Source organism: Glycine soja, chromosome 17 (genome assembly GCF_004193775.1).
Source record: "Glycine soja cultivar W05 chromosome 17, ASM419377v2, whole genome shotgun sequence".
NCBI lineage: Eukaryota > Viridiplantae > Streptophyta > Magnoliopsida > Fabales > Fabaceae > Glycine > Glycine soja.
The window spans coordinates 10,629,409-10,690,356 of NC_041018.1; the positions used below are offsets into that span (position 1 = coordinate 10,629,409).

Genomic DNA, 60,948 nt, shown 5'->3' on the forward strand with positions numbered 1-60,948 from the left:
ATATTTTTTTAACAACCGTAGTTTGATTCGGTATAAAAATAAAATAAAAAACTAAACTGAACCGCATTAAACCGGAAAATAATTATTCCCAAATTGAATTGTTTCTTTGGTTCAGTATTCTATTAAAAAGGATTTGGTTTTTTTAACTCCTAGTTCATTTTAGTTTATAGCTTGAGTTAGATAATCAGTTGAACAACCCTACCTGGAGCTTGCTTAACGAGGGGAAACCCTTATAACATGTTTCCAGTCATCAAATAAACTTTCACATGTATTAATACGTGAAACAGTATTTAATTTGAAGTTATCGTATAGCCAGATACAATTTCACCAAATTACTGCTGTGTCTTTGGCTAACTAGTTAAGGAAGTATAATAATTGCGGCAAGGAGAAACTCAATAAAAGTAAATTCCCTTAACTAACTAGCACATGGCCATTAATTAGCTAAGTAGGACTATAAATCATAGATAATGATAGATGCACCAATGAGCTTAATTTCTCTCACATATATTCAGAAACACTTACAAAAGAAAGATAAAGAAAGTTAAAGTTAGGATAACTAAAATAACACTACTTATTAAAAAAAAGTATTTATTAAATATAAATAAATAATAAATAATTTACTATTAGTTCAAGTAATTAAATATAGTTAATATAGTGTCATGTATTTCTTCTGTTTTAAAATAAGTAATGTATTTGAAAGAAATTTTATTTTAAAATAAATATAATATTAATTTTTTATTAATATTAAAATTAATTTTATAAAATTATTACACTCTTTTATACATTTATTTTAAGAGAGAGTAGTAATTAATCTGCTGATCGAAAACACCAAGCAGTTTCTTGAAAATTTATCGATCGGCATCATCCATTTTCTTGATTTGGACAAACCGTAAACATTTTCTCGTGGCTACAATCCTAGTTAAGAAGGTTTTTATTCATCAATTCCTTTTTCTCCTTTTACGATTCTTTCAACTTTCAAACCAGTATAAAATTTTAGAATCGTTGGAAAATCTAACGAATTGGGTGTTGCTCATTATGTTTACAGTTCCGAACTACACATTTATGCACAATGCAACAACAGCACCAGACGTATCATACTACGACTACATCGTAATTGGCGGCGGCACCGCAGGGTGCCCTTTAGCTGCAACACTGTCCCAAAATTACAGCGTATTGCTCCTTGAACGTGGTGGGTCGCCCTACGGCAACCCTAACATCTCCGACTTAGCTGCTTTCGGTGCTGCCCTCTCCGACACCTCCCCTACCTCCCCCGCTCAGCGTTTCATCTCCGAAGACGGTGTCATCAACTCAAGAGCCCGCGTCCTAGGTGGTGGAAGTTGCTTGAACGCTGGCTTTTACACTCGCGCTAGCCCTCAATATGTAAGGTACACGCAATACAAAATTATGCAGCCTTCCACTTTTCTTATGTATGCATAAGGTGTACGTATAATATCTGCATAATATTCCAAAAGTGTATATGATGATGCATCATATTTTGTTGATTTAGTTTTATTAGATAAAGAACAAAATAATATTTTAGTACAAAATTTGGAGATAATGAATGGTGCATTGTGTGTGTGTACACATAGGTGATTGATGATATGAATTGATTGTTTATGGGTAGGGAAGCGGGGTGGGATGGAAGGGCAGTGAATGAGTCGTACGAATGGGTGGAGAAGATAGTGGCGTTTGAACCACAATTGAAGCAGTGGCAGTCAGCTGTGCGGGATGGACTAATAGAGATAGGTGTGGTGCCTAATAATGGCTTCACTTATGACCATATTGATGGGACTAAGGTAGGGGGCACCATCTTTGACCAGAATGGCTTCAGACACACCGCTGCTGATCTTCTGGAATATGCCAAACCCACTGGAATTACTGTGCTTTTGGATGCCACTGTGCATAGGATCTTGTTTAGAGTCAAAGGTGCTTTCCATACTTTCCAATGGCCCCATTTTCATTTTAGTCTATTTAGTAAGATGAAATTCAGAAAATAGAAATGATAGCACAGTTTTTTCAACAATTTTTGAAACTCATAAATTTCAAATAATAATCGAAAATGTGTTAAGGAAGAATATGTAGAATGTTGAGAGAATTGAAGTGAGCAGATATGCAAATTTATTTTGAAGACTGGTATTTTGTATGAGGAGTGTTAGTGAACACTTTCTCCGTTATATATTTTTTAACACATTTTTTATTATTAACTAAAAAAAATATTAAAAATTACAAAATCATGATAAAAATCATTAAATAAAACGTATGGCTCACACAATCTAGTAATTTTTTTTTATATAAATTTAAAACAATAGAAAAGTGTATTTAAAGAAATGTGTGGAGAAGATGCTTCTATCATTTCTTTTCTCTTGTTATTTGGGTAACCCATTCATTAATTTCCCTAATCGAAATGGAGCAGAGGGATCAAAACCAACGGCCCATGGAGTGGTGTTTAGAGATTCATTGGGTGGAAGACACAAAGTGTACCTGAAGGCCGATCCAAGGAACGAGATAATTGTTTCAGCCGGTGCACTTGGAAGCCCACAACTTCTAATGTTGAGTGGAATTGGACCCAGAGAGCACCTTAAAGCCCACAACATCAGAATAACATTGGATCAGCCATTAGTAGGACAGGGAATGACTGACAACCCCATGAACGCCATCTTTGTCCCTTCTCCTGTCCCCGTAGAGGTCTCTCTGATTGAGGTAGTGGGCATCACCAGTTTTGGCAGCTACATTGAAGCTGCCAGTGGTGAAAACTTTGCCGGTGGTTCTCCAAAAGACTACGGAATGTTCTCCCCCAAGGTATACACGTTGTTGTTGTTGTTGCATAATGAAAGGTTACTTACAAGTTACAAGTTACAAACCATCTCTTTGATTTGAATTTACTCACAAAAGGTTCCGAAATGCAGATTGGGCAACTCTCCACGGTGCCTCCAAAGGCAAGGACCCCAGAGGCCCTGGCCAAGGCAACAGAACTGATGGAAACTCTAGAACAAGCAGCCTTCAGAGGAGGATTCATATTGGAAAAAATCATGGGTCCAATCTCAAGCGGGCATTTGGAGCTCCGAACCCGCGACCCGAACGACAACCCATCAGTGACCTTCAACTACTTCCAGGACCCTCGAGACTTGCAGCGATGCGTGCAGGGCCTGAGCACCGTGGAGAAGATAATCGAGTCCAAAGCTTTCTCTCCCTTCAGATACCCCAACATGCCAGTGCCCGTTCTGCTCAACCTGACCGCAAGTGCCCCCGTTAACTTGTTGCCCAAGCACACCAATTCTTCACTTTCTTTGGAACAGTATTGCAGAGACACTGTCATGACCATTTGGCACTACCACGGTGGCTGCCAAGTAGGGAAGGTTCTTGATAGGGACTACAAGCTTCTTGGTGTGGATGCACTGCGTGTTATTGATGGCTCCACCTTTAACTACTCTCCTGGAACTAATCCTCAGGCCACTGTTATGATGCTTGGCAGGTATGTATGTAATATTTTCATATAATATGTAATATGTGACTTTAATTTAGGAACTTCTATCAAATGAATTACAGTTTCAAGGACATGTTTTTTATTTCATCAAATCTAAAGACTACGTAGTGACAGCAAATTGCAATTTTAAGACTAATTTCACCATTCATTTGTCCCATTTGATTTTAACACGTGTTGATTGTTGGCATTTTCAATTTGATGCAGGTATATGGGAGTGAAAATATTGAGCGAGAGACTAGGTGGTGCGGCTGCTGCTGCTGCTGAAACAGAGCAATAAGTTGTATAGTTTTCCTTTCAACAAAGTGTCTTCGTGTCACTGAGGAAAAACAAATTCTTGTGAGAATGATTTGTGAAGTAACCTTTCAATGAGAAAAATAACAAATTAAACATTGTTCCTGTAATCGATGAAGTGAAACTAGAAGAGGGACGGAGGGATCTTCTCTTGTTTTGATTACGACCGTGGTGTGGATGAGTTATTTTTGTAAGAATAAAATTTAGGTATAACATTATTTAAGTATTTTCTGAGGTTTTAAAATTAAAATTAGAAATTTATTTCGATAATTAGAACTAATTATTTAAAATCCTAATTAGTAACCACCTTACATTACATATCTTATTGAGGTCAAATTTTAATTTTAATTGGAGAATAATATATATATATAAAAAAAACAGTTGATAACAATTGTAAACAATACCAGATTACCAGTTGTAAAGGGGGAGGTTTGCATAAATTGGACGGATATTGACGGGGTATTTGTAAGGATGGTTAAATAATAACTATGGCAGCCATTCTAGTGGAAGGTAAGTTTTTCGCAATATATCACCAATTATTTATTTAGTATAACGAATTTTGTTAGAATAACTGATCATATATATGCTCGTAGAATAAAAATACTAAAGACTGCATATTCTATAGTATATAACCCTATGGAATGAGCTCTTAAAGAAGCAAAGATTTTAATCATTAGACAATTTTTAAGGTAGAAATGAGTGCACAACTTTTTTTTCTATTATTCTTGGGAAAAGCATTTTGCAAGGTATCCATGAAATATGATATACTGCTTCCACGTTTATTATTATTAGTAATAATACTTGTATTATCATCATCTGAATATTTTATTAGTCATGTGACTAATTTAATTGAATCAGAAAAAAAAATATTGATCAGTAAAACCTTTTTGTTCAAATTAATATTTTTATACTTAATTAATTACTTGAAGTCCAGATCAACTAAATTTTTATTTTTCTTATTTCTTTAATTTATACTTACGATAAATATAATAAAATATAAAAAATCATTAATAAAACAAATCTTTAATCAATAAAACTATTTTCAGTGAGTTTTAAAAATTTAGGTAATTTAAAGTATTATTTTATATTTTCATTGTATTTATTATATAGTAATTTTATATTAATTAAGTTCATTTTCTCGTCTTATCAAGTCACCTCTATCAGTTAAGCCATGGTATTCAGATCCTTTCCAGCACAATTCCTCTCTAGTCTCTATCTCTCTCTTCCTTTCACTTTCCTTTTAGTCTCTCGGGATCCAAATACTAAGTTGTAATGTATAGATTGAGTTGAGTCTCTCATAATACACTTTATCTTTATTCCTATAAATATCAACATTATAGCCCTAAAGTAAAAGAGATAGAGGGAAATTAAAAAATAAAAAATGAAATAAACTAAAAAATGTGATAAAATAATATATATATATATATATATATATATGAATTTTACCTTAACTATTTGATAGTGATAGTATTTTTATATATTATTCATTAATTTATATTTTTAAATTTTATCTAAATTTAACATTAAGGCATAAATAACTTATTCATATATGGCAAAATTTATTTAATATTTTATCTCCCCTTTCCTTAATTTCTACAGGTAGGTTCACTCTTCATGACATATGAGTCAAAAAATTATTTATTCTTAAATGTATATTTTTCAATTTCTATTTTTAATATGTTAAATATCTTCGTAAAATCTACAGATGCTTACCAACTAAAAAACCAAAGATATAATTGTGTACGCATCTACACATGTGTATCTACATACCTTTCAAACTGCTGCTATCTTAGGTTTGAAAAAGAAAAATGAGGAAAAGAAAAACACTCCATCAAGAATAATATAACATGGAATATTCCATCGGCCACGATATTTGTTGCCAGTTTTTTATACGTTAAAAAAAGTAAGCAAGCATCTCTACCTTTTCCAGTGTTCCTCAATCCATGATCTCCCAAACATGGTTGGAGTGATAGAGAATTCAAGACAAAGCGATCCAAGAATATGTCAACATTGGAGCAAGAATTGGAGGTCCTTTTTTCAGAGACAACACAAGACATGTTCTTCTAGGATATGCTAGCATATGCTGCCTCTTTAGCTCACTATAAATTCCTCTAGGAGCTGTCTCGCTTACTATCAAGAAAAAACACAACACAAGAGATGTTCTAACTCATTGAGTAGAGTTTGAGAACGATAAGCAAATTAGTTACAGGACCTCTCTTCTTTGGCACATCGCACACACTCGAGTTCCCGAATGATGCGCCAAAGAAGAGTTGTCCTGCAAGTGATTCTTGTTTAATGGATATGTAGTTAAACAAACACAACTTTCTTGATGTGATCAAAGGATATTATTCATTGATTTCAAATCTCACACACACACACACTCATATATATATATATATATATATATATATATATATATATATATATATATATATATATATATATATATATATATATATTTACTTAGTTTTTATTTTATATTCTCAATTAATTATGTGTTGTTGATTTTTATTATGTGTAAATTAATGCACATCAGCGCAACATATATTTTTTTGGTCTTAGGTTAGAGATTATGGGTGTTCTCTAACCCACTTGATTGGAAATTAAACTCGTTCGCGGTGTATATTTATCTTTGATCCAAGAAAATTTTACACACCGAACACAGATTTTTGCTAGATAGATTATTTTCACTCATGTGAACATGACGTGACCTTACACTGTTGCGTCAATTATTTGAATTATTGTAACATCTTATAATATGGATGAAGTTTTTAATTGTGTATTCTATTAAAAAGAAAATGATCTCTCTAGTTTAACCAAGACTAACAGTTAATTGTGTTGCACTCACTTTTTATTATATATATATATATATATATATATATATATATGACTTCCAGAAATATAATAATGAGTAATCATTAGGGTAATGCATATATCACTGCAAGAAAAAAAAGATTTTAGGACAATTTATTGATGAAGGTCTAGACACAATTTTTACTACTCACTTATGTGTCACCTGATACTCCATGCAAGGTTGTGTCTACAAGTTTTGGGACTTAAGACAATTTTTTTCAAATAACTTAGATTTTGTTTGAATAAACTTTTCTACAAATACTATATAAAAAGATAAAATGATTTGAATTTCTCTTATAAGATGAAGTGCATGTTTGATTAAATGTTTGTAGTTCCCAGAATTATGTTTGTCAACGGATCTAAAGATTATCTTTTGTGTTCGTATATTAGATGTTCAAATGAACACATGTCACTACAATTTTAATAAGAACTCAAACATGTCTAAAAATACTTAAATTTTATAAAAGTTATTTTCTTCTCACTTTTCCAAAACTAAAATGTATAAATTCATTTTAGTATAAAAAGTAGTTCAATACATTTTATTTTTATCTTCATATTTTTTATCATATAAATATTTATGGAAAAATTTATCTAAACATAATCTTAACTCTTAATGTATAGTTAATCACCATTTTTTATTGGTTTAATTATATATTTGATCTCTTATTTATATTTTAAGGTTCAATTTGATCCCTCAAATGTTTAAAATAAAACAAATATATCCTTTCTTTCGGATTCATTAATTATTTGATGTAAATCGATATTTTTTGCATAGGTTGTTTGACAATCGACACAAAAGACTAAGTTTGAGTCAAGTTGAGGACTTTTTTTTACATCCATTGTCAAACGATCAATTTAAAAAAAATACAAACGTTTTACATTAATTATGTTGACAACATATGCAAAAAATTCTAATTTTCGTCACATAATTAACAAATCTGACAAAAAATGTATAATTATTTTATTTTAAACAATTGAACCTTAAAATATAATTAAGTGACAAATTGTATGATTAAATCTTTCTTATTTTAGTCTTCTAACTTGACTGCAAATTTATTTAGAAATTTTTATATATAATAAATTATTTTAATATTTAACTTTCAATAAATAAAACGAGTAATGCAATCATTCTATTATTTGACCTTCTTTCTCTTTAATTTTTCAAAACGAAATTCATACTTTCTATTTGATATTTGATATTAATAAAATTCTATAAAGTATAACCATCATATTTGATATTTGGTTATTTGAAATGAAAATATTATATATATATATATATATATATATATATATATATATATATATATAACAATTATTTTTTTCTATTTACAACAATTTTTTAACATAGAAACTTTTATATTTAACTGTTAATTAATTTATTACTCACTATTGTAAATATTGTCGCAATTACTAATGGTCAACAATGTGATAATTGTATAAATTTGCAATTCTATACTTGCACTTTAAAACGTCGACATTTATATCATAGATAGATATAAAAGAAAATGTTGATTTTATTAGTTGAGTTTAATGTTTATTAAGTATAAAAGAAAATATCTTTCATCTTATCACAAATCACCTTTAAATTATTTTAAAATAATTATTTTAAAAATTAATAAATTTATCATACATAATAAATTATAATTAAATGACCATGTAAATTTTTTATATTATTGGTACATAAATTTTTTTCTCATCCGAAATTATCTTCTAATATTGATTATTTAAATATGATATAATAATAATCTATATTTATATTATAGTTCTCATTAATTACAAAAGTAATAATTCTTATAAAGAGAGAAGGGTGAGAGAAAATATCTTAATTACATAATTAGTCAAAACTATTATTTTTTATTTTAATTTTAACTCATCTATTAAAATTATATGATAGAAATTCGTTTTTGTCATATTCTCATCTCTCGATGCTTTGGTGTAATGTGAAGTATGATTAGGAGGACAATAATGACCAAAGGTAGTATTAAAATTGATATTTCTTCATAGTTATTTTTCAAAGGCCAGATTTATTAATGGTTAAATTATTTATTTGATCGTATAGTTTCACGATTTATATTTTTTAGTTCTTATAGTTTAAAATTATTTTTTTGTTCTTATAGTTTATATTTTAATTCCTATAATTTAAAAGTTATTTTTTAGTCTTTATAATTTGTATTTTAATTCTCTTTTAATTTATATAATTTGAAATTTATTTTTTTAGTTCATATAATTTGTATTTTAGTTACCTTTTAGTCCTTACTACAAAAAAATATAAAAATAATTAGTTACAAATTAATTATAAATTATCAATTATTTTTTTATTATAAATTATTTTATGATAAATTAGTTACGAATTACTTATAGATATTTTTTATAGTTGACCGTAATTGATAATAGTACTTGATGTTAAAAATTAAAAGGTAATTAAAATACAAATTATAAGAACTAAAAGGAAATAAAAGATCACTTTCAAACTATAGGGAGTAAAAGAGAATTAAAATGTAAATTATAAAAACTAAAAAAATTAATTTCAAACTACAAAGATGATTGAAATGTAAATTATAAGGACTAAAAAAATTATTTTAAAACTATAAGAATTAAAAAAAAATATTTTAAAATTATAAAAAGTAAAAATATAGAAATTAAATGAGTGATTAAACCTTTATTAATAAAACAAAACCTGGCAAAAGATGTTACCAAGATAGAAAAGGAAACATCCCCACAGCTAAACAAAAGAGATACTGACTTAGAGCTTACTTGCCCACAGCCAGACATGAAAACACAATTACATGATCTTAAAACCCCACAATTACATGTACATGTGCTAAAAAAAAACTCTACTGTTGCCATGCCCAGTAATTTACTTAAAAAATTCAAAGATAATTATTCCAATCACAACGTCGATAGTTAATCTTGTATAGTTGTATTTGAGGATCCATACTAGGACAAAGGATTTGCACTCCACAAAGAATCAATATAATTAAATTACTTCACTGGCACCCACATGGTAACAATTAATCTCGTATTTGAGTATATATCCATAGTAGCTCGGACAAAGGATTTGAACTCCACCAACGTGAAATTAAAGCCAAATGGTGGGGGCAAATCATGAAGCAAGTCAAAGTGGCCGGTCCAACCACCAAAGGATACGTTCATAAAAAGGCCACGTCAATTTTTTATCAGATGCTGCATATTAATTCTAGTTGACTCACTCAAACCGTCACGTGGTGGACCGGTTCCAAGTAAGAGACTCATAAAAAAGGATAACAACAAGTACCATAAGCTCGTAACTCACGTCTAAAACACTGTCAATGTCATTATCCCAAACCACTAGCCTCTATATGATTGATGATTGTGCTAACTCCTGGGTGCTAATTATATAACTGTGAAAACCCACCCTAATATATATATATAATTCCTTTTAACTTTTGCTGTTTATGATATCCTCATATTTACGACTACAAAGTTCCAAAGTTTCCAATACCGTTTTTGTCCCTTTTAAGAAAAGCACCACAACCACTTTTCATCTTGACTAAGATGGGCTCTAATGGTATGGTATGGACCTTCAGATGAGAATTGAGATCACCACATAAATATGGACCAGCCCCTTCCAAACGTAGCTGTAGTGGACAATGATCCTCACCGGTAATTTCTAACCCTATTAAAGTATTAATGAACGAATCTATAGATCAACACCTTCGGTAATAAATACGTCACGAACTTCCCAATTTAGTTGGTTAAGAAAATAAGTATTGCCATAACCAGTAGTCAACTCTACATTACAGTGATCTTATTGCCTCAATCAGAATTGTATGAAGTTGAAGATAATTAACCGCTTTCTACAAAAAAAAAAACGAAAAAAAAAAAGACTTTTTGGTGGTTGAAGTACCATGAATTATTAAGCCATTTACAAACAAAACCTTTAAGTCAATGTTTTGAAATTTGGAGGGGAAGACCAAGTCCAATTTTCCAAAGAACCAAAAATGCACCCATCTCGTGCCGAAGCAGCAGCATCACAACCCTGCTTTAATGGCTGTTTCCCATCTCCACTTCTTGCCTCTGAGAAGTCCCATAGAACTACTTCTTCCAAGCCCAAAGTCGTCAATAATAATAATGTAACTTCATCACACGATGACTTCGTCGCAGCCACATCTTCCACCCTTCACCCACACACAAATTTCACCAACCACGAGTCCCTCCCATCTTTGCAAGACTCATACATCAGCTTCACCAAAGCATTCCCTCAGTTCTCCACAACAACTTCTGAAGTCGATCAAATTCGAGCCCTAGAATACCATCACTTGAGCAACCACTCCAACGCCTGCTTCGACTACACCGGTTATGGCCTTTTCTCCTACTATCAGCAACAAAGAATATCTTATTCTTACCCCACAATTGCTTCTTCTTCTTCATCCTCATTTCCTTACTTCAGATCAGATGCATCCTTCTTTGATATATCATACAAGTCAGTGAACTTGCAGTCGCAGGTTCTATACGGTGGACACGAGTCAGAACTAGAATCCAGAATCAGAAAGAGAATCATGTCTTTCATGAATGTCTCCGAAGCTGAGTACACCCTTGTTTTCATTGCTAATGAGGTATCTGCTTTTAAAATTGTAGCTGATTCTTTCCAATTTCAAAACAATAGACAGCTCCTCACAGTGTATGACCATAGCAGCGAGGCTTTGGATGTGATGATTGAGAGCTGCAAGAAGCAAGGGGTGCATGTCTTGTCAGCAGAATTCTCCTGGCCAAACCTCAGATTGGAGTGGAGGAAACTAAAGAAGATGGTAACGAAGAACAAAAGGGAAAAGAGATCAAAAGGAGGTTTATTTGTTTTCCCAATTCATTCGAGGGTCACAGGAGCACCATATTCCTATGTTTGGATGTCCATGGCACAAGAAAATGGGTGGCGTGTTATGCTTGATGTGTGTGGGTTGAAACCTAAGGAAATGGGCACCTTGGGTATGTCACTTTTTAAGCCTGATTTCATGGTTTGCTCGTTCTACAAAGTTTTTGGTGAAAATCCTTCTGGTTTTGGGTGCTTGTTTGTGAAAAAGTCTAGTGTATCTTCTTTGAAAGATCCTGGTTATGCCACAAGCATAGGAATCATAAGCCTTGTCCCAGCATATAGACATGAGACTGATGAACAAGTAGTTATTGAAACTGATGAAGCAGATCATCAGCAGCAAGATGGGGCATCATCAGCAACAGAAATAGAGGAGTTAAACATAATACCCTTTGACTCATCTAGAGATACAAACAGATTAGGTACTAAAAATGAAGGCTTTGAGATTCATTGTAGAGGATTAGACCATGCAGACTCGGTGGGGTTATTACTAATTAGTAGCAGGACCAAGTACTTGGTCAATTGGCTGGTTAATGCACTAATGAGTCTTAAACATCCACATCATGAAAATAGTATTTCCCTAATTAGGATTTATGGGCCGAAGATAAGTTCTATCCGAGGACCCGCTGTGGCATTTAATGTATTTGACTGGAAAGGGGAGAAATGTGATCCTGCACTTGTGCAGAAGCTTGCTGATAGGAACAACATCTCTTTAGGGAGCTCATATTTGAGAAATATAAGGTTCTCTGACAAGAATGAAGAGGAGAGACATTGGGCCTCAGAAACAACAAGAGGTTGTTCTGAGGTTGAAGGATTGGGCCTGTCCAAGAAAAAGACACGTAGCCATGAGCCTGGGATTTTTGTTGTCACTGCTGCACTGGGCCTCTTGACAAACTTCGAAGATATCTACAGATTATGGGCTTTTCTTTCTAGGTTCCTGGATGCTGACTTTGTGGAGAAAGAGAGGTGGAGATACATGGCTCTTAACCAAAAGACTATTGAAGTATGAATGCGTTGCTTCCTATTGTTCACCAGCTCGTTATTTTTCTCAATAATTAACATTTTTTATGGTTACATGGTTTTAGAATCATGTTGAGCATTTGTACCAAGTTTTGTATGATAAATCTATCTCTACATTCACTTTTGATCAAAGAATTTGTAAGATCAATATTTTTAAAAATATTTCATGTGACTTGAGGGTTTTAATTCGTTTTATGGCTTTATATTCTCTCATTTTTTTTATGATAACAAATAAATATGAGTTTGAAAGTGCAACTTTTACAACAAAGTTATCAATCAAGCTAGTCGTAAACTCGTAATACTGTACTATGTTCAAAGAGATATCAGATCATACAGAAACAAATAAATATCAGAGCAAGTAACAAAGCATAAGAGAATTACTAAACACTTGATCAACGTGATTGCCTAGACATTGTATTGCGTGGATTTAAGGTAGATCTTCGTCCAATCTCTCTAATAAGCATAGTTTTCTCCATTGAAGGTTGGAGGCCTTGACAAGGAATTTTTTTTTTTTTTTTTGGATAAATTGTCCTTCAAGATTTGTCATCATAGACCTTTGTCTTCTAACATTATTAAGTGTTCAATCCTTACAGATTGAGCTCTCATATCAAACTTCAAAACACAAGGAAACACAAGAAGGAGCAATTAATTGTGTTTAAAAAAAAATTGCAAATCTTTTTGAAAGACTATGTATAATTTGTTTAATGAGATGGTATCAAACAACTTTTAAAATAAACCTTTTTAAAAACAAATATAAATCATTATTTGAAACACAACGTTAAATAAGATACAAGAGAAAATCATACAAGAGATTAATGTTGATTCGTCTCACTCCAGTCCAAGATTATGTTCAGATATTGACACACAATTGAGTTTTTAATATAATTTATACACAAATTACAAAGTATTATTTGTATAAATCTCTTCAAGTTCAATACCAAGTAGTATTTTTCTTGCCCCTCCAAGTAATCAGTCAAATATTTTTTACCCAACAGCCTTTTAATTAGAAGTATGTCTTAAATTAAGTACTTCACAATCACAATAAATTAATGTTATAAAAATAAGTTAGTAATTAATACATCTATATTCCTATTAATTAGAAGAAAAATATACCTTTTTTTTACCGTCAAGAAATATATACCTATGTATTTCTTAAAAAAAACGGAAATAACATAAAATTATAATTTAGTTACCGGATCAATAAAAATACATATCTTTTATACATACTATTATTATTATTATTATTTTGCTACTATTGAAAATAAAAGAATAAGTGGCACTCTTACTAGCTAAACTACATGTAACTCGATCTCTTTATGTGTGTACTGTGTCAGAAGTGGTAGTATACAATCATCAATATTCAGATTGTAATGGATTTCAAACTCGACGGTTGACACACATCAATTTATTTCGGTAGTTGTTCATTTATTTCATTTAGCAAGAAAATTTATTATATTTCTTAATTTTTAGAAAATAACATTAAATATGTATGGATGGATGGAGTGGCGGATTTACACTTACCTGAAAGGGTGCATATGCATCCTCTCATTTTATTTTAATACATATATATTTTAATACATATGTATATTTTATTCCCTCTTAATTAAGTATATTTGAATTCTTTATCTTTAATTTTTTTTCTTTTCATGATAATAATTATTAATTAATTTTATTAAATAAATTGTCCTCTAACTTAGGGTCCTAGATCCATAACTCATGATATACTACAAGTTAAGTGAGATCATAAGTTTGCTCGCAATTTAGCTCATTACTATGTATTATCTAATTTTTTTAACTCCTTTATAAAAACAGTAGAATTTGATTTTCCATATGATTAATTTAAGAATTATTATTATTATTATTATTTATGTAGGAAATATTTAGTGAGTTTGAGAGAGAGAGAGAGGTATGAGGAGTTAATTTTAACCATATAAAGATAATTAATATTATTTTAATTAGTTTTAATCTTAATTATCTATTTGAATTACACATGTAAGATTAGCTTATTCTCTTACATGATTATTATTAAAGTCACGTAATTACTTAAATAATTTACATGACTTTTTACTCAAGTGTATTTTTTAATTTACTGTATATTATGTCTTTTTGAATTCACGTAACATATAATAATAGTAAATTATATTAAGTTAATTAATATTAAAACGACATATTAATAAATGAATTTGTATTATTTTATTTATTTTGTTCATTATTCATCAAATAAACAATGTAAATCATAAAAAATTATCAAGTAACTTAAGTATTTATCATGTATGATTTTTTTTTTGTCTTGTACCGTAATACATATCAAACCCATATCCTATATGTTATAATCGTGACATTTATGATAAGATCTAATATGCGGCATACAATTTAACTTGTAAAATGCACAAATTAAAACAATAGCTAGTTTAAATAAATAATAAATTATTATATTATAAATCTGAATTCTTATATTGGTTGAGTGTTTTTTTAAGAGAGATTGAGTGCTTTTATGAACTACTTTTTTATACAGGTTTTATGAACTGTTATTTAAGATCATTTTTAGGAGTTTTTCTTAAGCCACAATGTTTTTAAGAATTGTTATCATTCTCATTGAGTGACATATCTATCCTAATCTCATATATTGAACATTTAATTTAATTTTTTAGTTTAACTAATCTTATATATTACTAAATATTTTTTTTTTCATTCAGCAATATATATATATATATATATATATATATATATATATATATATATATATATTACATAAGCTAACGTACTAATTTTCTTAAAATATTAAATTAGAAAATCTCACCCCTCAACTTGTCGTATTTGGAATGGAATTATGAATATTCCAAAGCTCGAGGACGAACAGTGCAAGATGTTGTCAATCAGGAAAATGTTAAATTGATTTATGGGCCTCTATAATTTTACCAAATTTTTAATTTGGTTTAAAATGATTTTATTAATTGAATTTCTGGATTTTTTTTTCTTTTTTTAGTTGAATTCTCCCATCTAATTATTTCTACGAAAAATTAAGTACACATACCTAATTTTGTTGTGCTCAGAACATACTCCAAAAACATCAATTCACTATGTGTATTTCTAATTAAATGTTTATAGTTAATTTTTAATAATAAAAAAATAAACCAGAAAAGTTCAAATGAAAAATAAAAATTCAGATACGTAATTAAAAAAATTAATAATTTGATTTTTTTTTATAAAAGTATAGAACTTGCAGAATTATTACACCTTTAAAAAACTGCATGAAATCAATTCAATAGGGGTAAAGAAAAAAAAAATTTCATGAAATCCTGGGTGAGTTAATTTAAATTTTAAAAAATAATTTTAAAATAAATATTTTTTATAGAAATATTTTTTAAAGAAGTAAATAAGATTTATTTCTTAAAAAATAGAAAATAAATAATTTTTTAAGTAAAATTAGCCTTTTTTCTTCTGTAAATAAAAAATATTTAGATAAATATATCAAAAAAATCATAAAAATATTTTTTATTAAAAAAAACATTTATTTTTAAAATATAACATTAAACAAACTAGTCCCTGTCCAATTAACCGGGTTCTTGGGACGTAGTCTGTGTGGGGACTGGGGACAACGTGGCTGGCAGTACCAGATTCAGTCATGTGCGTGAGCAGACTGTGTGCGAATCTGCGAATATATTTGGCTCTTTAAAAGCACTATTTAATAAATATACTTTAATATCGTTGATAAAATATTTAACCAGTTGAAAGAGTTCGTGTCTATGTCTATGTTTTTTTAAATAATTAAAAAATAAAAAATAGTTGAAAAGTGTAATGGTAGTTATATTTTAAAGATTCAGAAAAGAAATGGAAATAATTATATATTAAAGAGCAATTTAAAAATAAAAAATGTATATTAAAGGAGATTATTATTTTTATAAATAGTAATAAATTAATAATTATAGATAAATATGTTGTAATTAAGAATTTTAATACTTAACCATAAATTCTTTTTGACAAGAAAGAATTAAAAATCATAAAATCAAAATTCAAATTAAATTTAAATAAGAAAATATAAATATTTTGTATTAAAACTTTACTTAATTACATTGTTTATTCATTTCAACAATGGTATTTTATTTAATACAACAAACAATTAAAACTAAAATTACGCTTAGTAAACATCTTATATTTGTATCTATGTTGTTATTAAGACACAAATTTAAAATGATATTTTTTTATTAGACACAACCTATATATGTTTCTTGCATAAATTATTTTTAAATTAAAAATATCCATAAGAAAAGAATAGATAAAATGTAGTGGCAAATAATAATTTTTAGACTAAAAATATTTTTGACAATCCTTTATTTTCTAATTATTTGCTACTACATTTTATATCTTCTTTGAATTATAAATATTTTTAGTCTAAAAATAATTTTTGAAACAATAAATTTTGGACTAAAATTTGTAAATTTAAGAAAAGAATTATTCGGGAAAAATTATAATTTTTTTTCTCAATACTCTTAAATATTTTACAATAATTTTATATATTAAAAGATAAATGCATTTTCTTTTTTATAAAAATTGAATAAAAAGATTAAAATATATTAATTAATTAGGTGAAAAAATAATTAAATGAAAAGAATGAAATTAATAATTTTAATAAATTAATATAATTTTTTTTTATAAATTCAATGTTATTAACTATATTATTATTAAATTTGGTGAAAGAGTATGAATTAGATAAAAGAATGAGTGGAGTAGTAGAGATTTGAGACACTGATTGTGATTATATGGTGGAAAAAGTGTGTACAAGTCAGTTGGTGCAAGTTGCGATTGTCTGGCGGAACGAAGGAATGGCAAGACCCGGTAAATAGAGGGAAAATCAAAGGTTAGATTATTGTAGGAAAATAGCCAATTCTGCATTAGTTGCGAAGCTAACGACCTCTACCTTCACATTTTGCGACGTCAAAATCACATAAGGTCCTCGCTGCTGCTAAGTGCCTCCTTCTTCCTCCTATATATATATATATACATATATGCACGTAAAGCCTCTTCGCACAACTTAACCCTCTCTCTCTGAGATGGCAAAGAATGTGGGGATTCTCGCTATCGACATCTACTTCCCTCCCACCTGTATTCAGCAGGTTACCACATCTCTCTCTCTCTCTAAATCCACTTTCGTTTCCTTAATTTGACTTTTCTTTGTTTCGAAAATCCCATGATTTGCACAACGCTGACCACATGCGAGTTTGTTTTTGCTAATTAATGTCGATTAATTAATGAAATAAAAAGAAGAAAAAAAAAACTGACACAGAAGTTTAGTTCGGTACACGGATTTCGTTTTCGGTTTTATGTTGTATGATTGAATAAATGAAGATCATTAAAAGTGTTTCTCTGTGTAAAAAATCATGAGATCCCCCCAAAACTGCATCCAAAATCCAAATTATGATTATTATGGCTTATACGATTAGGAGCTATATCTCATGTGGTCATGCCATTTGTTTTATTATCTCACTGATGTAAATTGAAATTATGTGCTCTTTTTCTTTTTTCTTTTTTTATCCCTTTAAATAGTGTTTTCAGTTTCTTCACTTTATGCAGGAATTGCTGGAGGCTCATGATGGTGCCAGTAAAGGGAAATATACTATTGGACTTGGTCAAGATTGCATGGCGTTTTGTACAGAAGTAGAAGATGTCATCTCGATGAGGTTTCAATACTATTGATAATCTGTTTAGTTATGTTTAGGCAATAGTAGATATTAGATGCTACTATGTTTGGACCTGCCATTGTATATAATTGCTATTATTATTGTTATTGCTGCTCCTTGAGCCAGAAATTTAGTTTGAGGGGAGACAGAAAAAACATATATAACAATCATAACATGAAGAAACAAGTCCCTTTTCTTTTCCTGTTTTATTTTTCTATATTTTTTTCTTTTTCGTTTGCAATGAATAAATACTACCTAGTGTTGAAAGGAAGAATGTAACGTCTGAATCCATCTTTATTCCATCATAAATCCTTTATAACCATGTAAAGGATATGAGTTTATTGCATTATACACAGCAAATATTTCAATGCCATATTATTATTTTAATCTTCTACAGTCTTATATTATTGATGTAGTTTTCACTTTACTGCTTGTATAACACTAGACATACCCACCAAAGCCATCTTGATGATATTTTGCTCTGTTTGCTTCTTTTGTGTTAAGATTTAGATAAGACTTTGCTGTTGAGGACTAACTCTGGCATTTTCAGTTTGACAGTAGTTTCTTCCCTTCTTGAAAAGTATGCGATTGATCCTAAACAAATTGGTCGTCTGGAAGTAGGCAGTGAGACTGTGATTGACAAAAGCAAATCCATCAAAACTTTCATCATGCAAATCTTTGAGGTATCCTTTCAGTGTCAAACTACATGGATAGATGATTCTCCTTGTCAAAGTAAACTGACTTTCTTCACAATGTGATGGTAGTTTAAAAACTTAACTGATATAAATTCATATTATGTAATTATACATATGGAATGATTAAACCTTAGATTCAAGTATTTAATGTTGGATTGGAGATCTTTAGCGGTCAATGTTGGGCAATCAAACAGAGAGTACAGCTGAAGTGGTTCATACTATCTGGGCTCTTTTCATCTTTGATTCTATACCCAGATTGGATACTAGTTTCTTCAATGGAATTTCATTAAGTAATGTTCCACTGTCTCAAATATAATAAGTACTGTTAATAATCAGAATGGTTTGGTTCTGTTAATAACTTTGAGGATCAAACTATCTATTTCTGTAGCTTTGAAATACAATATTCATTTACTTGTCTGAAACACGCAGAAATATGGAAATACCGATATTGAGGGCGTTGATTCAACTAATGCATGCTATGGAGGAACTGCTGCTTTGTTCAATTGTGTCAATTGGGTGGAGAGCAGCTCATGGGATGGACGCTATGGACTTGTTGTCTGCACTGACAGTGCTGTAAGATCATTTCCATATTCACGGCCTTTGGACTATATATTTAGTAACAGGGAACATGTTTCGCATTCCCTTTTAAATGTGAAATTCTAAGAACAGCTACAAGTTATGAACTTTGATGCTTCTCCTAGATTTTGTTGTACAATGAGGTTAGTCTCAGCTCAAGCATGTGTCACTGATGGGTTCCTTTCTCAGGTCTATGCTGAAGGACCTGCTCGGCCTACTGGTGGAGCCGCTGCTGTTGCCATGCTAATTGGTCCTGATGCTCCCATTTCTTTTGAAAGCAAATTGAGGGGAAGTCATATGGCTCATGCCTATGATTTTTACAAGCCTAATCTTGCCAGTGAATATCCAGTAAGATGTTCTGCCTCTTTGCATTTCGTGTCATAGAACTTTTGACTATGGGATCCTATGTTTTGAAAGCTAACTTCCATTTCCCCTACTAATGTGAAAGCAATCATTGCAATTTTCTTTTGGTTTGAGAAAGTGCTGACGGATAGCATTTGACAGTGTTCATTCTTTACTTTTGAGTTTTGACTAACTACAATTAATCCGTGTAATTTATGTTTTATAGGTGGTTGATGGGAAGCTTTCTCAAACTTGTTACCTTATGGCCCTTGATTCTTGCTATAATCACTTAAGTCACAAGTAGGCTTCTATTGTTAATATAGTTTTTCTGAAATTTAGTCTGTAAATTTAAACCAAGCACCTTATGACATTGCTTTTTTTTGTAGATATGAGAAACAAGAGGGAAAACAATTTTCTATTTCTGATGCAGAATACTTTGTATTTCACTCTCCATACAACAAGGTAATTTAGACTATAAGCATTTCTTTTTAATATCTTAACCCCCCACCCCCTCTAAGAATGCTTTGTATAATGATCATTCATATGATTGTATCTCCCTTAATTGATATCTACATGTGTATTTTTTTGTCTGTTTATATATCTCTTTAATACTTTGAGTTATTGCAGCTTGTACAAAAAAGTTTTGCTCGTTTGGTGTTCAATGACTTCTTGAAAAATGCCAGGTTCTTTTTTATTTTTCCATCATCTGGAAACCTTTTCATTTTTAATTCCTTCATGTATTGGCGTTTAAAAGTTCGTTATGATTACAGTTTTGTGGATGAGGCTGCCAAAGAAAAGCTGGAACCTTTTGCAACATTATCTGGTGATGAGAGCTATCAAAGCCGGGATCTAGAAAAGGTCTGAGAGCAGAGTTCTAAGTATAGTTTTGGAAGTAAAACAATATTCTTCTTTTTCTTTTAGTCACTCATTTTCCATTTTTCGTTCGGGTTGGAGAGCAAAATGTGATTTCCCATTTATGTAACTATTAATAAAATGGACAATTTGAAACTTTTGCTAATGGTGTGAACTATTCTTGATTTCCAGGCATCCCAGCAAGTTGCAAAGCCTCAATACGATGCAAAGGTGCAGCCAACCACCTTGATACCGAAACAAGTTGGCAACATGTACACCGCATCTCTTTATGCAGCCTTTATTTCACTTATTCACAACAAGCATAGCACATTGGTGAATATTCTTAACACTCTCAGTCAAATATAAGCCCCTTCTCAACAAAGGTTCATGCTTTCTATATAATATTTACATTTTACAATTTTCAGGATGGTAAGAGGGTAATATTGTTCTCGTATGGAAGTGGCTTAACTTCCACAATGTTCTCTTTGCTATTACGTGAAGGTCAACATCCATTTAGCCTGTCAAACATTGATAAAATGATGGATGTTGCTGGGAAATTGAAGTCAAGACATGAGGTATTTATCTTCAAGACTCTTACAAAAATAGAAGTATTCCACAGGTGCTGTCAGATTTAAGATTTACTTTGAATATATAGCTGCATGCTCCAGCAATACATTAATGCATCTTTTATTGACCATAAAGAAAGCATGTGATTTTTTTTTTATAATTACTCGATTAACTAGTGTCTAAGTTGATAAAGACAGATTTTGGAAAATTTCTTTGTTTTTTGTTCTTCCTTTTAGTCGTGTACCTCAAGTAATTTTAATGACTTGGGAATATTCGTCTCTTTAAACCCCCTGGACTTTGGCTTGAGGATCAATAATTTTACATAATTACATATCAGCAACTGAAGTTTACCAGACTTTCTTGTTGACCATATTGTTTTAATGCTCAACAAGACGCTGAAAGCAGAACACTTTGTGGGTTATACAGTTTATTAGACTTTTGATGAGTGCAATTCTTTATGCAGTTTCCACCAGAGAAATTTGTTGAAACCATGAAGCTAATGGAACATAGGTATGGTGGCAAGGAGTTTGTAACAAGCAAGGACACCAGCCTTTTATCTCCAGGCACATTCTATCTCACTGAAGTTGACTCCATGTATAGGAGATTCTATGCAAAGAAAACTAGTGAAAATGGTTTGGTCACCAATGGTCACTGACGTTTTACTTAGAGAACGTGTAATACCTGGAAACCAGGAATTCAACTGTGCTTAGCATTTAGAAGGCTGTTCTCGTTTGGATTAGTTTCTTCTTAAGGGAAGACAAACGAACAATTATGAAATCTGTAGGAGCCAGGTGTTGTTAGTTCAAAAATTTTCCGAAACTCTTCAAGTTTAAATGATTCCACCAAAAATTGTTTCTAGCAATTATGCTTTTGAATATGTAGAGCACTGTGAAGGATTGGACATTATAAGTTTGAGTACTCGGTATTCTGTTAACGAAGGGGGTCGCAGTTTACAGTTACTCTGATTATTTCTTTTCATTTCGTAAAAAAGAAAGAATAAATTATACAAACACTTCTTCAAATTTCGTGATTTTTTTTATAAACGAAAAAGTATACACTGATACTTTTTTTAAAATAAAGTATACAATTTTTTGTATACAATGGTCGCACTAAATTTGAATCTGGAATCTCATACATGTTATTCCAAATCTTCCACCACTAGGTCATTCCAGTGGTTAGGTAAAGTATACATTGATACTTACTTCCTCAATTATTTAAAAATATATATTGACCTTTCTTTATGATTTTATATATCACATTATCTCTTTTTAGTTACTTAAAAATATACACTGATCCTCTCTTAATTATTTTTAAAAAATTACATTTGGACTCTCCTAAAAGAAGATTAGTGTAAATGTTAAAAGATACAGGATGTTTGTGTAATTATGTAAGAAAGTTGGTGTAATTTACTCAATGAAACCCCAACACAATCGTGTGTATTCTACTACACTGTTGATTTGTCAAATTAGTGATTTGAAATCACGGGATGTTTTTACACTGTTACATGACAATTGGCTTGCTATGTTCTCTAACTCTGAATTGAGAGGAAAGAGTCTAATAACCTTTATATAAATAAGTATAATAATCTCTTCAATAATCTTTTTATTATTATTATTATTATTATAAAAATAGAGATAAAAAACGATTTTCTGGGCCTAGCTTAGATGGTGACAGCCCAGGACCCAAGGCTAGGAAGGGTTCAATTTAAAAAAAAAAAAATCTATATAGTTTACATGTGATGTTTTTAATATTAATTTGTGTTGTTTTTATAAATAGATTGAAATCACTATCTTTTATTATCTCATTTTTTATATCTAAATTAAAATGTGTGTTCATGTGAATGTGTATGCAAATTTTTTTAACTGTCTATTTATTTTAATTTAAATAATACTAATTTACAATTTAAATTATTTTTTGTAAATTTAAATATAATTTATATATTAAAAAAATATTTATTATGAATTATAATATTAACTACATAAATAACATTTATCTTGTATAATTTACAAACTAAAATATTAGTTAAAATTAAAAGTTTCATCTTTTTTCCGAATACAATAAAAAATAAACTGCAATTTTTATTATTTCTATACGATAAAATATAGTATATTAATAAACTATAAAATCACATGTAATATTTATTCTAAGATGATAATATTTGGTTGATGACAGAGAATGGAAAAAAAATTGAATGAAGAATATGATACTTTTTTATTTGTTGAAATTAAGTTATACAATTAATGTAATAAAATATAATATTTTTAATAACATTACGTGTTTATTATTTTTATGTTATATATGTTTACATCTTAGAATATTTATATATAAGAGAAACTTATTTAGTGTTTCGATTATGGCTCATAAAATATTGTAACTTGTCCTAACTCCACCCACAAGCTTACTAAAGTTATGAAAGACCAAAATAACAATTAAGTTTAATATTGTTAAGTTAAAAGATATTTATGTCTTAAAGATGAATCATAACTCTAATTATTTTGATTAAATATAAATAAATACAAATGATAAAAATTACATCTGATATGTTATCAGATCATGACCTGTCACGGTACATTAAAAGTTGTCAAATGATGCACTCATCAAACAATATGATATAACATGTAAGTAGTGTATTTAATATCTTCATTTAATATTTTATGTTTTAGATTCTTTCATGTATAAAATATTCTCTTAAAATATGTCAAAGTTCTATGAATAATAAAAGTAATTCAGAGTCTGGAAGAAACTGATTCTCATCAAAAGACGTGTTTTGTTGTTGAAGATTTATGATGATAAAAGAAGTGACTTTCCTGTTCAATTACAAGACACATTATCTTATCAATATGAACTTTGCATGAAAAAAAGATGTGTATTTAATACAAGAATTAAATGCTCCAACGAACTCGAGACATAAGATGAAAAATAAAGTGAAGAATCCAATAGTTGAGAAATAACGGATACTTGGAGATGAATATTATATAGAGGAAGCTTTGAAGAAACAAGATATAAATCATCTACACGAATCAATCTTTCTTGTAAAGTTTTTTTGTAAAGATACAAAACTCTCAAATCACTTTATATACCTTGAGAGAAAAAACTAAAAATGTTAAGTGATATATCCGTCGATTAGGAAATCATCCTTTAGTCATTGAGCAACTTTCCAACAAATTTTATTAATTTATTTAGAATCAATAGTGTTTTAGTAGGACAAAAAATACTTGGTTCAAGTGAAACTTGGGTAGAGCTTGCAAGTGTAAGAGTTAAAAGTGACATTGAACAAATCTTGACCACATGTTTAAGGAGTAACGTAGTCTTAAGATTGAGACAACTCGGTATAAATTCTCTATATGTTTTTTTGTTTAACTGACAAAGGATTTTAAATTTATTTTTAAATCTTATATTGTCTGTCTAAAGAAAACTATTTTTCTCATCATCTGATATTTTATATTCATCAAATGATAAACATATTTTACAATCTTAAAAAAATGTTTAAAATTTATAAAAAAACACAATTCAACTCCCCTTCTTGTGATATTTGTTTCTACAAATATTAACTATTATTTTTTGACTTATGTTATTATTCCTATTTTTTTATTTAATCAAAGTTATCCTCCTTTAGAGACAATATTATTCAAAATATTACACTAAATGTAGACTTTTTTTTCTGTATGCATTAGTCAAAATTTAAATTCTTGATCACACCTTTAAGGAATCTAAGTCTCAACCACTTAAACTAACCAATAGTTAAGAAAAATAATAATGAAGAGAATAATATTGTATCTTCTTATAATCGTTCTTAATTCTTTGTAAAAATATCAAATAACAAGTAAGTATATTTAATGTTTTAAAAATATTAAAAAAAAACACTGTTTTTTTCATATTTAACAGTTTTAGAGTAACGAAATACGTTAGTGTAGTATTTTTATAATTAACAAGTAAAATTATTATATTAAAAAGTATAAAGAAAACTGAAGTGTAGAAAAGTTTTATAGATTGTTTTTCTTTTTTGTGTATTTTCTTTTTAAATGAAAAAAAGAGAGAAATGTATGTTGCTAAGGATCCACTTTTTTACATTAATTTTTCTACTTTTTCTGATGGTGTATGAACCACCATAAACTAGTGGTGCCTACCAATGAAAACCATTTATTAAGGCAGAAAACCCAACTTTTCCAGGCCCCCCCCTGACATCATCCTGTGGCCTTATTGGTCTAAAAATAAGACCACCCGTGCCAGTGGTCCACGAATAAGATGGATGACAAATGGTGGAACCCACCATGCAGGTTTCAACACGTGTCACCCCATTATTTTACCTTGACCCATTTGATCAAATTACAATCGTGTGATGCAAAGGATAAGTTTCCCACTTGGACATTTATACCTCGTCCCCACACCTTCCAAAATTCTTTTTCCTTATTCATACTATCGTTTAAAAAAAATTATAAATACAACGAATTATGAAAATAAAAATTACAGGTAACAAGAACTCCAGGTCAACTAATAATATTACCACACAATTTGATGATGATATTATAAAGTAGAAACTTTACGTTAATCAACAAACACATAAGTATCTTTTAAGATATTGTATTAGTATATAAATTTTGTATAAAAGTTATAAAACCAGCAAAGATAAGAAATAGAGAGGATATAATATAAATAATTGAGGGTTAAATTTGTTTTCAGTGTATGGGAATAAAACAAGAGTTTAATTTATATATATATATGATACATGGTGATATTATTCCATATAAACAAGATAAATAAGATTGTCTTTTATGGGAGTCTATTAAAAAATATATTATAAATGACATGATGTAATTAAATAATAATATAAAAATTATTTGTATTATTAATACATGTAGTATTTATTTTTAGTCCCTAAAAATAAATTGCTTTTTCTCATTAATAAAAATATATCAAATGTAATTTTTGTACATATAAAAAAAAACCTCCTTTCAATCTTTAATTTATAAAAATAAGAACTACATATAATATATTTTCATAAATAAAATACTATTAAAAGAGACAACTCATTTTTTGAAAACTAAAGATAAATATCACTCTATTTCTATATTTAATTCAATAATTAACAAACCACTGTTTGAATAAGCAGTATGTTACCTTTTTATCCGTGTATTTAATTAGCATTATTTATATAACATTCCCTTTGTTGAATTGCACTTGGGTGTTCTAGCCAGCAGCACACCTTAAAAAAGTTCCCGGCTCCTTCCTTGAATTTCACTGAAGCCATAAAGCCGAACACATTTACTACAATTTTTTATTTTATTTTCACAAATCAAGAAAAACCATTTCCAATTCCTTCCGTTACTCTGTGCTTCAATGGCGTCGAACCACGAGATGGATCAAGACGACGACGGAGGAGCAACCGACCTCAGCACCAGCGACGCCGAAACCACCACCACCAACCTCAATGGAGTCCCCAAACAGCACAACGCGTTTGAAGAAGAAACAACGGGGTTTCAAGTCTTGCCGCTGAAAAAGGAGGAGCCAACATATTCGGACCCGAACATGGGGATTACTCCCGTCGCGATGCAGGTTCCGGTCAAACCGGCAAAGCGCTCCTCCACGAAGGACCGCCACACGAAAGTGGAAGGGCGCGGCCGCAGGATCCGAATACCCGCCACCTGCGCCGCCCGGATCTTCCAGCTGACCCGAGAGCTCGGCCACAAGTCCGACGGCGAGACCGTCCGGTGGCTCCTGGAGCACGCCGAGCCGGCCATCATCGAGGCCACCGGCACCGGTACAGTTCCGGCCATCGCGGTCTCCGTTGGCGGCACGCTCAAAATCCCAACCACCTCATCGAACGAGAAAGAAGCCGTCGCCGACGCCTCAAACAAGAAGCGGAAACGCCCCTCAAACAGCGAGTTCGTGGACATAAACATAAACGACAGCGTTTCGCAGTCGTCCGGTCTGGCCCCGGTTCATGTGGCGCATGGCCTGGTCCCGGTCTGGGCCGTGACTAACCCCAGCATGGTGGTCCCCGCTAACGCCTTCTGGATGACACCCAACCCCCCCATGGGACCCGCAAACCAGCAGCATCAGTTATGGGCCTTATCTCCCTCCGTCTTCAACGTCGCGGCCAGGCCCATATCGCCTCTGGTCACAACAAATATTCCAGAAGCATGGCCCATTATGACGGCGTGCAGTAACGACTCCAACTCCGCCGTTAGCACGAGCACGGTGGGGGCTAAGGTGGCAACGGAGTCCAGCATGGCACCCAGTGTTAGTTCTAGTGGGACCAAGAGTGCCAGGACTCGGCTATTAAGGGATTTTTCGCTCCAAATTTACGATAAGCAAGAGTTGCAGTTCTTGGGCCGCTCTGGGACTCACGCGCAGAGTTAGCTGCTAGCAACTTTTTTATTTATTTTATGTCCAGTTGAATAAATGTGACCATGTGCAAATAAACGAGAAATGTCTGTGCTGTTTTTGCGACTTGTGAGAGATATGAAAGATGTCATGTGTGATAATATCATTTGGAAATGGGAAATGAAATAGTATCAGTCCGGAACTGCTCTGGCTGAATATTTGCAGATTTATTCATCTTTCGACCACCACGTGTGGTGAGGGGGGACTGAGGGAGTGGGGAGTGGGGCCCACCTACAAATGGAGATGGGTCTCCCCAAAAAAAACCACTTCATATTTTCACTCTAGCTACTAAGAATAGAAATAATTCATTTTTTTGAATTTCTGAAGGCTCTGTAATAGTAGCGGGTGGGTGGCCTAAAATTCAAAGCCGGCAGCTGCTCTTGCAGTTTGCGCACACAGTTACTTGTCTGAGTGTGTCCATTACGTCCCATCCTGTTTTGCATTCCAGACATTGGCTCCACGCGCTTCTTTTCTCTTCTAGGCTTCAGTGCCCTCCAATCACCCCCAACTTCAACTTCTCTTTTAATTAACATAAAATACCTCATAATTTATATTAATGCTAATTTAATATTTTATACTTTTATTTATTCCGAAACAGTTAAATCTTGTTAACTTACAAGAAAAAACTCCAGAGAGTCCTGCAGCACACTGCAATGCTCATCTACATTCAGGGCTTCTTTTGGCAAAGCAGAAGCCACACCAACATAATTTATTCCTAGTTTGGGCTTTATCCCGTTATCCCAAAAAACAAAAAAAACAAGACACCTAACACAATTTATTGTAAAAAAGAAAAAACAGATTTTTTCTTACTCTTACTAATTTTTTTTATTCAACAAATGTTTCTTCGACACAAAATTTAAAGTACAAAATGTTGTCTATTTGATTTTATGATCATTTTAAGATATTAAATACGGTTACGATAAAAAAAATAAGAAAAAAATAGTTAAATATAAATTATATATAATATCGATTTTTATATAAAATAAGACTTTAATTTTCATACATTAAAAATATAAAAAATTTAAATTGTTTACTAATTAAAAATCACTTTAAATAGTTTTTTTACATAACTATTACTAAAACTAACAATCATCCTAACAAAATAATTCAATAGCAATGTAAAAAAAAAATAAATACTTTCAGTGTATTATAATAAAAGTCATAAAGTAATGCAACAAGTGGTCCGATACACTGTTATTTTTTAAATTCATAAAGTAAAACATTGTTTTTTAGGTTAAAAGTTTTGAGATGTAAATTTTGACGAGTGTCAAGAGTGTCAATTAAGCAAATTAATACTATAATAATACTTACTTTTAATATAACTAACATTTTGACAAGTTTTCTTTATAAAAAAAACAATTTTACAACTTTAACCTCTTCCAAACATGATAACATATTTGAAAGCCCACCTTTTATTTACTCATGAGCATGAGAAGAGAAGGTCAAAATTAAATAGGGAATGCCTAAACAACTTAGCACATATTATTCTAAGAAAAATGAAAGGAAAGGGAGGGGTATGACCCACGCCTCCTGAGAAGACCAAAATGAAATAAAGGAGGGGAGGGGGGAGAAGTCCATACCAAATCCAATGCCTAAACTGAACAAGTTTACTTACATTAATTATTTTTATAAATAAAAAAATAACACTAAAAGAGGGGAAGGGGGGCATGGCCAACGTACGCCTGGCCCCTCTAAGTTCGCCACTGGACCACTAATAAAAATGACTACCATTGCAACTACGTGGTGTCTTTAAAAGATTTTAGGAAAATAAAGTCAAAATATTGATTTCAGCAGCCAAATAAAAATATAGCAAAACAGGACCAGTCACTCATTCTGCTAGCTGGGACCAAAACCGCTGCTAATCATTGTAATTGCAAACTATTCAAAGACAGATCCCTTCTTTACCCTGCTGCTAGAACCAGAGTCCATTAATTTTACATTCATTGAAGATGAACGTACGGTTGTAAGTTATTATACATTAACGGATTGTATTTTGGTTTAAAGGGTATTGGTTTTTTTTTTTTATGTAACTATTAAGTATTTTATCATTCACATTGTGTTTATTTAGTATTTCAACTGAGAATTTATGCAATGATGATGAGTTATTCTATTATAAATAGGATCAACTTAACTCTTATTAAAATGTTAGAATAACTCACGCACATTATTAATCAATTAAGATACAAACTTCCTTAAATTTGCATATATAGTTTTCTCTTTAATTGCTAAAAGTTGTAGTTTCAAAGTTTAGGGTATAAGAACGGAGAAATAAACTTAAATTATATACTTAACAAATAAGCACTTACCTTCATCTATGGAGGTATGACATGCCCTTCGATGCATCTACCTCCAAAGAAGCTTGAGAGATTTTGAAGACTTCTCTTAAAGGTGTTATGATGGTGAAAAGAGTGTATTCCTACAAACTCTACGTGGAGTTTAAATCCTTGAGCTAGAGTGATTCAACTCTATTTGATTTTGCAGATAGAGGAAGAAAAAGGGATAATAAACATAGAAGAAAGATTTTTCCTATTAGAGATGTTCAGACTTAAAATGTATTCATTAGAGAGCTCTGAGTCTCTCTGGTGTGGTCTATTGATTGATATCCTAGTGTATAATGTCTTTTCCTTTTGCTTCTTACTCCTTTTATAGGCCTAAGGTAGTTTAATTTTCACGTGACCTCACGCTTAGTTAGTGCGGGATTTCGCGCTAAGTGCGCCTTCTTCGCGCTAAGCAAGAAGACGCGCTAAACGAGTTGTCCCAATCTTCAATTTTTTCTTTAAGTTTTTGCATCAATTTTCTTTCAAAGCACTTGAAATCTTCTTCTTTTAAATTATGCTAATAAAAAACTACAAATATATTACTTTTTTTATTATTTCATTAAAAACAACAATAAAGTAAAAAAATTATAATTTTTCTTAGTCAAAATTGATTATCAAATTAACTCAAATTTCGCAGTTATCAATCAACTATCCATTAGCAGTCGTGGAAGAGGAAAGGATAAAGATAATTTTGATAGAACAAATGAAAAGATGTATGATAAATCTAATGATTAATATTATAATTGTCATAAATATGATCATTTTAAAGAGTGTATAGCCATCGAGTGAGATACTCAAATTTATAGAATAATACACTATTTGTAATGAGTTACAATCTTATAATCATTTTTGTGTTAGTGAAATACTTTTTGAGATGATTCCATGGATGTAGGCAAGACGTGTCGAATCACGTTAAATTATTGTGTTTGTTATTATTTTTCTACGGTATAATCTTTATGTGTGTTCTCACGATCCTTTGTAGGTGTAGATAATTTTATTTGAGGAAACGTTGGTTACCCAACCGTGGTATCAGAACGTTAATTTCCCAACAGGTTGTAAATCAAGGAAACATAATGGAGAAAAAATGGAAGAAGTTCGTGTGATATGATACAAAAGATTCTTCATTGTTTAACCATGAAAAGTGATTTTATGATTTGTATAATTAAAGAGTTAAAGGATTTAGATTTGATCTTCATGGACCAATTAATGGGTGATGAGTTCACTTTAAGCATACTAAGGTTTAAGAAAAGACATAATAAGCTTTTGGGGTAAGTTCCCAAAACCAAATCTTCTTTGAAATTTTTTTAAGAGAAAGAAATAAAAAAGACCATGATCATGAAATATGATACAAACGTCATCAAGCAAGAAGAGACCAAGACAATTTTGATAATAATAAAAAGAGTCATAAATATGAAAAAATGTAGATAAATCTAATGATAAATATTATAATTGTCATAAATATAATCATTTTTAAGAGTGTATAGCCACCGATATTATAAAAAGATCCCATCTTATCATGGCAAAGAAAGTGAGAAGTCAACATTTAATATCGAAAAGAAGAATGATAATTATTTACAAAATATTGACAATAGAGTAAGTAAATACATGTTTGATTACAAATCTAATTACAAAGATAAAAGCGTGGAACTTCAAGATAAGATAAAAGCAGATGTTTCCTTTAATGATTCTTCCAACATTCTAATTCAAAAGAAATGTGCAAATAATTATACTTCTACTTATATTCATATAAATTAAAAAACCATTATTATATTGTTTTGATTTGTTATTATTTTGTACTTTCATTATTATATTACTGTACACTTAAAACACATATTACAAATTAATCATTTTAGAAAATAATATGAATATAATTTATTTTCTTAGGTTTATATATTTAATATATTTGTATTCTTATTTTTTTTAATACCATGAGGATAGAAGAATACATAGATGCAATATTATTAGTGTTTTTGTTTTTGAAACATTTATTTGATATCACAAACCTTTAAAAAGTGAAATTGGTGCCAGCCAAGTGAATGTTCAAGAGACCAAATAGGTAGTTACATATTTCAAATAAATAGTAATACTTCTTGAAATGGAAAATATAATAATTTAAATTATAGAAACCTAATATATAGTAGAATTCATAGAATTTAAATACTTAATATCATAAGAAAAGAAAATAGAGTCAATAATTATAATATGATATTACTTTAAAATAATAAATAATACCAAAACATATCACTAAAATGATTAAAATAATAGTAAAACTATAATTTATTTATACAAACATTTAATTTCATTTATTTCATTAAATTAAATTTCTTTTTGTGTTATTGTTTTATTATTTTACTTGGCCCATTAATTTTTTTAATATTATAATTTAATTTTTTAAATAATAATAATAATAATTATAAAAATAAACAAAAGCAAAAGTAAATAATATTTGTATTTTTTTTGTGGGTTAAATAATATATGTGTTGTCATTGCTTATGTAGTCTTCAAGTTCAATTTCTGTCGTATCAATCGGTATACCCATAGTTATGCATAGAGAATATATTCTTTGGATATCCAAATTCTAAAGTCAATCGAACCCGAATTTTCTTTTTCTTTTTCTTTGAGGTAATCTCGATTATATGCTGTATTTCTGTTAATTATTGCGTGACGGAAGCATTGTCCATGTTTTTAAACTGAAAGTCAAATGTCAATTACGGTGACAATAATGGGCGTAATAAAATAACTTCCGCGTGTTTTTTGCGGAGGCAGGAAAATAAAAAATATTCTACGTTGCTAATGGGTCCGGAGCAGTAAAAACTCGGGGGAGATGCTAGGTGCACCCAGCAATATTGCTGGTACACCCAGCAACTTTTATGAATGGACAATTTCGCCCTTTAATAAAAAATTATAAAAAGCCCCCCCTCTTCGGAAGAAACTTTTCTGCTCCTGCTCATTCCTTCCGCGAAGCTTCTTCTCCCTTCTCCGCGAACTGCTTCTTCTTCTCCGTAAGGCAAGCGCGAACCTCGTCTTCTTCTTCTCCGCGAACGAGGTTAGTCTCCCTAACTCCCCTTTGCTTGTATGATACAACATTGTTGTAGCTTGTAGCAGTGGAACCTTAGGATAGTAACCTTAGGGTAGAAGACGAGAGGAGAGGACGCCAGAAAAAATGGGGAAAGGAGGCTGACGGCGGAGCCTTCCGGAAGACCCGTTAGGGGTTCTTCCAGAAGTTCCGGAAGAACATTTTCCGGAAAGTTTCCGGAAGAAGGGTTCTTCCGGAAGTAACCAAACGTCTTCCGGAAGAACACTTCTTCCGGAAGACTCTCGGAAAACCTCTTCAGGGAACTTTCCAGAAGAAGTGGTTCATCCGGAAGAATTCCGGAAGACGCGCACTTCCGGAAGAACTTTCAAATTTCCGGAAGACCTTTCCGGAAGAACCCCTTCTTCCGAAATGTTTCCGGAAGAACCACTTCTTCCGGAAGTGGTTTTTTTGTTTTTTTTGTGTTTTTTTTTTAAATTTTTTTAAACAGAAATTGTTTTTGTTTTTTTTTAAATGAATTATTTTATTTATTTTGGTTATTTTTTTTTAGATTTTATGAAAAATGAAGGTTGGATTTTTGATGTCATATTTTTTTTATAATTTAAATTGTGTATTTTTACTAAATATTAATTTGTAAATTAATTTTTTTTATAAAAGTAGTTGTGTTTGTTTTTGTTTATTGTTTATTTTTTAAATTAGTGTTTTTTCTTTAAAAATGAAGTTGTCTATTTTTATAATTAAAGTTGTGTGTTTTGGAAGTTTTATAAAAATACTAATTTTTTATAATTAATTAGTTTATTTTATTATAAATGAAGTATTTTATTTACTAAAAAAATTGTGGATGTTTACTAAATAATTTTTTTTACATTAGTTGTTTATTTTTTTTTTAAAATTAAGTTGTGGATGTTTAGTAATGAATTATTTTTATATTAGTTGTGTTTCATTTTTATAAATGAAGTTGTTTATTTTTTTTAAAAAAAATTAACTTGTGGATGTTTACTAAGTAATTTAGTTGTGTTTTTTTTAGAAATGAAGTTTCTTATTTTTTTTTTTAAATTAAGAGTTGGATGTTTACTAATTAATTTTTTTTACATTAGTTGTGTTTTTTTTTTTATAAATGAAGTTGTTTAATTTTTTTTTTAAAATTAAGTTGTGGATGTTTAGTAATGAATTATTTTTATATTAGTTGTGTTTTTTTTTTATAAATGAAGTTGTTTAATTTTTTTTTTAAATTAAGTTGTGCATGTTTATTAATAATTTTTTTTACATTAGTTGTTTTTTTTATATAAATGAAGTTGTTTAATTTTTTTTTTAAAATTAGGTCGTGTATGTGTGAAAATAATTTGATTTAAGTTAGTCTTATTTGTTTATAAATAAAGTTGATTTTTAATAAAGAAAATTGTGTATATTTTGACCGAAAAAAATACGTGTTTGACATGATTTACATATCATGGCCAGAACACGAGGTTTAGGTCGTGCCATAGGTAGAGTTGTAGGCAGAGATAGAGCTGCTGACGAGGATGCTGGCGATGTTCCCGAGAGGCGTAGGCCTACTGCCTCAGCCCGTAGGCTACGCGTTCATCAGATGACTACGGAGGGACGTGATATGGCTGAGGACATCGCTGACATGACTGATTATGTCCCTGAGCAGCCTACGGAGACACCTGAGATGCGTGCGGACGCATAGGATGCTGATAGTGGTGAGGGGTCAGATGGTTATGATGCTGCAGAGGGATTCCCTGGTGGTCCACGTGACCCGTCAGTGCTCACATCATTTGTCGAGCATGTAGCACATGCCGTGTGGAGTGGACAGGTATTTTAATTTGTTAATTATTTGTCATTGTTTATTTATTTGTTTATGATTATTTTTTTTAATAATTGTATAATTTGTACTTCAAATCAGGAACGTCCTGATTTGAAGTTAGTGTCACATGGGAGGAAGGTGACACTGATTGGGAGGCCAGTGCCTGAGATTGAAGGCCTGGTGGCTGCCACAGGATTAAGTCCACTGATAGATTGTTCAGTTATTACTGGCGATCCTGGACTTATATCCGCATTTGTGGAGAGGTGGCACAGTGAGACTAGCACCTTCCACCTTCCTGTAGGAGAGCTGACGATCACATTGTATGATGTGTCGTCCATTCTACATTTGCCCATCACTAGCGCCTTGCACAGTTTCCACGCTCTTTCTACGGAGGAGGCCAGATTCTTGCTTACGAAGTTGATGGAAGTGTCTGCGGAGGAGGCCAGAGCCGAGACAGCACTCACACGTGGAGCATATGTACGATTAGGCTGGGTTCGTGACATTTATGAGACCAGATGTCAGGCCCGGCGGTGGATTGTCGCAGCTCGCGCTTATCTGCTGCACCTTGTCGGTTGCACTCTTTTTGCTAATAAGAGTGCAACATACGTGCATGTGGTCCACCTTGACGCTTTCCGGGACATCGCTCATAGTGGTGGTTACGCTTGGGGGGTTGCCGCGCTGGTTCATATGAATGACCAGTTAGATAAGGCTTGTAGGACCACCACCCGATAGCTTGCGGGGTACTTGACGCTACTTCAGGTAAATTTTGTGTTTATTAATATGTTAGGTTCGATTATGATTTAAATATGTTTTTATGTTATGTTAACCTCAATTATTGTGTAGTGCTGGATCTATGAGCACTTCCCTAGTGTGCATCAGTGCGTGACTGACGATACATACCAGGAGACGTCCCCACGTGCTTCCCGGTGGTTGACGTCGAAGGCGCACATGAAGGGCATAACAGGAGCACCCTACAGGGCACGTTGTGATGGTTTGACCGTCACAGATGTGTCCTGGTTGCCGTACACGGAGTATCGGGGTGTTAGGGCGTTTCAGGAGATTTCATCGTTCCAGGATCAGCTCAGATGGGGTCCTATGATCGTTACAGTTCGACCGGAGAGGGTGGTACGCTAGTTCGGTTACATCCAGAGCATCCCTCCGCCGCCTGTTAGTGCACGATTGTCACACGATCAGATAGATGACAGGTGGATGGAGTTTACGGATCACTTACTACCTGCGGGTCAGCCTTGTCTAGTGCCTGGGCAAGTATCTGCGGATTACATTGAGTGGTTTTTCCGCATATCTCACCCTTTCATGACACCGACCCAGGCAGCTGACCAGCAGAGGGATGCACCAGCTGCAGACCCTGAGGACTACATACAGCCGCCCAGCCCCCAGGTTCCAGTGGCATTTGACCCCCCTCCATATGTGGTAAGATTATTTGCGCGTTTAATGTTTTATGAGTTGTTGTTTATTTTGAATTTCATAATAAATGTTTTTACTGACTTTGACAGGATGATTACGAGGGATATGAGGCGATTGCACAGAGGTTGGAGCGTGTGCTCAACCTTAGGATAGTCACTGCAGGCACAAAGTTATATGACATTATGCAGGACTGCCTGACGATCGCGAGAGGGGGACCCAGTGCTGATGGGACGGTCAGGGCTCGTCAGAGGCGCCGCACGGACCATTGATTATTGTATTTATTTTGTTGTGTTGTAGTTGACATGAATATTTGTAATTATTACAGTTTTTGTTTAATATAGTTGACGTGTTTTGCACAGTTTATTATTTTATAATATAGTTTGTTATTCCGATTGTTTGTGGTCCTTAAACGAAGTTTACGGTTGTTTTAAATTTATTTTTAAAAAAAGGGAACCTAGAATCATAAGTTTTGTTTGTAAGAATTACATAAAAAATAAAAGTTTTTCAAATGATTAATAATTCATAAGTGAACCCTTTTTTCCATGTTCAAGTACCCATGTTTGTAAGAATTACATAAATGAACCATTTTTCCATGTTTGTAAGAATTACATAAAAGACATAAGTTTTTAGTATCATGAGTTTTGTTTGTAAGAATTACATAAATGAACCCTTTTTCCATGTTCAAGTACCCATGTTTGGGATTTTTTTGCGTGGGTGTGCCTGTGCCCTGAGACAATGGAGGGCGGCCATTTCTCATGTTTGAACGTCAAAGAATCCAAAAAAAATAGTTCCGTTCCCCGGTTCCGTCAACTAACACATCAAAACAAAACCTCAAAATCCAAAAAAATTGGAAATGAACCCTTTTTCCATGTTCAAGTACCCATGTTTGGGATTTTTTTGCGTGGGTATGCCTGTGCCCTGAGACAATGGAGGGCGGTCATTTCTCATGTTTGGACGTCAAAGAATCCAAAAAAAAATAGTCCCGTTCCCCGGTTCCGTCAACTAACACGTCAAAACAAAGCCTCAAAATCCAAAAAAATAGGAAATGAACCCTTTTAACAATTTATTTTTTGCACCACTGAAACAACACATTCAACTTTATTATGGGAATTAAACACGCCGTAAACAGATAAAGGTTACATCAACAAAAAAACAAAAAATTGAACATCACATTCAGTTGTTTAGCGACGTCCCACTGACCTCGTCTTCAACATATTTAGTAAAGACAGCTAAAATTTCTATTGGTCCATATTTTTTCCAGTAGTTAGATTGTACTAACACCTTCAGCAGTTCTTCATTGGTGATCAGCTCATTTATTCATATTTTATAACCGTATCTGAATACTCAAACCGAGCTGGTTGGCGGAAAAACAATCGTCTTACCGTTTGTGATTCGTGAATTCCAAGAGGGGGAATCCCTTTAGGTGCAACTTGCTTGATTAAATTCTTCAGTTCATCGATGGTACATGTTGAAGGAATTTGAAATTTCTTAGGATTTTTTCCTGTGAACGCGCATCCAACAAATTTGTTTTGCGGTGGCATGTTCCATTTCCCGTTGTAATACAGGATCGCGTCATGAATACGAGGCATAGTGCGTTCAAGTAAGTTTATTATTTCATCTGGTGTTCTTCCAACGGTGCATAATAACTCAATCGGACCAACACAAGAAAATTGATCATTACACATTAACATTGTGTTGACATCGTCATCATTTATCAATTTGATACACTCAAAGCGAATTTGGTTACCTGTATCGGTGAATGGCTTCCGGTAGTGAATTTCATCCAAAAATTGTTTGTCGGATAGCTGAAGGGTATTGTGTATTCTGGTTTTTAGGCTTGCAAAATCACACTTATTTGGTACTCGAATAGGCACCGGAGTTGAAGTTTGGAAGTAAACCCCAGTATCATTGTGAATAATCGATCCATTTGGATAAATGAAAGCCAACCTTGAGTTGACAATCGTCTGACTGCTAGTTTCTCCTAGAAATGCCATAGTTTGTGTATCAGTTGGGAGATTATTTGAAAGCAAGATATTGTGTGATTTAGTAGCCTAGTCTGCCATATATATAGATGGTTGTGACCGAGCCTTTGTTTAACTTTGTTTACAAAAAAATAGACACGCGTAAATGTGTAGTCAAGTCAGCCAATGTGTTGTCGCTAATGTGTAGTCAAGTCAACCAATGTGTTGTCGAGCGACTGCTAGTTTCAAAATGTGTACTGAAGTCAGCCAATGTGTTGTCACGCTCAAACTGTAATACGCATGCATGTCATTATGTGTTGTCAATTATGACAATGATGTATGCTGCACGCGTAAATGATTTTTGTTGGACCAACAATTTCCTTGCTTAACCAAACGAGTAGTTGATAATATTAATTGGTTAGTAACGGGTTACAACAAATTATATCGCATAATGAATACAATTAAATAAACAATGTTTAGTCTTCATTTAGGTCTACATAGTGTGTTTTGAATTGCCCATTGCTTTGCCTGAGAATAACAATTGCTTGACCACAACAGCGCTGGGGGCGGCAACGGACAATGGTCTTTCAAATAAACCTGTTGTACATGAACAAACATTATATCATGCGCTGACCGTGCCAAAGGAACCAGCGAAGTCATTGCATAATTGTTACACTAACTATATTCAATGTACCTGAACAAAATGATTTCCAAACACGTGACCGACACATATGATGCGGTGGCCAGAAGAGTCAGGTGGTGGTTGACTTCTAAGAGGGAAAAATGTCATGCTTTGTTGTTGGGACAACGATACAAGGATTACGTTATACCGTGAAGCAATCACATATCCCATGTCTGTTATATCCATCCACTTGTCCACACTAACCTGAATGAACCAAACATACACATGTAAGTAATTTAAACATTGTTATTAAAAAAAATTAACCTAAAAACATACCTTTGAAAAGCCATCAACAAGTAGGGACAACTTTAATTGTTCAAATCTCTCTGTGCCACCGAAGAGGTTGATGTACTCATGCGACCACCTGCCAAGTTCTTTAAGCAATTCATTACGCACTAACGGCCACGAATCTTCCCCCATACCTAATAAAGCGCCAATGGACCGATATCCACAGTTACCGTCCACTTTCACATCCACAACGTCACGAATGAAACCTTGAAAGAATGACGCAAATTGATCCAACATCGGGATGATCCTTGTTGGCTGACGCGGTTGAGAACATGATGCACTTCGTTTCACTGGAGAGTTACTGCTTTGAACAGAATGAAAAGCATCAACATACTCCCAGTAAGACGGATCACGCTTTGTGGATGTTTGACTTCTTTTCATCGGTTTCTTCGGTGCACCTTTAGTGTTCACCTTTGACGGAGGAAGGCACATAGAGTTATGATCAGGGTATGCGATTTCTCGAAGTTTACTCTTCAGAGTTACTTTGCCAGCCACATCAAGTTCATCAAACCTTTTAGATATGAGCTCTATTTCTTCCTTGATGGTGACTTCTGTCTCACATAACCCTTGGTCTGAAAAGCAAAGTCTCCTCCAAAAAAGATGGACTGACTCCAATGGGATGCTGCTAGCAGTATACCTAGAAAGTTCACATGCACAAGGAAGCCCGTGCGTGCTTCTCATCACACAACCACAAGAAGAGAGATTGTTGCCGAGATAACGTAGACGGTCAATCTCAGAAGCAACTGATTTAAAGCATCCCTCGAAACCATTCCAAGAAGCCTCTTGTATAAGGTTTTTTTATATACATGGCCAACCACATGCGTACTGGTTTCAAAGGATGCTTTAATTTCGACGTGTTGCAGCGTGATCATGTTGTTCATGGCATCCCAAACACTACATAGGTCTCCAACGCTATTTTGTAGTACTCTTTTGAGAGCCCAATGAGCTGATTCAACCCTACATTTAAAATACACAACAAACATGAAAATATACAACAATTAAATATCATTTAATATTAATCGTTACTAAAAAATAAAATCAGTTGTTAATACCTGTTTGTTGTTGTGTTGCCTAGGTGCATGACCTTATTCGTCCATGCTGTAATAAATTTTTCCTTGTGGGGGATAATCCATGTGTCGTTAACATAGTCAACGAACATCGGCCAAGGCGAACAAGCAACTTGAAACTTCTGATGTGACTCATGGAACTCGTATTCGAACGGACAATCAACCAAAGTACCCCAGCTATCCATTACATAGTCCCACGCATTTTTTTCCCCGATTAAAGATTTGCACTTCGCCTTCACATTCTTATCGATATGAAACCTGCACAACAAATTAGTAGACTCGGGAAACACAGTTTTCACTGCATTCATCAGTGCTAGGTCTCTGTCAGTGACAATAACAAGAGGGAGGCGATCGTGTCTTAAAAATAGGCCTCGAAATCGTTCCAAAGCCCATACAATATTATTAACACGCTCAACCTCCAGATATGCAAACCCAGCAGAGAATGTCATCGCCGTTGGTGTCACTCCAACAAAGTCAAGTAGTGGGAGTCTGTACCTGTTTGTTTTGTAGGTACTGTCTATAAAAAACACCAGATGACATGCATTGCATAACTTTACTGCATCTGGGTGACACCAAAACAGATCACGCACCACAACGTCATCCTTCAATCTATGCCAATGAATGTATTGATCACGTTCGAGAAGCTTCATCAGATGCTGCATTTCGGTATCAGCTCCTCTTATTGAAGAACGATATGCACTTCTTGCATTGTAAATTTGCTTTATCGTGGTGTAACTGTCGGCGTTGTGTTCCTTCAACGTTAGCAAGATGTTTTTCGGTTTCACCATCTACTTTGTCATATCAGCAATAATTTTCTTTTCTTCCTTAGTCAATCGTCCGGCGTATGGATGTCCAACTAAGGACTTCGCCAATTCATGATTATGAATCCCACAGATCAACTTCACCATCCAACCTTCCCCTCCACGCACTGGTTTCCCACGAAGCCTGAAGGGACAACCACATTTCCTACTCCCGGTGTCTTTTCTAACGAATTCTTTATTTCTACACTTGTACGTACCACTCCTTTCACACCCAATTAACACAAATGAACTTCTTCCTCTGCTACCGGTCTCTGTGTCAGATCTCATAATCACTGCAACAAATCCATTTTCATGGGCAACTGTTCGAGCCCATTGCAAAACATCATCTCGAGTAGCGAATACCTACAACGCAACCCTAACATATTAATTTTCATACAAACCATCAATTAAACCAATGACTCAAATTATCTATGATTACCTGAGATGTATTAAAAGCATTTGAACAATCGACATGTGGTTCATTCACTCCACATTCTTCTTGATTATCATAATCATAATCCATATGAACTTCTTGTGACATCGCAAAGTCATACCTCCATTGATCTTCGTCCATCTTAAGGACATATGCATCATACACAAGTACATTCAAATTATCATATAACCACATCCAAAAATTTACTACACCTTAAATAACAAACATATTAATAGCACATATGCATCATACACGACTATATTAAAATTATCATATAACCACATCGATAAATTGACTACTTATTAACTAACAACTAATACAAATATATTCTAAATTTATAACTACATTATTTACTTAAACTAAACTTATCACTATAATAAACAACTAATAAAACATTTTTGTACCATTATACATTTAAGTTACCTAAATCATTTAATATTATACCATTATACCTAATTAAATCAATAATCCACAACATATATAAAACAGAAATAAAAAAAATTATAAAACAGAAATATATATATATATATATATACCATTATAAAACAAAAAAAATTATTAAATGAATTTTATTGTTATAAATTTTAATGTCCACAATATATACCATTATACCTAATTAAACAAATAATCCATTAATCCATTATTAACTAACAGAAATATATATATATATATATATATATATATATATATATATATATATATTATAAAACAGAAATAAAAAAATGCTAATAATTTAACATTCCGGAAGATCTTCTTCCGGAAGTTACTGAGGCCTATTCCGAAAGAAGTGTTTCCGGAAAACACTTCCGGAATGGGCCTCAGTAACTTCCGGAAGAAGGTCTTCCGGAAGTTACCCATTCCGGAAGAAGTTATTCCGGAAGTGTTTTCCGGAAACACTTCTTCCGAAAAAGGCCTCAGTGCCTAAAATTTCTTCCGGATACACTTTTTTTTACTGCTTTTCTTCTCTAAAAACTTGCCGGAAAAGAAAAAAAATACCCATAAAAGCGTACCTCCGACAAAATAGGAAGAACAACCACTAACAAAACTTCAAATACCGAACACGGGACCACCGAATCTCTAAATACTTCACGGGACCACCAATGGAAACTGCAAAAGGGACCACCGAAAGAACACCAAGCAACCGGAAGAAACAAAGCAGAAGAAAGCGAAAGGCATAAAAAAGAAGCGAAAAAAGCGAAAGCGCAGTAGAAAGAAGTGTGTACGCGTTAATTTAAAGAAAATTACACAAGGGCAAAATCGTCATTACATACGCATTAAATATTATTTTATTTTTACTTATTATTATAAAATGAAAATTCTTATTTCGTTACATACGTTCACTAATTATTTAATTATTTATGTATAATAATATTAATTATTTTATAATTTAGTTTATCCATTAAAAGTAAATTATATTATCAAATAATTTTTTTTTTTAAAAAAGTTAACTTCCGGAAGAAGGTTCTTCCGAAAACTTCCGGAAGTAGTTTATGGGTACTTCCGGAATTCACAAATTCTTCTTCCGGAAGATGTTTTTTTCCGAAAACTTTCCGGAAAAGCTTTTTCCGAAAAGTTTCCGGAAATACTTCTTCCGGAAGAAGAATTATTGAAGGGCAATTTTGTCACTTCACTGTTTGCTGGGTGCCCCAGCAATAATGCTGGGTGCACGTAGCAACTCCTTTCTTCATATAAGAAACCCTTCCTTAGGATTCTTTGAACTTCAGCAATGTGAGGTAAATTACACGACAGATCCCCCTTTAAGCTGAGTTCTCTTATACTTAACTTTGTATGGGAACTCTTTTTGGTCTTCTCATTCTTTATTCTATACTCTTCTATCTTCATACAATTCCCTCCTGGAATGGCTTTCTAAATAGGATGTGTTTTTCAGCTCTTTTTACCTTGTTGAATCAAGTGACTTAACTTATACATTTTGGATGCTTTCCCAAATTTCATGCCCACAAGAAGAGCACAAGAAGTGATTGAGCCTCGTCAACTTACTCTATAATCGATAATTTATTGGTAAACATTTAAACCAATAATTCATTCATCCAATACTTCGATCGAGTCGTTGTGTTCAGAACTTCATAACATTGGTTTCCATTAATTATTTGAGTGATAAACAAAAATGGAATGACTTCATAGTGCATAAAATAGAATCACTAAAATATTTTTTTTTTAATCTTTACACGCGTATAAATCTGTTCATGGGCGTAAAATAGCAAATTATGCCCTCGTTTCCTGACATTGTTTACGTCTTTACGAGAACATTTAATTAGATTTTTTAAAGATGATTTTTTTTCTTTAATTTATTTCCTACACGTGCATCATTCATTCAATTCAAATATTAATACAAGTCAACAATTAAACGTGAAAAAAAATAATAAAAAAAAAGGTTTTAAGGGTCTGCATAATATTGAAAGTCAAAACTGGCGAACATATACGAACGTGTTGTTTTGGTTGAAAAACTGAGTTTTCTTAAAGATGTAACCTTTGATTTGATTTTAATATTCAAGTGTATAGGAAAAAAAATGGTGGAAAGGACCCTGATTTAACTCCTTATGATACTTTGAGAAATTAGTCTCTCACAATAGAAATATATTCGGGACCAAAAACAAAAAGTAGAGCACACATTTTAACTTAACAATACCAAAAATTGGTCTTTTCCCTTTCTTAATTCCGGAGTGGGAGTGCAGAAAGGGGTATGAAACGCCCCAAGTGAATTTAAATCAGGAAATGTTGGTAACTTTACAAATGATAATCTAAAAAGAATGAAGTGTGAATATAATTAGAAACGAAAATCGTGGACGTGTGGTGACGGGTTAAAGCATGTTTGGGAACCCTGTATCATTGGCATTGACAATGGGCTTATTTGGTCTGAACTTTGAACTGATAAGTGATAACCAAATATCACTATTTTCTTTTTTAATAGACAAATATTAATTTATTAAAATGTTAATTTTCGTTAGTAATAAAAATTAAACTCAGCAACATTTTTCCTCTTTCTTTCTCCTTTATCCAACTCAACTTATATTTCCCAGTGAATAACAACACTATTGAGCATTAAGGTGTGCAGGCGCTTCCTACTGAATGGTTTTCCCTTTCTCACTTTCTCAGTAACAAACCCCGTGAGACTGTCCAGACAAGCATCATCACCCTTATGGAACCCAAAAGAATATAATTAAAGATCATAAGAATAAGAATAGGGTATTTTTCACTCGTCATGTTATGTTATTATGGGACTGAAGATTTCCAAGTCTTACCGCAGAAAATCAAATTCCACTTGGTGAGCACGCAATGTGTAATGTAACCATTATAAACCTCAATATTTATGGGCATTATCAAGTATCAACTAATTGGTTTTCAATTTTTGAAGGCAGTACTAACGCTTCTTTTGGTCATCGTTACTATGATTACAATCCTTAAGTTTGTGTGTTTGACAACCCCTTGAAAAGTACAAAATCAGATTTGGAATGAGAAAAACTATAACTGCCAACTCCTTAATATCTTCATGCTCAAACTCAGATGCACTTAAAAACGACAAGAAATTTATTCAATCACGAGCGGTAAAAATACAACATACAAATAAAAATAAGGGAGAGTGACATCTACACAAAATCCACACAAACTTAAATCAAACGAGGACAATAATAATAATAATAATAATGATGATGATGATAAAAATGAGAAAAGCTTGAACCTTTAGACTTGAGCTTTAACCTTCTGGTTTGGCTCGAAGACATACTTAATAAGAGAATCCTTAATAGACAACAGTTCTGGAAATTCCTTCTTCAATTTGGCAGCGTCAAGCTCATTGTTGCTCCTCGGAGCAACAATCACCTTGGCCTGTTCCTCGAGAGTGAAGTTGTTCCAGGTGAAGTTCGGGTCAACATAATCTCTGTACATCTCCAAGATTTCATTGTGACTAACCACTCCTGGGTTAGTAAAGTTCCAGATCCCAGTCAGATTCCTCTTCCCCATCTCAATTGAAATTGGAAGCAGTTCATCCAATATAGTCATCGAATTCGGAATATCCACAACCTTCTCATATCGAGTGATCTTAGTGATAAAATTGCGCGGGTTCGATAAATCAGATGAGATAGGCATCCTCACTCGCAATGTACACACATTATCATAGTTCTTCAGCAGATCCTCTACCTGCAACAGATCAGAATTATTATACAAATTGTGTTATTCAAATCTCAAGGGAAATAAATAAACTGTGGCTTCTTTATACACTCATACCATTGCCTTGGTCTTGGAGTAAAAAGAACCGGTGAAATTGGGAGAGTCGGTTTCTTTGAAGCCGATACCGGATCCGAGGGGGTGATCGGAGTCGTACTCGAAAATGCAACCGGTGGCGTAGTTGATGAGAATGAGGCCGTGGTCGCGGCAGACGTCGGCGAGAGTGAGGGTTCCGACGACGTTGGTTCGGATGGTCTCGACTTTGTGGGACTCGCACCAGTCGACGTTGGGGCGGCCCGTGACGCCGGCGGCGTTGAAGACGTGGGAGGGCTTGAGCAGGGCTATGTCGGTTTCGAGGGAGGCCCGGTTCTCGAGGCGGCCCGAGCCGTAATGGAAGGAGATGCCCTGGGCCCGGCAGAGGGAGCCGAGGAGGCCGCCAATCCAGCCCGTGCGGCCGTAGATGAGGAAGTTTAGGGGCTGGGCCGCAGAGGCGCCGTTGGCTGGGAAGCCCATGGATGTGGCTCTGTGACAGTGAAAGAAAGAGCGAGAGAATACGCTAGATCTCTGCTCTGCTGTCTCTTGTGTCTGCCTCTCCCTCTACCTCGTCCCTTGTCCCATTTATTTGCCACGCATGTGTGCCTCAATGGAACACACACAATATTCAATATTCCGTTTTAATTTTTCAGACTCATTTATATTTTTGCAAAATTGCTCTCAGAGTATAACTACTTGGAAAATCATTGTTTTCGGAAATTTCAGCTGACAAATATGTTTTTTTTGTACATATAGCCCAAGTATTTTGAATTTTAAAAAAACTATGTAAAAATATTACGATTAATAAGATTTTATTTTAATGTTTAATGGTTTTGTCATTTTAGACTGTCTTTCCATCACTCTTAAAAAAACATTCAAAAGTACAGTAATTAATGAAAAAATATAATAAATAAATGATAAAGGATGAATAAAAAAAATTAAAATCATCGCAACTTTTATTAATATTTTAATAGATAATTGATTAAATATTTTTTTTCAAAGGAAGCTGATTCATTATAGATTTATGTTCTCTTATGTAAAGTTATGTTAGTCTTTCATGTATTAACATATTCTCAATGACACTCATGTTTGAACATGTTTGAATTTATTATCTTCGTTATTTGGTAATATTTTATAGATTTGTCTATTGGTTCAATTGAAAATTTATCACAATGACATCTTTTACAAAAAAAAACTTGTGAAATATTGTGCATAAATGTCTAAAATATTATAACCACATCTTGAAAATAATAATTTATTTATTTTAAGCAATATTTGATTTCAATAATTTATATATGTACCGTTTTGGCCGCTCCCCGACAATCTCATGTTCTTAATATTTAAGGACTCAAAGCTAAAGGATTATATACCGTTCCAATCGCCATTGACCGATCCTCATCCACTACTAGTTTTATTTACACGTTTTCTAATTAAAATATTTCATTGTGGTCAGATATCAACAGTTGAGAAATAATAACTCATATCACTCCCGTAACACCACTCTTTTATGAGGTCAAAATAATCATTAAAAAAGCACCATTATGAGACATCAATAATAATGGGATTAATGAGTAACAAAGAGGAGGGGGTGACCGTTATGAAAGAGAGAAGAGAGTCCTATGAATAAGAACCCCCATGAAGTTTGGAACGTATATTACATTTGATTTAGTTGAATACTGTGGGCCAAAGTCTCATAAAAAGAATATTCTAATTTAATTGATTTTATATTTAAATATTCTAATGTTAAAAAAATATTTACAATATACAGGTAAGATAATTGAATTATTTTATTATATTATATTTCAAGATAACTAAAATATTTAAATCTTTCATGAAAATTTTAAACAATTTTTTATATATTCTTATAAATATTTTAAGAGAAGATAAGTAAAATAATATAATCTCAAAATATATGTGATTAGTTTATTAACCACTTGACGGGAACAACTATGTGCATGTGCCTGACACTCAATTAGCATGTTACCACCCTCTTACCTGGGCTCTTACCTGGCTTCGCAGTTAAGATCAATATTTTAATACGAACCAACTATCCAAATATTTTTCTTGCCACAGACATGTTTATGCCTCATCATTTATGGCATATTTCCAATACACTAGTAACTAGTAAGTAAGCCACAGAGGAACGACGATATACACAGTACACCAGTAAGCTTTGTTTCAATTTTCTGGTTATGTGGATTTGAGGGATGTAACAAATTCTTCAGTTTAATGGTACCAAATTTTTGCTAGATGGTACCACATTCTTCAGTATGATTTTTTTTTTTTTTAACAAAACAGAGGGTCAATTATAAAATTCGAAAAGAAAAATTGCTATATAGCGCTGATGTTAATTTTCTTGACTTGTCAATTGTTGCAATTTTCTTATAAGCTGCTCATCAAAGGTGGAGAAATTATTTGGTGATCCGGAATCACCACATTCCCCACCAATAATCATATGAAATAGCTAGACATGAACCATCTAATAATTTCTCTCCAAAGTGGCATCAACCTGTCAACCTACAAGCACTTGCTTGTTCACGGTTAATGGCTATTAATTGTCATTAATAATCATATTCATATATATTGAATAGTAGTTCTACTTTTTCTTTCACCTCATTTTCTCTCTCTCCTTTTTATGTTTCATCTCATCATCTGTTATATTTCTCACTTTTTTCTCTTTTAGTTTTTTTTTTTTTTTTTATATCTCTGTTCTTTTTACAGCATGCATCAAAAGATGGAGTCTTAATCGACCAGTAAAATATACACATCAAACATCAACCCTAGAATTAGGAACAAGTAGACCAAAGCAGCAGTGCCATAAACCTCAGAATCACATTCTGTTGTTTCCACCGACAAACCACAGTGGTAGGCTTAAGCCAACCAAAATTACTGCCATCAAATTGACCATATATATCCCATTAAACGAAACATAAGAAAACCGGTTACCATGCATAGTAATATATATTTATATTTTGGAATTTGGATCCACGTTATTATCTTTTGTCTTTCTATCTCTTATTCGTTTTACAATTTACATCTTGTATTCCATAAGATAGTTCTTTAACTTTTGTCACGAAAGAGGATCAAACTTACTTGGTAAAAGTAATCTGCATTTCTATCTTTTAAATCTATTTTTACTGTCACTTGACTAAAATTTTCCTGAATTTGAAAAAGAAGTTTCAAGGTTAAAAGCAGAACATTCCATCTTTAAATTCTCAAATATCATCTTTTTCACCCTGTATGATTCCTGTAATTCTTAGAAGTTTTATCATGCTTAATTGGTTGTCTCGGCCTTTATATATCTGATAAATATCTGTATCTCAATGTAACCGCTGAGCGGGGAAACCAAAACGCTTTGATTTCATTAGTCGATTCGTCCTTTAAAATTCCTTTGTTTGCATCCTCACAAATTATAGTTATCTCCTCCAAAGTATGAAGATGTTAGTACTTGTAGATGCAACTGATATAAAGCACAACACAAAATATACATAATAGTACATGCAAACATATCAAGTATAGGAAACACTTTCAGGCTTTCAGCTGCTAAAAATACTTCTTCAGCCAGTCAAATCATAGCAAACAAATTTACAAATAAAAAAACACTTGAAAGAAATGGAGGCGACCATGCACAACAAGAATAGTTTGTATCCGTTATGTATTCCATGAATTTACAACCATCACTATTGTAAGCCATCTTATGTTGTAGTGCATCACCTGTTATCTTCTGCACCAGACTGGAATCCTTAGTGGGCATACTCTCTGTCAGCAATTAGCATAAAGTAATTAAAAGTCTATATACATAAATGTTGCTATATCTGTTCCAACCAGGTAGGAACTAAATCTCTCTACCTCTTACGCTTGGACTTCAGAGAGTTAACCGATTGAGAGTTGCTGTGCCAGTTGCGTTTCCTTTGATTGATGAACCAATTATTGATTTGCTTCAGCTGCAACCCTGTCTCCTCCACAAGTTTTGCCTTGTCATCTTCCTGAAAGAATAACAATTTAGCGACAATCTAATTAAGCCAGAGGTACCATATCATCAAATGATCAGTGTGTCGCGAGCTAAAACCTAAAAGACACTATGATTTGGTTTGCACAATGTCAATAATATTAATGACCACCAATTATGAAGCATACGTACGTCACACTAATTATCAGGATCATAATAGAATGAATTCTTCACAGCATAATTTATCAATCGTTAACTTATGAGAAACAACTCTGCTTATGGTTTCATAGTCAGTCCCAAGCCCGACTAAAGGAGAAGGGTTGTATTAGGCCCTTGGCAACCACCATGTATAAAATTTGGTCAAGGTCAACATGTTGAACATGAATCACTCAAGACAGATTTTTACTAATTTTAGGTCATTACTTGAAAGTAACTCGTTGTATGGTTCAAGTACAATGTTAAATGAGTTAGAGGCTTAGAGCTACTCCATTGGCTAGCTGACCTCACTTAGTGTGATAAGGATTTTGCTGTTGTTACTATTGTTGTTAACTTATAATAAACATGTTTTTTTTGTGAATGTGTATGTAAGGTATGCAGCAGCAATAATAAACCTTAATAGTCTAGTTTTGGTTTCACCAAAACACACAAATAAATTATAAGATTGACGAAAGATAAAGGGACAGAAATAAGTTAATTGGCTTACACAATGATTTATGCTCAATAGCTCACGAAGAATATGGTTTACTCATTACTTACAGTTGGGTAGGGCCACTTAGCATGTTGCTGCCACCAGGCCTTTAAAACCGATGTTGTGTCACCTGGTAATTTCCCAGCTCTCCGCTTCCTTAATATTTCCTCCCTAACATCTTCAATTCTTGACTTAAAACCCTGCAGATATAAGATATTAAATCTGGTTTGTGATTCAAAGCCAAGGAAAACAGAAATTGTCAATGACTATGACACACTTGCACTAACAGCATGCACATTGATTATATTGACTTTTAAGAATGACCTGCTTGAGCTCAATCTTAAGCTCCTGACGAACTCTTTCCATCAGGGACCTTTCAGATTCTGTAGGAAGCAATGGACCAAATCCCATCATGTCATGCCCGTCAGCGCTAGACTGATCTAAAGAGCCATCCATCTGCAAATCATCTTCATCATCTGACATTGTTGCACCTGTTCCTTCTCCCAAACTGACTCCTGAGTCACATAGTGAATCAGATAGATTGAGTTTGAAAAAGTTTAGGGGAAAAAGGTGTTCCAATTTTTTGTTTTTAATAGCAAGATTTGAGCACATACATACTTGTATGATCATCATTAACTAGCCGTTGAATATTAAGGATTAAGTATTGATGTAACTAATCTCAATACTAAAGGTCAAGATGCTAGTTTTGTGGTAATAAACACTACACATTGCACGAACTCTTTAGAAGCTGCCTTAATATGACAAAAGATTATAACTCATTTTAAATAAGTATTGCTATGAAAAGTAGTAATACGGTCCCCTTCGTGGCTGTCTTTATTAGAAGTTGAAAATTAACTAATCAACTACAACAATTTCACCTCATCTTCTTTACTTCTATTTTTATAATGAAGATAGCGTAAAGAATGGTATGAAAATTACAATCATTGTTACAATTACAAGCGAGACAACTCGAGAAAGAGGTCTTCATTAACTTAGTTTCAAACTCCTCACACTAAGAAAGGGTCCAAAGAGGTTGTAAATACTCCTGCCAAACTATAAGTCAACTTTAAACCATTTATAACTCACGTCAATTTAAAGGCAATTTTTAAGACGAAATTAGCCTAATCTCTAATAGCCTTAAATGAGACTGAGACTTCCTCGTATCCCTAGTAGTGGAAGCGACAATGCTTGAAGATGTAAGTAGACTTTACCAGTGGGAAGATGGGGTCATTGAGGTTGCCTATCTATGGTACTAGTGACCTTATTATCAGTTATTATCTCAGACTTTTCCAGCTCTCACAAGAGTGAAGAGTCTCATGCTTCCTCCAACACTAGTCCCAATCAAATTAGTCTTCAAAGATTATTGAACAAGTGATGATGAAATTTCTTATTTCTTATAATAATAAAGTGTATCAAACTTTTTTCATAAATTAAAATTAATTTACATGCTTTAACTTTTTTTCAACTACCTTATTCAACTTTTTTTCAAATTATCTTATTCACAAAAAGTGATTTAATTTATTTTTCCTACTTATTTTCTTCACGGGTATTTATTAAAAAATTTACCAAATTAAACCTATATCAATTATAATTAATATTTCTTTGAGTCTCATTTATAAGACTTAATTAACTAATTTATCAAGATTAAAGAAAATAATTAAATTTAATTGATAAGAATAAATGTTTTAAATTTCTCTATATTGTTTTTCAAAACTACGACTAGTAATATTTCTTTCTCTCCCTAAAAGCAGGAAACTAGCAAAAACATTCCCAAAATTACATTAGGATCTTTAGTGCCACTATTAACAAATGAAGTAAAATGTTAAGTGTCCTATCATGTCATATTTATGTTGGCATGTCATGTGAGTTCACATCAATAAAGATTAAAATGAAACTTTTAAAGGTTAAAGTGATAATAATATTTTTTTAATTATTTCTTCTTGCATCCCAAAATGACAATGAATAAAATATATCTTTTATTTTATTTCTCTTCTTGCATTCATGTCAATAGGGACTAATATGAAACACTCTAATTTGAGTTTGATAATTCTAACACACACTATTGACTTCAGATTGTAAATTACTATATATTCAAATATGAAAATTAAATGTTTTTCTAGACCAAGATCTTAAAATTACCAAAATGCCCCCCATGACATCAAACTAATCTGAATTCCATTTTAAGCCAAAGTACAATTGCAAAAACAATACTTATTTTACACTTAGAATATGACTATAATATTAAAATAATTTTGATTTTTTTTTCTACAACTATCTAGATTTTTGTTTAGGATTACCAAAATACCCTGACCTTTTGATCATGAATACTAAAAATTGTCTTTGATTATTGTCCAAAATATTATCAATTGACAGTATAAGTTTAGTCACTATTTTGACTAGTATACTTTTAAACTTAACCCATTTTATTATAAAATGAACAATTTTAAAATCTTCACACTCCAATTTTATACTCACTTTATATTATTAATATGTTAGTATGAGTAGAAATAAACTTAAATTCTTTAAAAAAAAAAGAAGTATTGATATTGGTTAGAGTCTTATGAATAAAAGAATTGATTGAGAGACTCCACTGAATCTTGCCACTAACTTTGTATCTTTATCTATTTTGGTTTCTGAAATTAAATCATTATATATACAAGAGTTGTATTTTGGTGTTAACAAAAAATTTACAAACTAATTATAATTATATATATGATTCCAAGTTTTTAATACTAGAAAAATTATACAAATATAACGGTTCGATTTCGGAACAAAAAAAAAAAGAAAAAGAAAAGAGAGTTGGTTACGGCATCAGAGGTTGTTGTTGCCAATGGCATGGTGGGCGAGAGTACCACCCTCCACCAAACTAACCGACTCTTTATATTCCTATTTCTGTATAATTCTCTAGACAACTGGTAGTAACACAACCACTCTCATTCCTCTTAATATTAGCCTAAACCCACCCAGAAAACACATATCGGTTAATGCTAGTATTACACAGCATCTTTCCTTTTTCTCAAATCGCTTCCAACACAAGAAAGAAATAACCAAAGGAAACCGCACCACTTACCAGGAATAGCTTGCATGCCTAACGATTTTATTTGCTTTTAATTAATACACTAGTGATGATGCTATAAAGTTATGCCTTTCCCTTGTTCGCATAATAATTAAAGCCAACAAAAGAGTCAGAAAACAAATAAAAACTAAATTGAACAAAAAAATTCCTGAGACCATGTTGTGAATCATAATAAATATTTACTGCATAGAGAAGAAACCAACGAAAGAGAGTACCTGTCAGAGCTTGCAAGGTACTTTCAATATCACGGCAGGCCATCACAGCCTCCACGGCATGCACCCTCACATGTTGCTGAAGCTGCTCTTTGAACGTACATAACACAATCAAATATTGTGCCTGCAGTAATAATTAAATTGTCACAATAATCATAAAATTCACATCAATTCGTTAACTTTTATTTCATTATTGCATTTTGTTGGCATAAACAAATAAATTCTGAAGAATTGAAGCTAAAAATCAAAACGTACCGAGATAATTGGCAACATTCTAAGTAATAATATTTTTATAATATCACGTTTAATTCTTAGAGTATTTCTTAATTATATAAAATTAACTCATAAATTACTTTTTATACACGGTATTTTTAATAAAATTTTGGATAAGGAATTCAAATTCATGTTCTTGTAAAATGAGTTCGATGCTTGCAAACGGATAAATCTTTGTTTAAATATAAAAATAGTTTCTAAAATTTTAAAAAATTGATCAGTAAATATATATATAAACACGATTTGCTCATATATCTTTTTAAAACGAAATTAGAGTCTCAGTTATTATTTTTATAATTACAAATAGGAATATAAGGACAAAAAGGAGATGAGAGTGGGGAAAAAAATGTACCATGAAGTTGTCAAGTTCTTGTCGGTCATGGGGCGAGAGGGAATGGGAATGGTGTGAGGCATAAGAGCGGAGGAGATGGTGGGACTGCGATAACTGTCCGTCGATGAGCGGCAACTGATCGATAGGTGTCGCGACGCGGAGGCATGACACGTGTGCAGATAGAAGCTGTTCATAGAGTGGGTGGTTGGCTATCTCCGCCTTCACTTGACGGTGGTGGTCCCCGGCGGCGGATACTTCTCCGCTCATCATTCCCATTCCCATTCCCAGCCCTGCTTCTTGCATTTCTACCCACGCAAGCAAGGGGGGTGGTGAAGCAAAGCAGGGAAATTCAGATTTATTTAAGGGACTTCTCTATTGCAATGATTTTATTGTGAGAGGGTGAAGTAGGATGGAAGAGCTGACACTTGTATTCTCTCGTTTTCGGCATGTGTTTATAACCCCCTGAGATAGGAACAATGATTTTACATAGACGGAGACATGGGGAAGCTAAAGCACTGAAAATGATGTGTTTATTTTAGAGAGGAGAGAAGGGTAATTTGAGCTTGGGTAACTAATAACTAATCATGTTCTCACTCCCTATTTTTAAGGATAAATGATGTATTTGGTGTTAATTTTATCTTTCAATTTTAAAAATCGCCAATTTAGTTCATAAATGTAAATGTTGTCATAACTAATCTTTATTAAGTTCATTTCTTTTAATATTAATGGTGACGAAACCATGAATTTGTCGATGAAATATTCTCTTTTTTTTCTTTTTTATACCTCTTAATCTCTCCATTCATAGAAGGTAATTAACTCATTGTTAACCTTCACAACAATAGGAGAAAACTTGATCATTACTCCTTTTTGTGTTTTGCATTGCGAGTAGCGAAATACGACGATGTGTCTACGGTCGGTGTCAATGTTTTTTGGCCGCTGTGTGAAGATAAAAGACAATGATTCGTTGAAGACGAACAACAAATTTGTGTTGATACACGTTTATTAATCATGTGGACTATTTTGTCAGATAATTATATCTTATTGAGATCATTCTTATAATTACTTGCAAAAGTTATTTTTTTTCAACCAATTTCATTTGATTTTCATTTGTCAGACCATCTTCATCACAATCCGCCCTACCTAATCTTTGAAATTGAAATCAATGGAACATTCTTTCTATTCAATTGAATACAATACTACAAAACATTATTCATGGAGTCACAACACATTATGAGCATCTAACCACAACGGATAACATTTCATTTAACAAATACATAAAAAAACAGAACAAAAATAATACTTCTTAATTTTCACTTTAGAGACTAACAAAATAATATACATCATAAGGTCTTCCTTCCACTTCTCGTCATCACCAATATGAACCCATTCAAAGTAATTGCATGATCCATTATTTTGATTTTTTTATTAAAAAAGTTGCATATTATAAAACAAAAAAGCAAAAATCTGGAAGGTAACCAAAGACATTCATTCCAAAAATTCCAAAACTTTAGCAATGAACATGTTTTAAACAACTTCCCTAGATTCTTAGCTGTTTTGAAGTTTGAATCACAATCTTCGTCTTTTCACAATTACAATAAACAACATTACCACCATTGTCGTGTGAAGAAGAAGCATACTTGTATTCACCTTTCATTTTCTTCATATTTATAACTTTTGTTGAGTCTGACCTACCACCCATTCAATATGGTTTATGACATTTGCTTTGGGTACTGAACTTTAAATCGGAGAAGACGAAGGATGAAGGAGAATCAAAGTAGAAGCTTATTAAATGATAGGAAGAAGAAGAAACTTGTTTATATTTCCTACTCAAAGAGTTGTTACCTTCATTAACATTAAATGCAACAGTCAAAACATAATCTTTTTCTTTGACAATTTAGTCCAAAATACCATTTACTAACATAAAAAATTCCTTGCATGTGGAAAATTTCCTCTTTAGTAACAACATGTCACTGAAAAGAGATGATGTTGGCTTAATGATATGACTAATTTGTTGTAATATTTACATATTTATGGACTAAATTGATGTCAAGTACATTTTCTAGGGATCAAATAAATCATTTATCGTATTTTTATAATAAATTTTTAGTGAAAAGAAATATAAAATACAATGTCTTCTTTTATAAGACATAATTGATTAATTTATCAGAACTAGAAATAATAATAATTCAGTTCATATATTAATTTTGTATCGAATTTTTTTAAAAAAAGTATATATTTTTTAAAATTACTCCTAATATTAATGCAACATACTCTAATTATTTTCAAATTTTTTTATTAGTTTTAATACTTTTAATCTGTCACATTATTAATATATTTATTGATCTAATTTTTATTAACTATGCTTCTGAACAGTTAAATTAGGGTTTTAAAATATATTTTTTATAGTACAAGATAAAGTTAGACTTTTTAAAAGTTTAAAATACTAATATGTTTTATTTACAATTTATTGAATTAAAAAATAATTCATAATTAATATTGTTATTAAGAAAAGTAATTAATATAAAAGATATTTTAGATTAAATCTTATATAAAAAAAAAGAATAAGCCAAACTTCTAATTTAAATCTTACATAAAAGACTTGAAGGAGTATAAAATAAGATAAATCGTGTAAAAATCTATAAAAATAATTAAATATTTTATTCTCATAAAAAATGAAAAATAAATAATTAATTAAAATGCTATTAAAATATAAAAAAACATAAAATATCAACTTAATGTTCTTATATAAAAAAAGTCCCTTATATATTAGTGCTCTTTTTTTATGTTTCAGTCTTTTATGACTGTATTTTATAACAATTTTACACAATAAAAAGCTAACAAGTATTGAAACATTAAAATTACTCGTATATAGATTAAATGTACAATTTTTAAATTCAAAGACTAAAGTAAAATGAAAAGTTAACAGAAATATAGAAATTAATAATTAATTAAACTAAAATAAAGTTAAAACATTATTTTCTTTAAATTTTATTTTATCAAGATTTCGGAGCGAAAGTGAGGGAGAGCGACGAAGCAACAAATAAATTACTACCAAAGGGGACGCCTGGAAGCGAACTCGGGAAAAGGAGATGATAAAGCTGCGTCTGTGACATGAGGGTTTCTGTTTTTTTTCTTTCTTTCATTTATCTCTGTATTTTTTTTTAATACATCATAATCGAATATCATTATTACATATCATTAAATTTTATTCTTTATATTTTAAATTGTTTTTTCTTCAATTTAAAAACTTAAATTTTTTATTAAATAAATTCTATAAATTACTTTACATTTTTTATTTTTAATATTTTAATTTTTATTAGTTATTTTTAATATTATTATATAATTAAAAAAGATTAAAAAAATTGGTGCTTATTTAAGCACTTATTACTTGAGAAGTGTTTAATAAATACTAACTCCATCAACAAAATCTTACTAACATTGTGTTTGGCCGTGAAGAAGGAATTAATTTAAATGAAAGAGTAAAAAAATAAAAAAATATTTAAATTAAAGTTGATTGATAGATAAAAAAATAATAAGTGTGCATTACATATTTTCTTTTATATATATATATATATATATATATCTCCTTAAGTGAAAATAAGGAGATGTGGCCTCTAGGAGTTACAATTAGACATGGACAAAGAATATTGAACTACCAGATACTCACCCGAATCTACTTTGACTTTGATAGAAAAGGCCTCTTTTAACTATATATTGTTACAGTTGATTTTTTTAAATTTTTAAAAATATGAATTAGTTAGTTTAATAGTTAAATAATAATAGTAATAAAAATTAAATATCAGACTTAAAATACACATTTAATAAAAAAATATAATTTTTTCATAATTTTATATTTTAGTCTCTTTGTTATTTATTATTTATTTATATATTATTTAAATTAAAATATAATTAATACCTTGTTATAATTTTTATTTTATTTTTGAGAATTAAAGATATGTTCAATCAACTAAACTAAATTTTCTTTATATATAAAATTTATTTAAAAACATATAAGTGAATTAAAATTATAAAAATATATAAAATAAGATTAATAGTAGAGCACACAATATAAAAAATGTAACAATTAAAACTATAAATATAATTAAATTAATTGGTCAATAAATAAAAAATTTAAGAGTTTAAGGTTAATTAAAAAATTAGAATTATATTGATGAGGTTTCAGTTTTAAAAAAAGAATCGTTTATTGATGAGGTATTTTATTTATTTTGGATTCATCTAAAAACATTTTGAGGACCCCTTAACGGTTGTTTTTTGCTCATGCATGTATTTTGTGATATCCTAATATAGACTCTCTCAATCCTTAATTATAAAACTTTTTAAACTAATTTACATTTTTTAAAAAAATAATTAATTTAATTAATCACATTAAACTTATCAATTAGTAGTACTATCATTCTAGAATTAAAATATGTAAGGAAAAATAATTAATACATATAAAAATTAGAAAATTATTTTATAAAAAGCAATAAACAAAATTTTGAAAAGTTTTTGTAATTAGAAATAGACAAAGTATATGATTTTACCTAACGAGTAAAAATATATGATGTAGATTGTTAACAAAATATATAATTGAGCCAAAGTCAGTATGCTATAGTTTGTTTAGTTTATAGCTATTAGTTATCACTAACTATGAAGTCGGGAAGATTTAAATGCAGACGATTGTCGTTCAAAAGAAATTAATCAATAAACTTTAAAGATTAGGTTTAGCATTAAGCATCAATTTATGGGTGAGCTATGAATCTATTGAGGACAAACTTGATGACCACATAATTTATTGATAGTTAGTTGCACCAAAAATAAGAACAGAGGTTTAGCGCCACTTGAATATAAAAATATTTTTAAATTTCCGCACCCACCAATGCTTCCAGTTCCAACGAATTCGCTCTAACTTAATATATATATATATATATAAGGAAATCTTACCCATATGAGATGCACCAGTGCAAACCATTAATAAAAGAAGATAATGATATGAAGTTTGATATTTTTTTTTTTAGATAGTTGAGCTGTCAGTGTTTCATCTCACTTGCTGGTGGTGCTATGGTTTTCAACTTTTCATGATCTTCTATTTATTCAATTAACTAATTATTTTGGTACCTAATCTTCAATGCTCTTGTTATCAAATTAGTATTTTGAACTTTCGTACTGCCATTATCTTGAGGTGTATTTGGAAGGAAGGAAACCACGTTTTCTTTGCTTTTCTTCTCTTCTCTTTTTTCTAAAACAGAAAATACCTATTGTATATCATTTTTGTCTTATATATCTCACATTAATTATATCATATGATAAAAATAAGAATATACATAATGAAAAATGAGAAAAGACTAACCATAATTTAAAAAATATGTTATAAGATAAATTTTGTTAGTTTTCTATATATTTTTGTAAGCTGTAACCTAATATTGTGATTTAATTTATTACGCGATACTTAAAGTTCTTTAATATTGTGATTATTTGGTAATGAAATTTGCACACCTAATATTAATTATATGGGAAATATATTGGTTTAAATACTAAAAGCTCACGATAAAAGGTGTATAGGATTGATAAATAATGTAACTATGTTATTTTGTCGTTATAACTTTCAACAATAGCTCACTCTACCATTTGTCCCATTAATAACCTAGAAATTGATGCATGGGAATAGGCCGAGGAAGGTTTAGGCTAGCATATTGATTCTAAGAAATTGTGTAACACAGGCGATTCCTAGTTTATATATATATATATATATATATATATATATATATATATATATATATATATATATATATATATATATATATATATATATATATATATATCTTCAACAATTAAGCATTTCAATTAAGTGTTCTAATATCTTGAAGAATATTTTTTAAATTTCGTATCAGAATCGATTTTATAAGATTAGTCACCTGATTGTTAAATATTTTTGTTTCCCTTTAATAATTTTATGGATCCAAATTTTGGTAATTTTTGTTTATATTACGCATAAATTTTTGGATAATTGCTTTAAAAAATTGGAAAGGGGCATTTAATAATTATTAATAAATGATCTACATATTTTGAGGACTCAAAAGAATATATATATATATATATATATATATATATATATATATATATATATATAAATGACTAAAATAAAATAATAAGTGTCAGAAACAAAAAATTTGTTTTTATTAGAAATTGAACGTTAAATTTTTTTTATTAGTAGCTCAAAATAAAACTTACTAATTTATCCTGCAATCAAAACAAATTTAAACTTATTTTAATTTATAAAAAAAATGTTGGTATTTAATGCCTTTGAAAAAAAAGCAGATATGTTAATTCGTCGAGGTAAGCTAAAGTTTTCATGGGCTGATATATTGTTGGGGCAGTCCAATCCAATCCAAGTGGGCCACAAGTTCAGCAAGTGAAGACGAAGAAGCTGACCGGCCCCAAATCTAGAAACTAGAATCTTACTTGGTCCAAATTGTTGAGGAAGAGCCCAAAGCCGAAAGAGGTATTGGCAGCAAAATTTCAAAGTTAACAACATAAAGAGAAAGGCTTAACATGCAGATTAAAATATGAAATATTGTTCTAGACTGAAAATAAAATAAAAATATTTTCACCCATCTTGGTTACAAATATAGGAATTCCAAAGAAGGTAATAACGAGCGTGAACAGTGTTACCGACTCCAATTTTTTATGGTGTAAAATAAAACAACCTAACTTCTCTTTGTGCTGAGTGTCTTATCATATGTTATCAACACTGAAAAATTAACAATTACTCCCTCCGTTTCATTATACTAATTATCATCTTAA

At 31.6% G+C, this 60,948-nt stretch overlaps 6 protein-coding genes across 6 annotated transcripts in view; 4 read left to right on the forward strand and 2 right to left on the reverse strand.

Annotated features, from left to right (window-relative positions):
- LOC114392424 (protein HOTHEAD-like) overlaps positions 1-4,019 on the forward strand; it is a 5,297-nt gene extending 1,278 nt beyond the window's left edge. The window contains exons 2-6 of the mRNA XM_028353556.1: positions 1,046-1,385; positions 1,625-1,926; positions 2,414-2,799; positions 2,907-3,472; positions 3,689-4,019. Of these exons, the coding sequence (XP_028209357.1) occupies positions 1,046-1,385; positions 1,625-1,926; positions 2,414-2,799; positions 2,907-3,472; positions 3,689-3,761 (1,667 nt within the window). The 3' untranslated portion in view covers positions 3,762-4,019. The remainder of the gene's footprint in view (positions 1-1,045; positions 1,386-1,624; positions 1,927-2,413; positions 2,800-2,906; positions 3,473-3,688) is intronic.
- Positions 4,020-10,482: 6,463 nt separating this feature from the next.
- Positions 10,483-12,683, forward strand: LOC114392213 (molybdenum cofactor sulfurase-like). Its single transcript, XM_028353267.1, has one exon. The coding sequence runs from the start codon at positions 10,609-10,611 to the stop codon at positions 12,481-12,483; it is 1,875 nt and encodes a 624-aa protein (XP_028209068.1). The 5' UTR covers positions 10,483-10,608; the 3' UTR covers positions 12,484-12,683.
- A 4,730-nt stretch (positions 12,684-17,413) lies between these two features.
- LOC114394020 (hydroxymethylglutaryl-CoA synthase-like) lies at positions 17,414-22,163 on the forward strand. Its single transcript, XM_028355558.1, has 12 exons — positions 17,414-17,608; positions 18,066-18,172; positions 18,723-18,855; positions 19,297-19,440; positions 19,633-19,791; positions 20,012-20,085; positions 20,172-20,247; positions 20,413-20,468; positions 20,556-20,643; positions 20,830-20,970; positions 21,063-21,212; positions 21,668-22,163. Exons 1-12 carry the CDS (start codon positions 17,546-17,548, stop codon positions 21,857-21,859), a joined length of 1,383 nt encoding a protein of 460 aa, XP_028211359.1. The 5' UTR covers positions 17,414-17,545; the 3' UTR covers positions 21,860-22,163.
- A 4,208-nt stretch (positions 22,164-26,371) lies between these two features.
- Positions 26,372-27,756, forward strand: LOC114391830 (transcription factor TCP9-like). The gene has a single exon (XM_028352814.1). It carries the CDS (start codon positions 26,542-26,544, stop codon positions 27,562-27,564), a length of 1,023 nt encoding a protein of 340 aa, XP_028208615.1. The 5' UTR covers positions 26,372-26,541; the 3' UTR covers positions 27,565-27,756.
- Positions 27,757-44,883: 17,127 nt separating this feature from the next.
- Positions 44,884-46,207, reverse strand: LOC114393805 (bifunctional dTDP-4-dehydrorhamnose 3,5-epimerase/dTDP-4-dehydrorhamnose reductase). The gene is made up of 2 exons (XM_028355259.1): positions 45,643-46,207; positions 44,884-45,555 (listed from the first exon to the last, which is right to left on the reverse strand). Exons 1-2 carry the CDS (start codon positions 46,093-46,095, stop codon positions 45,100-45,102), a joined length of 909 nt encoding a protein of 302 aa, XP_028211060.1. The 5' UTR covers positions 46,096-46,207; the 3' UTR covers positions 44,884-45,099.
- Positions 46,208-49,060: 2,853 nt separating this feature from the next.
- On the reverse strand, positions 49,061-54,619 carry LOC114392067 (homeobox protein HD1-like). Its single transcript, XM_028353100.1, has 6 exons — positions 54,166-54,619; positions 53,544-53,664; positions 50,577-50,767; positions 50,321-50,452; positions 49,465-49,601; positions 49,061-49,374 (listed from the first exon to the last, which is right to left on the reverse strand). The coding sequence occupies exons 1-6, from the start codon at positions 54,445-54,447 to the stop codon at positions 49,359-49,361; spliced, it is 879 nt and encodes a 292-aa protein (XP_028208901.1). The 5' UTR covers positions 54,448-54,619; the 3' UTR covers positions 49,061-49,358.
- Positions 54,620-60,948: the final 6,329 nt, after the last annotated feature.

Excerpts from the sequence above, each read along its gene's own strand:
- LOC114394020 (XM_028355558.1), top strand. The coding sequence starts at position 17,546 with ATGGCAAAGAATGTGGGGATTCTCGCTATCGACATCTACTTCCCTCCC. Across the intron at positions 18,856-19,296 it reads TCATCATGCAAATCTTTGAG|AAATATGGAAATACCGATAT; the intron begins GTATCCTTTCAG and ends TGAAACACGCAG. Across the intron at positions 19,792-20,011 it reads ATCTTGCCAGTGAATATCCA|GTGGTTGATGGGAAGCTTTC; the intron begins GTAAGATGTTCT and ends TATGTTTTATAG.
- LOC114391830 (XM_028352814.1), top strand. The coding sequence starts at position 26,542 with ATGGCGTCGAACCACGAGATGGATCAAGACGACGACGGAGGAGCAACC.
- LOC114392067 (XM_028353100.1), bottom strand. The coding sequence starts at position 54,447 with ATGCAAGAAGCAGGGCTGGGAATGGGAATGGGAATGATGAGCGGAGAA. Across the intron at positions 50,453-50,576 it reads TTAAGATTGAGCTCAAGCAG|GGTTTTAAGTCAAGAATTGA; the intron begins GTCATTCTTAAA and ends TTATATCTGCAG. Across the intron at positions 49,602-50,320 it reads CTAAGTGGCCCTACCCAACT|GAAGATGACAAGGCAAAACT; the intron begins GTAAGTAATGAG and ends TTATTCTTTCAG.
- LOC114392213 (XM_028353267.1), top strand. The coding sequence starts at position 10,609 with ATGCACCCATCTCGTGCCGAAGCAGCAGCATCACAACCCTGCTTTAAT.
- LOC114393805 (XM_028355259.1), bottom strand. The coding sequence starts at position 46,095 with ATGGGCTTCCCAGCCAACGGCGCCTCTGCGGCCCAGCCCCTAAACTTC. Across the intron at positions 45,556-45,642 it reads ACTCCAAGACCAAGGCAATG|GTAGAGGATCTGCTGAAGAA; the intron begins GTATGAGTGTAT and ends GATCTGTTGCAG.